General features: G+C 35.8%; 1 long non-coding RNA gene and 1 pseudogene across 1 annotated transcript; one reads left to right on the forward strand and one right to left on the reverse strand.

Moving 5' to 3' along the window:
• The first annotated feature begins 36,413 nt into the window (after positions 1-36,413).
• LOC131424621 (uncharacterized) lies at positions 36,414-53,935 on the forward strand. Its single transcript, XR_009227961.1, has 3 exons — positions 36,414-37,502; positions 38,486-38,622; positions 52,698-53,935. It is a non-coding gene; the product is annotated as an uncharacterized LOC131424621 (long non-coding RNA).
• Positions 53,936-58,332: 4,397 nt separating this feature from the next.
• LOC124100529 (grpE protein homolog 1, mitochondrial-like) lies at positions 58,333-60,455 on the reverse strand (annotated as a pseudogene).
• Positions 60,456-67,837: the final 7,382 nt, after the last annotated feature.

The following is a 67,837-nucleotide window of genomic DNA, read 5'->3' on the forward strand; positions in this document are numbered from 1 at the left end:
ACCCCATGGTGCAGATGAGCATGGGATTATTAGTGCTTCCTCTTTCTCCTAGAAGTCCTCCTGACTTGGGGCCATTTCCTCCCAAGGTCACTCACACTCTCTTCCTTCTCATCCCCAGGTAGAGAATATGATTCATCCCTGCTTCCTGGAAGAATTACTTTCCTCCAAACCATACATAAATATCTTGGACCTAACAAAAAAGCTGGAGCAGCAGGAAGGACTCACCACTGACCAGGTAGAAAGCAGAAGGAAGGTCTCCCAGTAGACCAGGGGCAGGTGGTACAGAAGAGAGGCAGGGACACCTGATAAAGAAGTGCAGGGACACCAGGAACAACAGGAGTTGGGGAGAAACAAAAGGCAGACAAGGAGAAAGGAGCACCAGGTAGAACAAAGGAGGTAGAGACACCAGGTTTACCAGGGTTTCAGAACAAACACCAAGGCACAGAGCAATACATGGCAGACTAGGAGACAAAGGGACACAAGTATACAGGAAAGGGAGTGACCACAGGTGGAGAGGGGAGCAAGGGATAGCAGGTAGATGAGGAAGGCACAGCACCTTACTCATGTGGCCCACAGGACGTTGTCATTATCCTGTCTGTGATGGCTCCCTGAGTGAGTCTGTTCCAGGACACAGGATGTAGGATGGAAAGAAAAAAAACAAAAGGAAGGAGACACAAGAGCCATGGAAGGGCTCAGGATATCAAGCAGAATGGAAGCCCAGGAGGATGGCCAGCAGACAATCAGTGTGTTTCTATGAGACCGAGAATAAGAAGAGTGGCAGCTCCACTTCCCACTGAAATATGATTGTCCCAGTCCCTAAGGCCCATTTCATGCATGAAGAAGAGTTGGCCAGTGCCCATATCCTCCTTTATCTTGTGAAGAAGCACCTTTGCAGGTGCCTCAAGTTCATGGTTTGTTCCAACTGGACAAAAAATCTTTTGAGGCAGCTGCCAACCAAGGTGCAGAGAAGCAGAAACATCGCACTGATCAAGGGGCCAGCATGGAGGACTGGTCCACAGATGTGGCTTTCCAGGTTGTGAAGAGGGGCAAGGCCACTGGGTTCGAAGGACACTGCTATCCTCCAAGGCCATCACTGGTCTTCCTCACTGGGGGACATCCACTCCAACCATCCTCCCCAGAACCACAGATCCTCCTCCTTAAACCTGGGAAACAAAGGCATGGTGGGTCCCAGAAAAGCCACTTCTTTTGGGTGGCTACATAAGACAGCCAATGGCTACAGTGTGGACGATGACCTCCAAAGCCTGGATTTCTTCCTTAGCTCCAAGCAGTGCCTGCTGCCCTGGGGACTGTCCCAGAGTCAGGGCTCTAGAATGGAAACCCTGTGCTCAGAAGATCAAGCCCTCCAGGCCCCACCTCTCCAGAGAAGATGCCTCAGCTCCCACCCTCCTTCAGGTGCCATGTCCATGGAAAGAACTCTCACTGGATGCTCATGCAATGTGGAAAAGATGCCCTGCTCTGGGTCTCCCCTACAGGCCACCAGAGGGCAAGATGTGGATCTGGAGCTGGTGTGAACCTCACAGCCTCAAAAGAGGAAGTGCATGTCATTGGGCAACCAAAAGAAGAAGAGGCCTTGAGGACAGTCGTGGTGGCTGGTGGCCTCTGGGGTGGCTGCCCCTCAGGCAAGATCTCAACTTTGCCTCATCCTGTGCTGGAAAGGCCAAAGGTTCTTCCTCATACAGGACAGTTCCTGTGGGTTGTCAGGAAAAAAGGGGCTGTGGGAGGTACTGAGAGGGGAGGGTCACAATGTTCAATTCTGGGTGGGAAGATGTACCTTGTTTGACTGTCACTGGGAATAAAGGCAGTTTGGTAGGAAAAAAATCTTCTCCAGCTGCTGCCTTCTGCCATGTTGTCTGTGCACCTCCATGCAGTGAGAACCAAGATGGGAGAACTGGGGTTGCCAGGACTCACAAGCATCCATCTATTGGGTCTTGTTTCCAGATTTAGACTGCTTCTCCGCCTAATCCTGGGAAAAAACAGACAATATCCCAAAACCCAACTCATCACCCCATGGAAAAGGCCTCTCTTGGTTTAGGGGATCTTCTCTGTACATCTCTCCATGATCTGTGCCCCTTAAACATCTCCCTTACCAATCATCTGAGGGCCTGCTATGAAGAGAAGTCACAAAGAGGCAAAGCACATCTCCCAGCTCTGAGGTCTGAGGACTAACTGATGGATCTCAGATCTTAGTGTTAATAGCCCTGAGATTGAATGTCAAGAACCCTCAGGTACTAGTGGTAACAACTCTCATGTTGCCTTCTTGGGATCAGTAGCCAGCTGCTTCCAACAGTTCCCTGGAGATCATCTGACAGCTGCACCTAGAAGTTCCTGCAGTTCTCCACTGCTTTGGGACACTCTCTGTGCTTGCTACTTTCAGCCTGACCTGCCTGGTTTGCCAGTTTTCAGTGCAACCAACTTGACCTAAATGTATCATCATGTCAAATAGTATGCCAATCACTTTGCATTTGTGATCACATTTAATTTTCACACAAAAGAACTAAGTTTACCCTTCTTCTTAAGGAGACTGAGACTTAAAAGATACTACAAATTATACTACTATTTACTCAGTAGATGGAAGCAAGATTGAACTCAGGCTGTCCTAACACAAAATACCTGTGTTTAGCACCTTGAAAAGAAAGAGGAAGGGAAAGAAAGAAGAGGCTACAATGAAATCCTGATCGACACAAATAAATATTTTAAAGTATTGCACCATGTGGTACAATCTTTGAGAAGCCAATGTTTGTGCAAATATACTCATCACTGCACCCTAGAAATTTCCTTGAGTAGCTATTGGGAAGCATGAATTTGCCATGGAGATTGGCAATACAGACCCAGGGAGCATGTGCATATGCCAATAAAGGTTGATTAGAAACCAAAAGCTACCTTCCCCAGGGATGGGCAGCTGGCTGGGGTGTAATAGAAAATAAGAGGGTAAGACCATATTTGCCTTTGTAATGGTTAGCAGTTTTAATTCCTGCCATCCTACCACCTTCACTTTCCTTTTGCAAAACATGTAAATAAGGAAGGACATTTTGATTGATTAATAGTTTTATTGAGATATAACTGATATACAAAAATGCATATATTTAGTATATACTTTTTTATTTGTTCTAATTATTTATACATGACAGGAGAATGCACTTTGACACATCATACATAAATGGTATATAACGTCTCATTCTTGTTGTACATGATGTAGAATCACACCAGTCATGTTGTCATATATGCACATAGGGTAATAATGTCCGATTCATTCTATCTTACTACCCCTGTTCTCCTCCCCTCCCTTCACTTGTCTCTGCCTAATACAAAGTGACTCTATTCTTCCCTACCCCCACCCCTTATTGTGAGTTAGCATCTGAATATCAGAGAAAACCTTTGACTGTTGTTTTTTTGGGGGGATTGGCTTATTTCCCTTAGCAAGATATTCTCCATCTCTATCCATTTAGAGGCAAAAGCCATCATTTCATTCTTTTTTAAGGCTGAGTAATATTCTATTGTGTATACATACCCTATTTTCTTTATCCATTCATATGTTGAAGGACATCTACATTGGTTCTATAGTTTAGCTATTGTGAGTTAATATATACATTTTGGTGAGTTTGAATATATACATACCTATTTCTATCTCACTATCAAGATAACAAGTATATCCATCACCTCCAAAAGTTTCTTCATGCCCCTATTCTGTTGTTTTGGAACTTTTTTTTCACTGTGGTAACTAGAACCAAAACATGAGATCTATCACCTTAACAAAATTTTTAAGTTCGACATGCTGTATTCTTAAGTATAGATACAATAATTTACAGATTATTTCTGGAATTTAGTCATCTTTACTGTCTGAAATTTTAGAGTCCTTGAACAAGTCCCTTTCTTCCCTTCCTGACAGCCTCTGGAAAACACCATTCTACTCATTGTTTATATGAATTGGAATATTTTAAATATCACATGTAAAATGTGATATATGCCTGCAATGGGGCATTATTCATCCTTAATAAAGCAGGAAAGTCTGCAGTAGGTGACAATGTGGATGAACTTGGAAGATATTGTTCTAAATGAACTAAGCAGGTAACATAGGATTACTCATTTTCTTGAACATCTCAAGAAAGTGTAAACATGGGGAGAATACAACTGAACCTCATATAGACCAAAATAACTCTTGAGAATTCAGTTATCTTTTTTTAAAGCTCTATTTAGTTTTTTACAGTATCTTTATTTTTATGTGGTGTTGAGGATTGAACCCAGTGCCTCCCATATACGAGGCAAGGACCCTACCACTGAGCTACAGCCCCAGTCCGAATTCAGTTATCTTTACTGGTCAAAAAATAGCTAGGTAAAGTAGGCCTGAGGTTGCTAGAATGCAAGTTTGACGAGAAAGGAGAATTTCTTAGTTCTTTTCTCAATTTTATTTATAATATGAAATTGAGGCACATATGTAAAGTATATATCTATAAATGAATTTGGAATAAAATATAAAATACTCCAGGACACAGTAAGAAAAAATAGACCAACAAATGCTTATTATTCTGTATCTAGCCTTGATTCTAATATTACTTACAAAGAGGAGGTTTTCTTGGGTCTAGACAGTATGATCCCAGCTAAGGGAAATCCAGCTCAGTGAGTCAGAAGAGAGTACTCCAGGTCTGGCTTTTCCTCCTTAGCTGAGCGACTGATCTTTCTTGGACTCAGTTCATTCTTTGGGGACATATGTTTGCTTCATTGAGTCCAAAACCTATATACAAGTAATCAAATTGCAGCTGCTTATCATAGTTTAGTAGAGCCAAAATATGCACTAGTCAATTTAAGAATCTGGTGAGTACCCCATCTTCTTTGTTTTGTGTCTGGCCCTGCCTGGACCTTAGTCATTGTGATTTACATGTTCTACTCTTCTCCTACCTCAATCCCACTATATCTGTTTTCATACCATGTCTTTTGATTCTGGGGAGACAAGGCTGGGGGTTGCACCTTAAAATTATACCTTTATATTCTACATATAGTATACCTTTTTCCTTTTCAATCTTTCAGTATCTTCAAGGATCAAATTCCCCTTTTTCTTTCCCTCTTATTTCTCCATTTCTTCTCATTTATCTAGTCTCATTCTGACTACGATAATAGCATATTGCCACACCATATCTTTTTGCTGAAATTATCTCTTGCCGATTACACTCCTACGACATACTTATACCCTACATTTTCTTTTGCAAGTATCTGTATTTGAACTGAGATTACATAAGATAGATTTTGTTTGACAATCAAAACCCCAGAGGCATATTTATTTATCTAGCGATTTATCAAAAATACACTATTTATTACTAATTAATTGTATTATTACACTCAATGGCAGTACCAATGTTCTCTGTATTCTTGACTCAAGGTTTGAACATTTTTCTCTTCTACTATATCCTCTTTTTTGCCCTACAAACTATTAATAGTACACAGTTCTTCATTGATGCCCAAGTGCAGCCAGGCTAAGATGCAAGAACAAGAGACATTATAGTTCCCCCTAAAGAAGCAAATACTATTAAAAATAATATGAATAATTGAAAGTAAAAGACATTGAGATTTTTTTAAATGGATGCTCCAAAAGGCATTTAAATAAAAGTCTATGAAGTCTTTGATATATCATGTCTTCCTTTTACCTGTAGAAATAGTGATACAATTGCATAAGAAAGTGTGTCTATAAGCAAGGAAATTAAACAAATACCCATCTTTTGAAAAATAACTAGGATCTATCTAAAGAGAGGATATTGAATAGTATGAAGTAAATTTCCATGTATGATAATAAAGAAAGGCTATGGGACAATGTGGAATTTTAAAAAAGTAAGTTACAAACATTAAGTGAAGACATAATCCCACTTTTTATATATGCATGCTTCATATCCAGGAAAGTGGCTATGATTTTAAATTATTCAAGAAGGATGAAGATATTTTATGAATTTAAGGGATTCTTAAAATGCACTGTAGACTTAATGGTTTGAGCATTTATTCAACTTTCAAGGTACATGCACATATTCTGAAAAGTTAATGGTAGTTATTCCAGGGAAGCAGGATATTGGGGAAGACAGATAAAAAGATGTAGTTTTCACTTGGTGTATTAAAAGTGAAAAACCACATCTTATTTATAACAGAATACCATACATCTCAAAATTAGAAGGGAGGAAAGGGGGGAAAGGAGAAGAATTAGGGAGTAAATTATGTGCCTGCATTAAATTATGTGCCTGTATGCCACAAGTCATCCCATGCAGTCCTCTTGAGTATGAAAACATGGTGTATCTATTAAAAATAAGTAAATAAATAGAAGGAAGACCAAAAGAGTAGAGGGGGAGGATCAAGGGTAGGAGGAGGGGATGGATGAAAAGTACTGGGGATTGAAATGGAGCAAACTATTTTATATATATATTTATGAATATATCAAAATGAACTCAAATACTATGTATAACTATAATGCACTAATACATGTTTAAAACATAACAATGTTGAACAGAGTTATATTATCTCCTCAATTGATAACTCAGGTAATATATTCTACTTTATCCCTTCCTAAATCACAGACTCTTCCTTGACCTATGTAAACATTTATTATACGATAAATGCATAAAATATTGAATGGGTGTTATTAGACTTCAATTTGAATTCTAATTGGACTAATGCATATGACAAATTAAAGGAGGAGTAATGTATTTGAGTTCTTTGCAGTTGACTTCCATTTGGTAAATGGAAATGTGTAGGACACGTGAGGTTATCAGATCAGATTTAAAGCAACAACGACTTAGACCCAAGCTTTGTTTGGCTTCAGAAAATGTGATGTTATCCATATCAGTTGAGTCTACCAACATGATTTAACAGCCCTATGTTAAACCATCTCCATAAAGAGCAGCTGTTTCTTCCAATCTGTCTCTTCTGTGTTGTCCCTAAGTATATGTTCATCTACACATTAGTCTTTGTGCTTTGATATTGTTTAAAATGGGCAAAGGTGTTTCACAAGTGTAAAAAAAAAAATCTAAAGTTATTTTAAGGCTTGTTATCTTGAACATGATTTAAACTGTAGATGCTTAATGTTTTCAATGGCTTAATGCAATAAAACCTACCTGTTATTTTTGGCTGCTTTATTTAGATCATCTGCTCCACAAAGAATAAAAATCTCAACAGTGGAAGGAGAATTGTCTATTCCTCATGTGTCAATAATTTATTTATTCTCTTTATCCAAGACTTCAGGTCATTGCAAAACTCTTTATTAATTTTCCAATACAAGAGAAAGCCAATATTTGGTGTTTGGCTTTATGAAAAATCATCACAGGGAACTGTTTTTTGTTCATTTATAGTTTCCTATTTTCCCCTATGTTAAAATAGATTGCTAGTTACATTTATTTTAAGGACCTTGGTTTTCTGTTCCTTCCATGGAAGGACTAATATTCCATAAGGAGTATTTTTGGTGACAGTGGACAAGTCATACATTTTTAACAGTTCAAGTGGTTAAATGAGCATTACCTAGCATTACTTACCTACTCCCTCCTAAATTAAGAGTGAGTCCTGACCAGAAATGAGAATTTAAAAAGCCAGTCACTTTGGTTACTGACTACATCTATTTTTTGGAATGATTTTGCAGTTCTTATCTTAATTTATTGCAACATAATACACCAGGGATAAACTTGTACTTTAACTTTTCTTGTTCATTTCATGACCATGACTTTTTTCTCTCCAGAATTCATTCTACCATTTTTTTCCAACACCTCTAACAGTAACAACAAAAGTAATAACAACTAGTATTTATCAAGTTCTTACTATGGTTCAAGTTACCATAGTAACTAGCCAATTGCATTTCTAGCCATTAAGATTGAAGTTGATTTCCATTTTGTTTTTTCAAGCTCCCTATTATAGGATGTTTTACTTTTAACTTAGTGGGATAGGAGATAATATTTTTGAGTACCTATTAAATACCAGGCATTTGTTGGGAATTTTATGTGTTAGCTTGTTAAGTCCTCACATAAACAACTTTATTTTCATTTTAGGTTTGGGGAAACTTAAGTACAAATAATGTAATAATTTTCCTGATGTTACTGTTGGCAAGAATCCAGGGGGGATTCAAACTCTAAATTATAAAGCCCATAATTATTGCAACATTTCCCTCATTGACTAATTACCTTAATAATTGAGAATATCTACCATGTATTGTCATTCTTCCTCTTAATATTTCTGTGATCATCTCTTCTCCACCCTTTTTATGACTTTTTATGTCTTCAGTAACCATCTTAGATCATCCCACGATCAACCCCTATGTTCTTCATTTCTAACCCATCCTGAGTAAAACTAGTAAATGTTGTTTTCCTGTGGATATATTTTCCTACTGCCCCTTCTTAGCTAAAGAGTCTATGTTACATCCATCAAGGTCAAATCAGAGATTCAGAGTTTTGACTTACACTTGATCCAAACTGCTTGTCCAAAATGATTATTTAACTCATTCACTTCACTTACAACAATCATTTTACAGGTCCTTCACTCACTCTACTCTTTGCCATTCCTTTCCTACTTCCATAAGTCCCTTTCCTCATCTTCTTGGCCAATCCTACTCTATTCAAATTTCCTGATCAAGTTCTTTTCTTTCAAAAATGCCATCTTACCTGTCCACAACCCACTAGCTTCTCTTCTTTAGCATTTGCAGTGTACACCTTGCTTTATCTATTGCCATAAATTTTGTCTTTCATCATTTGCACCTCCAAGTATTAGACGGTACACTTTTGAGGACGGAGGCCCTCTGTGTTTTTTTGGAGCTTGGTACATGGTGTACACTCAGTGCACTGTGTCTTACATAAGCAGAGTATTTAAAAGTGATAATTATTCTTGTGTACCCCTATACCTTCCCTGAAAACTTTGACAATAGCTTGTTTATACCACATGGAAATGGGGCTGAAAACCTTTGATATCATATGAACCTAAAAGAAAACAGCAAATACTATTTAACTCTTAGGTTCCATACCTAATAAGTCTGTCACACAAAATAAGAATCAGACTTACATGCTGTCAGCTTTTGGAATTTGCCTACAGTAACTTTGAAAACATCATACCTACTTTTGAAAAAAAATAATGAGTTAAAACAAAGTTTGTCAGTAGGTTTCTTACCTACAGTCACGATTCTCTCTTATTTCCAAAGGGCATGCTTACAAAGTCCTATATTAAGAATTTAAAATCCCCCCTATCTCTCTGAAATGTGATCTTTTATGAAATAGGCTGGAAAGGTTCTGAATAGCCAAAAATGGTTTGATTTCCTTTGAGTTTTTCATGGGCTGAAACTAACACTTGAACTATTGCCAAGGTAGTGACTTCTGTGAAGATTTTTCTTGCACTCCAAAGAAAATGGGTGATGTGACAAGATGTAAAGTACATGACTGGGAACTCAGAGCTCAGATATCCTGATGGCTCTTGAGTAGCAAGTCAGACAACTCAACTCACTGTAATATGAGAACAAAGGACAATGCCTCTAAAGGAATTTAATTTCTCAGGAAGGGCATGCACTGTATGTAGGAAGCATTGGTTTACCTTTCAATATTTTAAAACACATTGGCATCATTAGTGCAGGGCCATTTAATGATCTATAAAATTCCAATAGAAAAATCTATGAACAGTGGAGGATAATACTGAGGTCACATGAAAAAGGGCACAAAGTGATCAGATAATTCCCAGAGATTTGCTGAGCAGTTCAACTGGGGCATCTAATAGGAGAGTGATTATCTATAATTCAAAATGAACAGCAATACTTCTGCTTTGTTTCTACATTAAAATTACACCTACATTTTCAGTATGCCAAAGACATAATCTAAATTATATGACAGCATAGTAATACAAAATACATCTCAAAACAAATGGAAAAAAATCTTACTGTTTTAGATGTTTTAATCTTATTTAATCCACTGACCAATTCTGTGGTTTAAGTGTTTGTATCTTCATTTTACAGATAAGTAAATTAATCCTTGGAAAGATTAAATAATTTGCTCCAGGTCAAAGTCACTAAGAGTGTAAGCTAGGAATCAGAGAGCTCATTTACTTCCTTCATTTCCTATTTGAGGTTTTGAGAACTCCATGAGTAAATAAATCCAGTGCACATTCCTTAAAGTTTGAAACAGTCATAAAACCTGTAAATCTTGTTTACCGTGAATGTTTTTCTTTTTTTTCCTAAAAACTAAGAGCTGTTTTTCTGTAGGTTTTGGAGAATGTTGCATTTGTCAGGGATATCAAGTCTAACTTAATTGAAAGGGTCTGCAAGGGAAGTTGTTTATAATCCAGTTGGAGGTCAAGCACGCTTACCCAAGTTACAAAGCATGCTTTGTGTTATATATCCAAAGAGGAGCAAATACATTTTGCTTCTAAATTTAGAAGGACACATTTGTTTTTTAGTTGTCAATGAACCTTTATTTATATGCAGTGCTGAAAATCGAACCCAGGGCCTCACACATGCTAGGCAAGTGCTCTACAACTGAGCCACAACCCAAGTCCCTGCTGTATCTTTTTATAGCAAAAATAAAAAAGACCCTCCACTACATGTTTTGGTAGCAAAATTAAAAATGTTTGATATTTAAAGACATAGTCATGGAATAAGAAAATAGTAAATAAGAAACCCAGAGATAAATATATAGCTAGATACACAGTACAACGTGATTGGGGAACACTTTCTGAGAGTCCTACTGTTTTTCTCTCAACCTGCTTCATAATACAGATGCCAACTTTCTTCACCACAGCAAGCTAAGAAACTCAATCTTAGATTGCCTAAGAACCAAGAAAAAGAAATTAAAGTTTTCTCTTTTACTACCCAGACCTTCTTGACCTGTTTTTGACCACTGTTGGAAATATTGCTTCATTTCCCAAAACCCTTCAAGAACACACCACACACAGCAAGTGCTCAATGTGGGGGGCCAGCAGACCCATAGATGTGCTTTGGTTAAGCTACAAAAACCTGGAGGCAGTAACATAACTGAAGACAGTGCATTAAACTTGAGTTTAATTTCTCAGGAACACTGGCCCCCAGCCTGCCATTAGCAAGTGTGTTTTCCTGAGTAATTCCAATTCCCTCCAACTATTCTCCCATGCTCTCCCAAAAAGTTCACTACCTGCAGGTTGGCAGATTCTGAATTTGAGGCTGTTTCAACAAAACTTAAGACTCTTGAGGAGTTGTTTGTACAGGTGTTTTTATCAGAAAATGCCAAAAAACAATCTCTGGGAAGATTTTTCTGTCTCCTGTAATTGATAATTTTCATACTTTCCTTTGGATTATAGTTTCCATAGATAGAGATCTAAATGAGATTAGACTGAATCTTGTATTGAGTATTGAATTTTACAAAAGGCTATGAAATGAATAATGACAGAGAGTATGTGAATGAACTCATTTATGCTATCCATTCTCTTCTTATATTAAAAAGTATGTTTTAAATTAATTACTGCCCTTTGACCTATGGCTTTATATTTTTTATAAAAATTATAAGAATTACTATTTATGGGAATGGGGTTGTGGCTCAGTGGCAGAGCGCTTGCCTTGCACATGTGAGGCATTGGGTTCAATATTCAACACCACATTAAAAAATGAAACAAAATAATTATATTGTGTCTATGTTTTAATAAAAAATGTTTTAAAAAGAATTACTATTTTAGGGGCTGGGATTGTGGCTCAGAGGTAGAGTGCTCACCTAGCATGCATGGGGCCCTGGGTTCGATCCTCAGCACCACATAAAAATAAACGAATGGAATAAAGGTATTGTGTCCAACTACAACAAATAAATAAATAAGTAGAATTACTATTTTAAAATATATCCATAGAGTTGAGAATTTTTTTCTATAATGACAGTGCCTATCATCTGTCTATTTATCTAATTCATATGAAGGGCCAGCAGAGTAGGTGGTAACAAAACTCCCCATCAAAATTTATTCCATACTCTTAGTCCTTTTTGTAACATTGATATGTTTGCTATATTTAATTACAAATATATTTTTAAGGTTCAAAAATTTCTTAAAGCTTCTGAGAAGGATTTGAGGAATTAAGGGGATGCAGTTTCTTGGGTGAAAAGGGGTAGAGAATTGTTAAGTAATTCTGCCAAGGTCATGTCAACTCCCGTTACTGGAAACATATTTTATAATACTCACAGACTGCTCATGTTAACATTGCCCATGATGGTTAAATGGAGGCACTAAATTATTTCCTCTTCTGGTTCATTTGGTAGAGATAACAAGAGAGAAGGCTCTGTGTGCACTCTGGTGCATTCTCCTTTCATCTCTCCCATGCCTTTGATTTCCTCTTTCAGTATTATTTTCGAAAACCAAGAGCCCATCAATATTTTGTTTGTGAACTGTTTGTCCAAACCCCACCTTCCTGCTACTACCTCATTCATTTCACTCTCTCCACTTAGGTTTCCAGGTAGAGAAGTTCCTTCATGACCTGTACCCTTGGGGATGTTCACCTGTCCTTTAAGCCCAGTACTACCCTTCATTTCTTGTTTTGCCTGCCTATAACAAGCAGCTTTACAGGGCATGTGGATATTCTCAGGCTCCTGAAGTTCCATTCTCTGACCTTGTGCAATTCTAGAGAACTTGACAGGCCTCACCTGGCCACTTCTCTTTTCTGAGTCCACTTCCCTGAGATGAGACCCAGTAGGAGGGCTTTCCTATGTAGTCATCCTGGGTGGATGGGCTGTGAATCAGGTATTTCTATAACCATTGCCTTGGATGCCCAAGCAGTCATCTAGGATGTTGGTGTTTTTAGTGGGTCTGGGAGTAAGAGTGCAGAAAAAGGAAGTAAGACAAGTCATTTATGGAGAAGAGGACAGAATGGAGTTGCCTGTCCTCTCCTTTTGGTAATTCCTAAGGAATAGGTCTATTTTATGCAGCTCAGTATCTGGCTGGGTCTTATTTCAGGAAAAAAATGACAGATAACCCTCAATCTGTTTCGTGAACTGTTGCCATCTGAATTACCAGCTTAACTGGAAGCTCTTTTTTGTTGATTTTCTCTGATTTTCTGGTCTCTCCTCTTTGTAAAGTCTCCAGGTCTATTTTTGGAGAGACTGCAGGCTCATGAAGTGAGAGTCCTGCTCTTCACACTCACTCCCTCTCATTGTTGCTCCTTTGTGTCTCTTCTCTATGGATTCTTGGTCCCCAATTTTCAGTGGTGGTCTAGTGTAGCAAGAAGGTCTTCTAATCACCATCCCTCCAATACTAGGATACTGAAGCTCACACTCATAATTTTGTTTGCATGTTGATTCTTGCTAGGGAGGATTATCATGTCATGATCTTAAACTAAATACTTCTTCCAAAGGATGGTAGTTTTTTGTGTGTTATTTAAGGACGGTCTTTTTCTCTTTCTGAAAAAGTCACAAGGGCCATCAGTTGAAACAACTGTGGTTCCAATTACTATAGATATACATTCAAGTGCCCAGTTGTCATATAGGAACTTTCTGTCAATGCTGTGACTCAAAGAGCAATATTATGCATCCATTTCTAACTCTATCAATTGGAACTCTCTTTTCCACCACTTATCAAGCACAACTTTATGTGGATCACAAAAGGATCGACACCTTCTGAAAATAATTACAAATGGAAAAACTACAAATACTCTATATAAATGGATCACAAAAAAAATGACATTTTGTGCATGGAATACCAAAGGAAACACTTGCAGACAGGAGTTTTCCATCACACACGTATAGAAAAATAGAATGATCAATAAGACTATGTTGTTACTGACCTGGGAACACTTGGCTGAAGAAAATTCTCCTCTGACAAATCTAGAAAATAAGGAAAACACCACAAATGAGAAGTTTGTTAAAATAAGCTATTTGAGTCCTGTCCACATGTCTGAGGCACTCAGAAGCAAATAGAGGACAAAAGTAAGCTGGAAACCTGCCCTTTCCCCATGTCTCCCTGCCTACTTAGTGTTTCTGACTTTGTCTTTCTTTGGACACAAAGGAACCTGCCTTATTTAATAAGTACCTGTTTTTCAACCATCTTCAGGAACAGCAAATATTCAGCCCTGGGGAGAATACAAAGGAGTGACCATCTTTTCACCTTTGAGTTCTTTCTCTCCATTCAGGGTACAAATGTTTGTCCCCTGGTAACCAAAGTATTTCTCTTCTTTCACTTTTCTTCTAAAACCTATTCTGACCTTTGGGCTTTGTTTGGCTTTGAACTTTGTAGAGAGCATGAGAAGTGTACAGAATGTTTCTCTTTGTATTTTATAATGGACTCAATATAAATGGCAGGGTATTTTTACCCAGAAAGAACATCCAGTCTAGTAAATTGCCATATGTTTATCTAAGCTATTACCCTTTGCAGTCATTAGTGATTGAGTCCTATGTGTATTTGCAGTTCTGTGGCAGAGGGAGGGTTAAAGTCTGATGAACAGGTGCTACTGCTGCTTTTGTTTCTAAATAATATGTGCAACTTAGAAAAACACAAAATTATTATATTCTGAAGTGCCACTGAATAAGGGGGGAAAACAGTGAAAAAATCAATCCTTGAAGGTTTTCTAGAGGCAGTAGTTCTGTAAAAGACAATTTATGTTATTGCTTAAAGGAAGAGCCCTCACAACATCCAGGAGAACATTCAAACAGCATTAGGTAAAAATTGAATAGAAATAAACAAGTTTTTTCAATCTTAGTCTTAAAAATTGGTTCTCAGATGTTTTTAAATTATTAGTTATAATAGCATAGAAATGAATTGACCTTTTTGTAGGAATGTGTAAATTGCAAATTAAAAGACAAGAAAGATCTGAAGTTGACAATGTCTTTTTTAAATTAAATACCTTCTTTATGTTTTTAAACGAGGAAGAATAATGAAATGTTTGATTTAATGCAAATGATTTATTTGGGGTGTAACCAGCATTGGATGTGGAATATACATTTGCAGAGAGACATAAAATAATATAATATGATAATTCAGAACAACTAAATGTATACTTCTATCAAACTATCTTTTCATTTGAACTAACAAATCCATTTGAAATCCTTAACATAGAAGAAAAATTGGCATCCTAGAACCATATAAAATCACTATTCCAGATAATAATACCCTGGGTGAATCATAAAAATTTTGATGCAATCTACCAGAAATAACCTAAATATGGAGAGGGATCAATAGATAACTGATATGGGATGAAATTTATATTTAAATGAAGCACTCAACTATATTCTAAGACTAGATTCCCCCTGTAGTACATATTCTTCATCTCAACTTTAAATTTTCCTGTGAAATGTTCCAGTGACCATTCATTGCATTCAGGATAAAACCTAAAGAATTTATCTTGTCCTTTAAAGGTCTTCCCAGTGTATTCCTTGACATGAGCTCAATCTTCCATTACCACAAGTGGACACCAGTGCTGAATTAGATAAGCTGGCTTCACAGGCTCTGACCTGGAGCACCCAGGCCTTGGATCATTTTGTTTGGTCTGCTGATCCAGTTTCATCCTTTTTCTTCCATGTCTGCCTCTCAAAATTGGCTCTGCAAAACTGCTGAGCTAAAAGGAGCTTCCTGCTTTCTCCTCTTCCCTTAGCAGATTGCTATTAACTCTGTTCAAGAAATATATCTAGTCAAGTACCAAGTGCTTTGGATTTTACCTCTTAAGGCACAGAATGATTGCTGGCTCCTAGTAGATACTATTTGTTGACTGATTGATTTAATATTTTGGAAATTGTGTTCTCTTCTCTAAAACTGACACTGCTGACAGGTCCCCATCTTCTGACCTAAACACAAACCAGGTTCCCAGCAGGACATACGACCTGAAGTCTTTCCTCCTCTACACTGTTGCCATAATGATCTCTCTAAAACAGAAATCTGGCTCACTCACTCAAAGGCTGAATTCCATAGGCTTCATGTGATTTATAAGGCCTCATGGTCTTCTCTTTCTTCTCTAGCCAATTATCTGCAGCTTCCACTTATGTGCTTCTGGCCCATCAATTTTGGGGAGTTGCCTCTTCACAAGTGCCCTAAAGGCCTACATCATTCAAAAGGTGCATAATTTAATGACATTTCTTCCATGTGAATAAATCTAAACAAATATGTCAAGACACTCTGGATCAGTGGACTCACCTTGGTAGAACACGTTTCATTCCATATGCTTCTGCCCAGATGCTCTGTTATTAGTTCACATCAGACATTTCCTTAAATCTACAGAAGAACACGTGATAGGGGATTGGTGAACTTCTTCCTGTAATTTTATTGCATTCAAATCCTGTTCCAAAGATTCAGATTTGGAAACATTACCTCAGGCGTTAGCCTGAGCCCTAGGAGCACTATTTAATGAGCATTTCAATTATGTTTTTATAGTGTACAGGGAAATAATTTGTACAGTCGTGGTTATGGTTCATATGCCCCACCAAAACTCATGTTGAAATTTAATCCCCATTGTGAGTTATTAAGAGGATGGAAATTTAATCTTAGTATGGGATGGAGGTAATTAAGGTTAATTGAGATAACAGGAGTAGAACTGTAACAAATGGGACTCTGCTTTTAAACAAAGGGGCAGACAGACATGACCTAGTACATTCTGTCTCACACTGTGATGCCCTACACCACTTTTAGAATCTAGAAAGAGGCTCCCCCCCAAAAAAAAAAGAACTTTCCCATTTGCAGCACCTCATCATTGTATTCCCAGAAACATGAGCGGAAAAAAAAAAACTACTCTTTATAATTTACCTTGTCTGTGGTATTTAGTAATAGCAACAGAAAATGAACTGAGACAATTGTGCACACTAAAATTACAGGATATCACCAAATGCACTCACAGAAGTTTGAAGATAAACTTCAGACAAAGGAAGGGAGGAATTTCTCTGTCTCAGCTAAAGTGTCCACATGAAATTGCAGAAACTGTTAACTCATCAAGGTTAAAGTTAATAATCCCTTACATTCAGGAAATTTTTCACTTTTCAAATTTTGTACATCAAACAATAATTTATTTATACCTCTTAAACTTAGTTACTTTAAATTTGCATATCTGGATTTACATAAAATGAAATTGTATCATACCTATATTTTCCCAGTACTTCTTGCCATTATGTAGTTCCCTATTGCCTGGAGTTTATCTCAAACATTCTACTCTGCCACATCTCATTCACATTTCATTTGATTCCTTCTATCACTCCAGAAAGTTTTCTCCTCCATGCTGGGTTCATTATTTATTCCTGTATCATGTCTCCCCATGCAAACGTGGCCATTAGCATCACACCTATCCTACAATGAAGATTATTCATTCATTCTTGCTATCTCCATAGTGAGTACAGTGTGTGGTACATATGTATTCAAATAACATTTTTTCATAATGGAAATCATATGATACAGGTGTGTTAGTCAGATTTTCATAACTGTGAAAAAACCTGATAAAAATAAACTTAGAGGAGAAAAGGTTCAATGTGGCACATAGTTTGAAAGACCATGGTCTCTTGGCGCTGTGGCTTTTGGATCTATAATTACGTGCAGAACACCATGGTATGGAAGACATGAGGAAGCAAAGCTGTTCACCTCATGGTGGCTTGGGAAGCAGAGAGAGGAAGAGGAGAAGTCAGACTCCTGATATTTCCTTTAAGGGTATGCTCCAAATAACCTGACTTTCTCCCACTAGGCCCCACCTTCTAAAGGTTCCACCATATCTCAATAGCACCACTGGCTGGAGACCTGTGGACATTCAAGATCCAAAATATAGCAAGGGGTATTTTGTGCTCAAATATCTGCTCACACTAGAGTTGGAGTTTATGGAGAAAAGTAATTGATATCCTAGGTCTATAACACAAAGCTTTGTAAATAACTATGCCCAATGTTATGTCTGGAATTAAGTCAATACCATCGCTCATAAGAATTGCTGAGATTTACCTGTTAATATAGTCATATTTCACATTACAACATTTTAGTAACACATAATACAACTGTGGTCCCATGACATTTTTCAGTTTTCAAATTTTGTACATAAAGTAATGATTTATTAATGCTGAAAAATTCCTGCGGCTTAGTGATGTCATAGCTATTGTAACTTTGTAGCACCATGCACTATCCAGATGTTTTTGGTGGTGCTCGTGTAAATAACACACTGCTGCCAACTCTACATAAAATGATAGCACATATACATTATGTGTGGTACCTAGTACTTGATAATTTAAAATGACAATAAATGATTTATACATTTACTATATTTTGTATGTTATTTTAGAGTGTACTCCTTTATTTAGAAAAATGTTTACTATACAACAGAATACCTTGTTACACTAGTAGAAACTTTATACATCTTGTGTTGACCACATCTTTTGATTTCATGAAGAGTCCACATTGAACAATTGACTCATATCATTTAGGTTTGTATTATGCTCACTCTGTGATGTTCAAACACTGACTTAATTGTGTCCTAAGATGCAACCATCCAGTATCATTAGATATCACTGTATAGTCTACATATAATGTATCTGCTAATAAAACATAAAAGTAAATGATATATCAGACAAACAGAAAATACAATGTGATTTGGTAACTGATTATAATAATTTGGAAGATTATAAAAACCTTGTCTTTAAAAGTTATAGTTCAAGTATCTCGGAAATATTGTTTTGAAGAAGGGAAATTCTTAGAAAAATATGCCTATATGTACAAATATTTAGGATAATATTGTACTTACTCCATATTACAAAAGTTATGTGATGATCTCTTATTTCTGTGGAGTTTTTACTGGACAGTATGTGTGTGGAGGTGTGTATGCATATGTGTTTGTAAAAAGCTTAAAGATAAATTAGCTTGGGCTTCTAAACACAGATCAGAGAACCTTATCATGACTACTGAAACTCTGAAACAATTCCCAGTGAATGGTTAAAAAGGATATCCATCTATTGATATATCTATGTATTATTTTTTCCTTTTACTCAGGAGAAGAAAATGTTAATGCACAAATCCCCTATCCATTGTACAGTAAGAAAAATGTACTGAGTCTCATTTTTGTTTCCTTAAAAGTTTATCAATTTTTGATCATGCTTTCATTGTTTCGAATAGCAGAGTTTCAAGCCAAAGCCTTTATAATCTATTTCAACACAGCAAAGCTATCATCATGCTTTTTGAAAATAATGCCTTCCATGAAATGGTTAAAATAGATCATCCTAAATTAGAAATCCTTTATGTAGTCTCTTTCAGAACAAGCAAGTGATCTGAGATGGAGTGCATACCTGCCTTTTTGTTTCATTCACTGAGTCACACATTTTCAATTCAACAAAGTTCCCCAAGTACTTACCCTGTGCTAGGCACTGTTCTAAGTGTGAATCATTAAAAAAAACTGTTGTCATGTATCTTGTATCTATCTTATGTTCCTTTTAAGAAGATGGACATTAATAATTACAATATTAATTACAATATTATAGAATGGCACATGCAGTAACATCACTGTATATAAGATTTAGCAACAGCCCAGAGATTGGAAGGATCCCCATGGAGGGAACAGACAAGAAATGAGATGTAAAATGATATCTGTGATGGGTTGTGAAGGATGACTAAGAGTTTTCTTAAATTCAAGGACTTTATTTTTACTATAACTATGATTTAATTACCATCTGCAGATAGTAGCACAAAAAAATGTTTCTATGGAGTTTATGAGAAAAGGAACTGGTACCCTAGGTCTATAACACAAAGCTTTGTACATAACTATGCTCAATGTTATATCTGGAATTAAGTTAATACCATCGCTCATAAGATGGGAGCAATATTAAAGTTTAATATTTATAATATTCTTAGGTAAAGATTTTAAGCAATGATGTGAAAATTTTAACCTCATTACAAAGATTTTGTATTTTTAAGGTAACAACTGGTTAAGTTTTTCAGGGTAAATTTGTATGTAAAACAATAGAGTTTAACTATTCAAATAACTTAGAAAATCTGAAAAAGAAATAATTAGGGATGTAAAGTATGAGGAAAAAGCCTCAAGGATCCATATCACCCAACTTATGTAAAGTAACTGGATCTTCACTTAATCAAACATCTATTGAGTTTCTGTTGTATGTAAGAGACCATTCGAACTTCTAAAATATAAAAATGAAAGCAATTTCTTTCTTTATTTTTTTATTATTAGTTGTTCAAAACATACAAAGCTCTTGACATATCATATTTCATACATTTGATTCAAGCAGATTATGAACTCCCATTTTTACCCGTATACATATTGCAGATTCACATCGAATTTCTTTCATTTTAGAATCTGCAGTACAGTTAGGAAGAGAACTTGCCTAATCATGGTTATGTGGTTAAGGACTATGGCAGAGATAATCCAAAAAATCAGAGGTAGAGGCACTAACAAAGAAATGGAGAGCCAAGCAAGACTTCATAGAAGGGCACTTGGTTGTAGGATGAAAGTAATTTGGAGGTGCAGCTTAAGTAAAGAAAATAGAAGTACTGATGCTTTGATACAGGAGATCAGACTGACCATTAGCAATTTTGAAGAATATAAGATATGGAGACGTATTTCTTGGGGGAATCTTCCAGAAGAAAACCCACATGGCATTTTAGAGTATTTAAATCTTAGATCATTAGTCCATATTTCATTTTTGTGAGAATGTATATGTGTGTGTGAATTGTATCATTTAAAACACACGGAAGGGGCTGGGGATGTGGCTCAAGTGGTAGCCCGCTTGCCTAGCACGCATGAGGCACTGGGTTCAATTCTCAGCACCACATAAAAATAAAATAAAGATATTGTGTCCACCTAAAACTAAAATGAATAAATAAATAAATATTTTTTAAAAATAAAATAAAACACACAAAAAAGGACTTTCACAATGTCAACAAATATACTGCACTGGCATTATTCTAGAGAGAATGATATATATAAATATATATATATATATATATATATATATATATATATTTATTTATTTATTTATTTATTCTTAGTTCATGAAGTTATTCACTTAAAGTACAAAAAAAAAAAACAAAAACAAACCAAAAACTGTTACCTCCACTAGCAAAATAAGTTTATTACTACATACCAAACACAACTTCTTCTTAGGTATTAGTTGATGCATTTAGATGTGTGGATCCCAAGGCCTGCTCTAAGACATTGAAGGAGGAACTGCCACGTTTGATTAGTGGTGTCTGCTAATCCATAGGGATAGAGTGTTGAATCTGAACCAAATCCCTTAAGAAGCTGTTTATTTTGCATAAAGCCAAGATCCATGGAAACAACCTCCATAATATCAATGATGGATAACTTTTATTAAGCACTGAAAACATGCTAGCTATCAATGACAGACTTCACATGTATTAATTCATTCAATTCTCACAACTACCTAGTGAGGTGGAAACTAAACAAAATAAATCAAGGGGGCTGAGGCTGTAGCTCAGTGGTAGAGCACTTTCCCAGCATGTGTGAGGCACTGGGTTCAATCTTCAGCACCACATAAAATAATAAATAAATAAAATAAAGGCATTGTGTCCATCTACAACTAAAAATTTTTTTTCTTAAATAAATAAATAAAGGAGTATGTTCAAGGTAGTCAGTTAGTGAGGATTCCCAACCTGGCATTTGACTTTAGGGGAAGTGCTCTTGTCAGTTGCACAATAGAGCCTCTCTATCAACTATCCATGCTAAATGATACATAGGACAATGTCATATATATTGGTAATGCCCTAAAGAGTAGTAATACATACTTAAAATACTATGCAACTAAACCATTAACAAGATACATAAAGACAAAGCAATCTTTCTTCAGCACCTCTTCTTTGCAGTTAACTTGAGGTGTTTTTAATAGTATTAATTCTAAATTTATGTTCTATACGCTAAATACTCTATATTATTCTACATATTCAGTAGTCTACATATGCTCTGTACTCTGACCCAGTTTATTTTGGTGTTTCCCAAATTTAAGATAGGAAAACAGACTATGGATTTCAATTTCATGGATTTCAATTTGAGTGTTTATGATTTGGCAGAAGCCACTCAACCTCTCTTGAGTTTCAGGATCCTCATTTCTAAAATAAAAATAAAATGGTACATATCTGACATTCTCTGTAAACTCAACAAGACAGTGAAATAGGATTTCCTACTTAATGCACAGAAACATCCACTTGAATAACTATCCCTGTACAAAAATATCTGTACAAAAAGTAAGGAGACCAGGTAAGAGATGACAACACCTGGGTATAGCACAGAAATACTATCATGTGCTGCATGATGACAATGTTTTGGTCAATGACAGGCTACATACACAACAGTGTTCCCATAGATAATAATGGAGTTGAAAAAATTTCTGTTGCTTAGCAATAGCCTTGAAAACATTATACCTCACTGTGTTTCTCACATGTTTGTGTGAAGCTTGTGCGAACAAACCTCACATATAAATCATATAAATGTATACCACACATGATTGTCTATAGTACATAATACTTAATACTAAAAACAAATGACTATGCTACTAGTATATGTAGTTACTATATTGTACTTTTTATTATTAGAATATACTCCTTGTGCCTGTAAAAACAAGTTTATCATAAAGTAGTATGCCATGTTATGTCTGTAACAACTTCATACATTTCATGTTTACCATGTCTCTTAATTATATCCAAAGACCACATCAAGTGAATGATCTACACTATCTAGGTTTATGTAAGTACACATTATAATGTATGTATAGTGATAAAATCATACAACAATGTATTTATTAGAATATATTCCTGCTGTTAAGTGATACAAGAATGTAAAGAAAGAGGTTTTGAATATAGGAAGGACAGATTTATTTTACATCATTATACCTCTCTAACTACAAGCAGCACAGCACTGATCGAAATACACTGCAGGGATGGGCACAGGGGAGTGAATCTGTATCTCCAGTGACTTGGAAGACTGAGGCAGGATAATCACAAGTTTGAGGCCAACCTGAGCTGCTTAGCAAGACCTTGCCTCAAAATAAAATGAATAAACAAAATGGCTGGCAATGTATCTTATTGTTAAAAGTGTCTCTGGGAAATACAAACACACATACCCACCCTCCAGGTGATGGAGGGAGAAGGAAATGAGACCCGGGTTTCATTTCAGAGACAAATACCAATCCTTCCCAGTAAAATGCAGGTCCAGGAAGACTTGCATGGCCCTAAACTTCAGGCTGCTTTGGAATAATGAGCCTTCAGACTTGACTTGGTGCCACATTTGATCCCATGGCCATAGCTCCACATCTGCCTAGTATACTTGGTGTATGGGATACTTCAGTGCTGAATGGACTCCAGTATCCCCAGATTACCAGCTGTCCCAAATGCCAGACTGATCCAGTGCCAGGTCAACTCCATTGAATTAGGCTATAGGTTTGTCCCAAGGTCAAGACAGCTCTAGTGATCCATACATTGGGCTGGCTTCCATGTATCCAGACTCCATGCTTACCCAAGCCCCAGGCCAGCCACTGCAGCCCAGGTTCATATTACAGACTAGCCCAGAGTCAGCTAGGTGTATATAATACTGCTTTCAAACCTCCTCTAGGGTCCAAATTAGTGACCCTTACCTCAGATAACATGACATCACCCATGGACACAAACTTTAAGCCTACACAGTGCCACATTGGTCCCTTGAACCTATTCTCTAAGCCTGCCCCCTTGGTCTCAACTTCCAGCAGACCTATGCACATGTCTACTCAAGCAGATCCAGAATCCAGGCCCTTACCAGTAGATCCTATCCCTTGACTAGTCCCTGCAGACATAGACTCCAGGAACATGTCCATGGAACCAAAGTCCTGGCAAGACTCAGTAGCCTGAGTCTTCACTGACCTAATTTTCATTGACCTGCAGGCCAGTATCCATGTATCCCATACACTTAGCCTGCAGGTGAGCACCAATGTACCCACACCAGCTAATCCCCACAGTCCTAGACTCCAGAATAGGATCCCGTAGCTCTATGTATCAGGATACACTTCACATCTCCATATACAGATTTGATTCTATGGTCTCAAACTCCACACCAGACCTAACACCAGGTTGACCCAGGATCCATGTCAGTCCCCAGGGACCAACCAGTTAAACCTCCTCATACTTGGGTCTCAGGACCACCTCTGCATACTCACATTCCAGGCCAGTCCTTGTGGATCCTAATCCTAGGCCCATGCCTATGGACTTAGGCTACAGGTCCATTCTCATGTCATGCCCCTTCAAATTAAGGCCCAAGGACTACACTAGCACCAGGTCAATCCCCATGAACCAAATTTACAGGCCAGTCCTGAAAATACAGATTCATTCCCACCCCCCACAGATTCAGCCAACAGTTTTAATTTAGTGGTGCAGGTTTCAGGCCCAATTCCACCAACTCAGACACCAGGCCAGCATCCCATAGGAATCTGACATAAGCCAAAAGTTGACCATGCTAGATATCTTACCAAGAACTTCTGAATGGGTCAATTAGAGAGGACCTTTCCAAGACAAGGTCATTCTTAAAATAAGTTCCTATTTCTTCAAATGGGCAGATATAAAAATAGAGAAAAAATACATATAAATGAGGAGTTTCCATTTTTAATTAACTACCATGACATTCAATTTTGCAGAAAATGGATAATTTTGATGAATAACAAGAAGAAAACATTCTGAATATGTAGGGGATTTTCAGAAGAAGTTCATATGGATAATACAGTTCTATTAAAGTCTTTGAGGCTGATATGTTTAAATATTGGGGCTCTTGACCATTTTTGTATAAACTGCTAAATATGCAGTTACTCAATATTGTACAGAATGTTTGGAATAAAGTCTTCCTTCCATTTCTGAATGGTAGAAATTTTTAAAGGAACATGATAAAAGATCAATAAATATTTGCTTATGAAGTAGTTTTTAGACTAATAAATAAATTTGTTGGAATATAATTAATAATTATTTATAACATAAAATAGAAAATAAATAACATGACTCTTTAAAAATATATTAAATATTTTTGAGGGATATTATACATCATATTTTTCAAATTTGACATTTTTGACACTATTAGTGTCTTCATAAAAATTTCATAGTGGGTAGTATGTCAGAGGTATAATTTTGCTGTATTATATGTTCTATTAAATACAGGGTTAATGGACCACCTAAGTTCAAAATATTATTTTGTATATTAGTAAAAATATTAGTCTATCACCATAATTGTTATGTACTACAAGGCTTGCCTTTGCACAGATACAATATCAACATGCAGATAATCCTGTTACATTTTAATAGAATACTGTCTGTCTCTAACAAAATTTTCCTAGGATATTAAAAAAAATATTTCACATTTTGTTTTGTTTAATGAAATTATGGCTTGTTCCTGAGTCAAATACTCAGGGAAATTTTTAAGAGCAAAAGATCCTCTTTTCCTTAAAATCTCTCACACTCAAAGTGGGTTTGTATTCTCTTTAAGTCCTTCATTAATTAAGTAATAATGAAATTTAGGCCATTTTCTAATGTATATTTATTCAAGGTCATTTCTATAAAATAAAATATATTGATAAATTGATATATTTCTCCTTTGTAATTTCATTTTAACTTATATCTTGATTATAGGAACTTAATATACTAGACTTGTGTGTACAGTATGGTTTCCATAATCAGCACTAAAATAATTAGTTAGATTTAGCTTATTGAATGCATTTTTCCAATATTAATCAATATTTTTTATATTTTTGTAAAAATTTTTATCTCCTCAGACTAAATTTAGACTATATTATTCAAAATAAAAATTTTCCAGTCATACATGTGGCTTTGTTGAAAATACTGATATATTTTATCACACTTGCTCAAAAACATGTGGCACCATGCACTTTTTCTAGCCATAACACAGAAACTGTTTCACTCATTGATTATAATCATAATTTAAGAATGTTTTCAACTTCATCAAGAAAGTGAAAGTTTACTGTGGTTTTTAAGTTTTCATATCTCTGAGTACCAGGATTTTGTATGTTAATTTTATGCCATTTTAAATATATGTGTATATGCTATTTATTTGGACAGCAAAATTAGTGTGCAGCATTTTGCACATAAAGATAAAATTCCAATGTGTTTTAATTCTATTTAGCATTCTATTTAAAGTAGCAGCCTATTTGTCTATTATAATTTATACTTCATATATTTAATATACTTAATTTGCAAGAAAAATAAATAACCAACAAGCAATTGAATATCTTGAGAATTCAAGGTTAGAATTATATTGGTAAAGGGATTTTTCTATTTTGTTTCACACATGAGCTATTATATAAGATCATAAAACAGCAAATTTGTTATTTAAGTCGCTACATGGATAGGTCCAATTTTATCTAATAGATACTCAAATCATATTGAGTCTATGAAAACAATAGATTGGTTACTTATTATACTATTCTGTCTCATTTCTTTTTCCTACACTGCTAACAAATTTGGAGGAATACATTAGGATTAATAAATTAGTCTTAAATCTCCTAGGGTCTTTTTTGGTGACTTTAATTCCCAAGTAAAATGAGTATAATTAGTGGACCTAATTTTCTTGTTTCAAACATGTTTTCGTTGTAAGTGTTTTTCAATGGAAAGCACTAAATGTCTGTTCAATATTGGAAAATATCACCTGTCTAGAGTAAGTTGCAGTTTATTTCAAGCCTATAAAAAGACAAATTTTGTTGTAAGTTTTCCTAGCTGGTCACAATCAATTTGTAACTAGTGGGCTAGTACATTTTGTTAGGAGCTTGATTATAATGCTACCTAACTCTATTTCAGAAAAAATATTTATGGAAATAGATATGTGAAATGTAATAATCTCTCTAGAATTTAAATAAATGAAATGATACAAGAAATAGCAGCAAATAAAAATGTATTTTCAGTATATATGCATATGAAATAACACTTCATAGCTTCTGACCATCATTTAGAGTAATGAGGTGGCTTACATGATTTAAGCCTTAGAGATATTTTTATTTTTTTTTGAAGAACTCAGTTTAATTAGTTTCTATTAGTTAGATAATGCATCATGATCTAGTATCATAAGAAAAAATTGTGTAAATGCATAGAATTTGTTTAAGCTCTAGATAAGATCTGTATATGAATTTATGGGTATGCTGGCTTATATATGCCAAATATAACTTAGATAATTATCCACTTTTTAATAATATAATTGTCATAATATGTGTTTTAAATTATATATAAATAAAATAATACCTTCAGTTTTCTTAGTATTGTAGAAGAAGAACTGTATCTTCCAATACAGATGAAAATAACCCTATATAATAGGGGTTTTATGATTTTCTTTATATTAGACTTTAATTTTATGTGGCTTAAATACATAATTTCTTTTTTTTAGTTATGTACACAAGTTCACTGGATTAATCAATCATCAAAAATATTGCCTAGTCAAACTCAGAATATATACATTTGCATACATGGATTTCAATATATTTTATAATTTTCCTTGATAGAAAATAAAAACAATCCTATTTTATCTTAGAGTCTAACATATGTGTAAGTTTCCAGATGGGGAAAGACTTCTGAATATTTGTATGAGGAACAAAGTAATATCATCAAATCCACATTAGTGAAATGTACAAGCCAGACATTTAAAATTCAATAAAATACACTACCTTTACAACCAAGGAAACCAAGGCATTATTCAGTCTATAACACATTCAGCTAATACTTAGCTCTGGTCATAAGTCAGCCCTTTTATTTTCTTTTCAATCATGAAATAAATTGTGACATACAAGGTGTTGCTGTATCAAAGATGGAAAAGACAAAAGGACGATAATTTTTAAAAACCAGTATGTATATTAATTGGTTTAATTTTGGACTGTATTCTCTTATTTTTATTTGTTTTTTTTTTGGGGGGGGGTGGGAAATGTGCATTTTATGGGCAAAAGCATTTTGATAGTAAGATGATTCTATCTTCACCAGTATGTTCTGTCACCAAGTTAGGATTATGAACAACTTTATAAAAACAAACTTAAAGTCACCTATAGAAAAGCCACTTACAATTCATATTTAAGCCCACATTCTTGTCTCCATTCAACACCACCCATGGAAGAAAAAAGCAAAAACCCTACTGAGCTAGTTCACTCTGACGCCAGTGCCTCTCTGCCCAGGGCTTCTGTCTCTGCCACTGTCTTTCCTCACCTTGGCTTCACATTTCTTCTCAACTAAGCAAAGTTTTAAATCAGACCATAGTTTGGGGAGCTGCCAAGTCAGCTGCGTGCTACAAGGTAATCTGCCCCACTGTGTCACAGAATTATTCATTTCTGAATAGCTCATTATATTTCCTCTATATTAGCAAGATTTAAAGGTGACCTAAAACAAACTAACAAACTCATCCTGTATAAAGGCTAGGCCAAATCCAAACGCAGACTATTACCTAATGGGGTAAACACACTGCTACCTTAAAAGTTTTATTCCTTACTTAAAACCTATATATTCCTGCCATCTAACTAGTTTTCTAGTTATAAGCTACCTAGTTGTAACATAACTGCTACTTATTACAGAATGAAATAATATCTGGTATTACAGTACTTTTTCTTCCCCACATCAGACAAGGATATAGTTTTTGCTTAATCTCAGGTTTCCCAATTGAGGAAAGAAGGGAATGTGGCTTGATTCTATGTAGGGTCCAGTGTAATTTAGTTTGTTTTTCTGTGGGAGTGACCTCTTCTCTAAGAAACATTGTCATCAGCAGTTTCACTAAAGGCATATTAGAACTCCCTGATTACACTTTTTATTATGTTTGCTAATTTTTCCTCACCATTTAACCCATGGAGCACCCCTGTCCAGTTAACATACTCACCAGGATAAGGACAGATTTTTCATCTTCTAACTTCTAGTTGGCATTCATAGTTGGTGTTCTTTCTATTAAAGAGGACAGGGTATTTTTTTAAAGTCATCAATAATATTTCTCCTAAAGCACAGTGTGAAAACTCCCAAATGTATCTCAATGAGATTAGAAAATTCACACAAAAAAACTACCTTCAATTATATTAACTTTCTTGGTAGTTTTTTAATCCTTACATAATGTTCAGTGAATATTAGATAAATTTATGCAAATATTAGCATAATCCTATGATGGCCCATTTAAATGGCTCATTCATAAAAATAATTCATACACATTAAACATTAATAGAGTGGGTAACACTTAAATATATATTTAAATGAATCACACTTTTCTTACATAATTAATCTGAGTTAAAGTGAAAGTAAAGCAAAGGCAGAGAAACATTTTTCTTAATGTTTCTAAACATTAAAAATAAATAATAATATACATTTAAAATTATAATTATCTTCCCATATTTAAAAATAATTAGCAAAACTTTCTTAAATATATAGCATAAATATGATTAAATTGCTTTGTAATTCTTTGGAAACATTGTGAGATTATATTTTATAAGAAAATAAGTTTGTGAATCCAAAAAATTTTAGAAAATGCCTATTTCAACAAAAAACTGTGGCTTTCAGTGCTTCTATGTTGTAAGTGGAGCAAAACTCTCTCTACACTTGAAACAATAGTATACAGAATACAGCTTTTAGCTGAAAGAGAGTCAGCAGCATTGAATCAGGCTGGGCCCCACTTAGTTCATTTGCTCCCATAGGATTCTCTGTAGGAAAACTCTCCATGAAAAACACTGCAGGTAACTCTGACCCACATTCTCATACTTTTTTTCAAAATAAAGCTTACTTGCCATGACTGTACTGGTATCTTATTTGGTCACTGATTCACTCATGAACAAGCTTTGATTCTAAATAAATTTATTTGCTCGTCCATATCTGATGTGAATGTATATTACATACATTGAAATACCCTATACTGAATAGACCTGAGTAGTATGGAATACAAAACCAAATAATGGACTTAGAATTGTTTCTCTGTTTACCAAATGTCCACCTGGCGGGAGTGCACTGTTAAACTGATTCTCCATCAATTCAACCCTCTACTTCTGAGCACTTTTGTTAAATCAATTAGAAAAATTCACTTTACATTTGGGTTCATTAGTTTATTAGTTGCCTACCAGAAAAGTGAAACTCTTTGGCAGGCATCCTGTATGCAGTTTTCTGTAATCCTCTTGATAGAGTCTGCATTTGTATTTCAGTAAAAATTTTCAAGATCTGATAAAAATAAATAGGGAATCTGAAGTAATTATATAAATGTAGTAAAATTTCAAAGATTTCTGAAAATCTGTCTTTGATAAAATACTTTTATTAGGATGAGTTTAAGACACACTAACATTCATAATTGGGTTCAATTTGGAAACTGTTCATTGAGAATTTGCTATGTAGACATTATTCACTTAGGGGCTTTGAGAATTGAAAAAAAATGGTTAAGACTAGGAGCAATTAGGAGCTAATGATAAATAGGAGTTAATCAGTTTCTAGGTGGTCTATTGAGGGTTGGATAGGATTAGGGAAATCTACCTCCTATCAAGAGCATGGCTAGAGCGAAGACAAGAAATAAAATGTATATATTTGTAAAGGTAATTTGACACTATTCAATTATAGGAAATAATGATTCTAATACTACAAATACAAAATAATACAATAATAAATTATAATGGTTATAGATGTGTAAGTTTATACCAGGTAAATTAGAAACACAGAAGTGAGAATATAGTTCCAAACCAGAAGATGGATTTTGCAACTTGTTAATCTAGCACTCTGTCTGAATAAAATGTTCTTTTATTATCCAAAGGGAAAAAATGTGTTCAGATATACTCTTTCTGTGAAAATCTTTGTGCTTTTCTTTTATTATGCAGTCTAGTTATCTGAAATTAGTTGAGAAGCAAGACACAGAATGTTAATTAGCACTAAGCTCACATTCACTATAACTGATAATTTAGTATTTTTGGCCACACACATTTTCCATTTAATTTTCCCAAGAGACATAAAAGGCAGCTCATCAATATATGTTTTGCACAGTACAGTGCTGGTGATCCAAATACTAAATTGTCTGTGGCATTCTGACTGGTTCTTGATGATAAGATTAATTTATAATTTTAAAATGAGCCACTTATTCAGTCCTAATGTACTGTTTGCTAAAACTTTCAGGAGTTATTTTTGAATATCTGATGTTCTCTCCATTTCCAGCCATGACCATCATAACTTATCTTCACAATTCCCCCAGGATTCTATAGCTCTTTGGTCAGACTGACTTTCAAATTAAAATCTATTAGTATGTAAAATCTCTTAGAATCTCTGCTCTCTACAGAAACCTGTACTATGATTTGAAAGGTGAGTGTAAAGGATGATATATTTACTCGCCAGCCTTTGGTGAGCTGTTCTTCAATCATTTCCATGAACCATTTGCATAACAATCAGCCTCTATTTTTTAAAGTTAGAACCACTTGGCTTTCACCTAGAGAAAACTTTAGTATTAGTGTTGCTTTGAGCTGATTTTAATTCTATCTATATGGTCAAGTTGCCACACAAACTGAAAGAAAAATGGAAAATACAGGCTTAAAGATTCCGAAATGGCCACTCTTTTTAAAAATCTTTTTGTAGTTGTATATGGAAAGGATGCCTTTACTTTATTTGTACATGGTGCTAAGGATCAAACCCAGTGCCTCACACTTGCTGGGCAAGCGCTCTGCCACTGAGCTACAGCCCTAGACCTAAATGGCCACTCTTTAGTCAAAGATGTGGTGGTGAAAGAATGAGGATATTCATGATATAGAAAATGTTCACTCATGATCAGAAAATATTCCCAAATGCTGCAGAGAAGTAATGATGAAAGCAAACATCAATCCCAGAACAACATTAAAATTACAGAGGGGGTTAATAAACTATATTCTTACTTGTTGATGTCAATAATATGGCAAAATATTACCCTTTTGCTATAGCTTTCCACTTACTAAATTAAATGTCAATGTTTTTATTGCTTTGGAATCATCTATGATCTTCTGTAAGTTAGGGGCCATTGTTAGAAACAAACATGGAAGAGCTCAGATTATTTCTAAGGACACCAGATTTTCACATCCGTGATTCAGAAAATATGACTAATAATGCAATGAATGGTAAAAGAATTTCTTTCACAAGCATAGAAAGTCCATATTAATTACCAAATTATTCTCAGACTGATATATCATTTCATCAATCTTGTATCTATGTACATCTGAATTAATTACTATATGTCAACACCACATTTCATATAATAAAATTTGAAATTATCTTCTAATGGAAAGTAGAAATGATAGCAGCTCTCAGAGTCTCAACCATTTGGTTTTCTAAACACTTATTACTAAGAAATTTATGAGCCAGGAGAGGGCAGTACAAAAACAAAGAGGAGAGGTACTACAAAACACGTTCAGCAAATGATAGGTTAGCACACTGAAATAGCTTAAAATTTACCAAATTCTGTGCACCCATTTTTATTAGAGCAACAAAATGCAGTGGATAAACTCTACCACTCAGGCATATATTATCAAGCTTTCAGAGCACAGTAATATGCCAAAATCATGAAATGCCACAAGCAAGTGTTCATGAGAGATTTAGACTTTAAGCAGAAGGAAAAAAAATTATTTGTTCTGTGAATTTTCTGATAAACAAAGCAACTTCCTTGTGCATTCTGTTTAAATCGAGGTGTATGGTACAACTTCGAGAACAGGATTGTTAGGATAAGAGGAGTATATGCCTACCATATAGTCATTTCTCAAACAAACATTTTTTCCTTGAAAAAAATCATATATAATTTTTCTTCTCTATCCTGTATGTTAGTCCTAGTAGATACAGCATCCAAGTGTATCCAGTTCCAGTATCTTGGATGGTTCCATGGCACCAGGGTCGAGTTATGCTTCAGTGTACCCAGGTCTAGACTTATCTTAGTAGTCCTCAATGTCACGCTGAACTACATAGACTGAGGCTCATACAACATCCCTATAGATCCAGGCTCCTGGAACACTCCCAAATTCTGGCTCAAGTCTTATCCCAGTGGTATAGGCCCTGGGAAAACTCAGTTCTAAGTCAACTTCTATGGATCCAGACTTCAGACTCTAACATGAAATTCTAGACCAATTTCTATGGACCTAGCCTCCAAGCCAATTCTCATAGACCCAGGCTCCAGATCCTTCTATGGAGATCCAGGCAATAAGTCCACCCCCAGGACCTACAGTCTAGGCCTACCCTTTGCTAACCAAATGATGAGGGAAGCCTATTTAAGAACTCCAGCAACAAGGCATCTCCCACCAACTCCCCTGACAACCGACAGCCTGCCAGAATCTCTGCACATGCTACAGGTCTTTTTCAGGCAAAGTCAGACTGCAAAGATTGAAATAACCTTCTCCTTCAAATACACAGACATTCTATTAATGAAATAAGAAACATGAAAAATTAAAGTACTTTCCCACCCCAAAACACAAAAGTCTCAAAGTAGTTGACTCAAAAGGAATAGAGATATGCAACCTAACAAAGAATTAAAAACAATCATTTTAAAGAAATTTAGTGAACTTCAAAAAATTACTGGAAAACAATAACAATTAAATGAAATTACAGAAATGATAAATGATTAAAACAGAATTTTAACAGAAAGATTCAAATTTTTAAAAACTAAATAAAACAAAGCTTAGATATGAAAAATACAATGAATTCAATGAAAAATATAGTAGAAAAATCAATACCAGAATTGATAAAGAAAAAGAATTTGTGAACTAAAATGTTATTTAGGGATGGGGATATAGCTCATTTAATAGAGTACTTGCCATGCACAAGGCCTAGGTTCAATCCGCAGCAATACTGAGAGAGAGAGAGAGAGAGAGAGAGAGAGAGAGAGAGAGAGAGGAATACAATAGAGGAAAGTTTATGGAAGTTATTGGAAAGTATTAAAAGTGAATATTTAAATTAGAGGAGTTTGTGAAGCAGAAGAGAAAGAAAAGGCAGAGTGGTTATTTAAAGAAATAGCATGAGAGTATTTTCCAAATATGGATAAAGTATCTAGGTACAGGAGGGTCAAAGTTGTCAATCACATTTAATTCAAATAGGACACCAAGACATTATTAGAAAACTGTAAAAAAAAATAAAAATTAAAAAGAAAAAGCACAAAGGGAAGAGAAAAGAAGCAAATAACACACAACGATTATCAGTAAGACTTCTCAGCACAGACCTTACAGGCCAGGAGAGAGTATTATGATGAATTCAAAGAACTGAGGGTAAAAAAGAATCTCAAACAAGAATACAGTGCCAAATAAAAATGTTCTCTAGAAAGGGATAGATAAAGACTTTCTTGAACAAGCAAAACAAAGTTCAACAATTACGTCAAACAGTTGGCAAACTATAGAAAGGCAAATTTAATGTCAACACGATGGTCATCATGAGAGAAAATTTTACTCACATAAAATTTGTAATTTTTTACATCTATAGACAATTTACACTGTATTAATAAGCATAGTCAGATATATTCATATTTTATTTATGGGATTCAAAATTTAAAAACTATAAAATATTTTCCATGATAGTGTAGGACAAAATAAGACTTATTACAACTAAGGGTATTTCTTTATTGATAGGTATATAATTAAAATCATTTATTATCTTTTGAGCAATGGGAAGAAAATCTGTATTATGAAATCACAAACCAAAAGAGAACTCAAGTTGGTCTAATAATATGAAAGAAAATGAACCTCAAAACCAAAACTACTATGTGAGATAGAAGGCAGATTACCTGAGGAAGAGAACAATTCCATAAGTCTTAAAAATCCTAAATTTTTATGTTCTCCCAAAAGTTAAAGTATGTGAACACATAAAATGTTAGATCTATAAGCAAAATACTTAAACTCAATGACAAAGATGAAGTTTTCAATAGCACTTGTTCAATAATTAATAGAAAAGCTACACAGAAATTCAACAATTCATAGATGATAATCTTTACGAAATCATCAGAGAACCTGAACTAATTAACATTTACAGAACAAAATCCCATCACCAAAAAAAGAGCACTTCTCAAATGCACTCAGAATATTCAACAATCTAGACCACAGGTAAAACAAACATCAAAATGTATCATTGTTGATATTGTGCAAAGCATATGTTCAATATCAATGGGGCTGGGGTAAATAGCTCAGTGGTACAGTACTCAGTTGCATACTTAAAGCACTGGGTCCATTCCTGGGCAACACCCATACACACCCCAACACACACACACACACACACACACACACACACCAGAAAGAGACAGATAATGTATAACATCCCTAATATTTGGCAATCAAATAGCATAACTCTAAATAATCCATGAGTCAAAGATACAAATAGAATTTTTAAAAACTTAGACTAGATAGATGATATAAGTAAAATCATATAGTGTTGAGAAGAACATGTGTAGCATTGAATGTTTCTATTAGAAACAAAAGAGATTTAAAATAATTAACCTGAGCATTGACATTGAAAAAAAGAAAAAATTCAATCTGTGTCAAAATATAACAAATATTAAACTCAGAATCAGTAAAATAAGATAAAAGAAAATGGATTAAAAAAATTCAATATGAACCTGGATATTTAAAAAAAACGTAATTGTTAAATTCCTAACCATACTGATTGAAGAGGGGGGCAAAAATTGTTAGTATCAGGAATAAAAGAAGAGGCACCTTCAATGCCGCCATACATATTAACAAGGAAATGATATAATACTACATAACTCTTGATCCCCAAATTTGACAATTTATGTAAAACAGATAAATTCCTGGAAATAGATTTTCTATTAGTTATTTGAAATGAAATGGAAACTTGAACTGGCAACTCTTCTTCCTAGGCCTAATAATTGGGATTATAGTTATGTGATCACAAATCATGTGTCACCATGTATTGCCTGTGTCTAATTTTTAAATTAATTTCTTATTTTGAATAAATAATGTGTGAAGTTATATATGTATATATATATATATATACATATATAACTTCACACATTATATATATACATATATGTATATATATATATATATATATATATATATATATATACATACATATATACATACACATATGTGTAAAGAAAATGTAATCAATTTGCTTTAATATGTATGAATAAGTACACATACCTTACTAAAAGGTCCCCGTAGTGAAAGTAGAGTTTCATACTTGTACTGGCGGGTGGGTTCCTCAGAAGCAGCAAGCCTCTGCAGCCAAGCAGCTCTGGGTAGCAGGCTCTGCCCACCCATGTTCCAACAGACCACAGCAGCTCACCACCAATCTTCTCCAGGTTACCGGTGTTTGGAATCCAAGAGAGGAAGTCCAGCCTCTAAGACACTATGGCAACTAGCCACAGAACTTTGCGCAGGTAGAGGTATATATATATATATACCTCTTGGGTCAATGCCATTGGTTCACGTTTATGCTAATAAGGGTTTGGAAAAAGTTGCAACACTATTGGTCCAAATTTATGAAGGTTCCGTGACACCACGCCCCCTGAGGGGAAAACGGAAGTGAGAGCACCTGAGCTACCCAATAGCGTGTGTCTATTGCCAAAGGACCATTAGCTCAGAGGCCATCACTTCCTTGCAGCGTCCAGAGCGCGGGAGCCACCACAGGAGCAGGGGCAGGAGCCAGCTTCGTCGCGTGGGAGCCGCTGGAGCCGCAGGACCAGAGCTGCTGTTGCAGAAGCCCCCAAGGCCTCCGCCAACGCTGCCTCAGGAGCCAAAGCCGCCGCCAGAGCCAATGCAGAAACCAACGCCACCGCCGCCCTAAGCCAATGTTGTGGCCTTGAGACCACAGCAACCTTAAACGCCACGTCTAAAACATAGGAGCCGCTGCCACCATCGTTGCCGCTGCCGCCGCAGCTGTTGCCAATGCAGCTGCAAGACCTTGGAGCCTCTGCCGCCGCTGCTGGAGCACAAGAACCGTGGTAGACAATGCCAGCTGGGGAGAAGGAGCCACTGCCGCCAGAACACGAAGCCGCCGCCCCCAGGTCCAACAACTGCTGGAGACAACGCTGCGCCAGGAGCACGGGAGTCACCGCTCCCAGAGCACAGGAACCATTGGAGCCTTCAGCGTGTCCAGATCATGGGAACCGCTTCCCTCGCTCCGCTGTCACTGCAGTCGCCCACCAGCTGGAGACACTGTCACTGCCGCCCCCACTGCAGCCAGGACACGGAGCTGCTACCGGAGCCAACCCCCCTGCCCAGAGCCAATGTTGACACCTCCACCAGAGCACAGGAAGGGCCAGAGCGCGGGAGGAAACGCTGCTACTGTCTCCCTCTTCTGGACACCAGAGCCACCTGCCGCCGCCACCACGTGCAGAGCACAAGAGCCAAAGCCGCCATCGCCATTCTTAGCGATTAAGGAGCCGCCGCCGGCATCACCTAATCGCTGGAGCCACGACGCCACCTTCTCGGACTCCAGGAACAGGAGCCGCTGCCAGAGCACAGGAGCCACTGAACGCTGGAGCCACGGCCGGCCTCGGTGAGTTCAGAGCTGCCCAGGACAGGACCCATTCCAAAAGGACGCTGCGCAAGGCTTGGCCATGGCCGTTAGGCAGCGGGAAGGACAGCCTCCGTCACTCCCACCGCGAGTTCACCCGCGCATTCCTGGCTGCTCCCCCAGGGGCAGAAACCCAGCAGAAGATGTGGAGCACCTTGAAGAAGGAGGTACTGGGACCCACTCGGGGAGGGTGCAGGCTCTTTGGGTGGGGTGCAGCGGCTTTTCTAGAGGTGCTCCTTGGCAGCAGGAGCCGCCACTTTAGAGGGCAGCTCATCTATTGGAGGCTTCTACCTCTACAGGGCTGGAGGTGTGGCCTGCGAGTTTGGGGGTTGTGGGGTAGAGGCAAAGGGATATCGCTGGTGTCGGTAAGCTGTGTTAAGGGGCAGGTGCCCTGTGAGGATCATTTAGGTGGAGGGCATACCTTAAAGTGTCTGGGTGGAGGAACAGGTGTGTGGGTCTCAGTGAGGGGATCTTAAAAGAGAGACAAGCTCCTGGGGACAGGCAGGCCTGTTGGGGGGTTGATGTTGAAAGGGGTTTCCAAAATGGTCCTACCCTGCTGCAGCAATGGAAGAGGTTCAGTTTGGGGACATAAAGACTCCCTCAGGCACCTCCACATACTCAGTCCTTGGAGCGACCTCCAGGAGCCAAGAGGCCCCCCTCCCTGAGAGTTCCAGGTCAGACTCTGTGGACTTCTCCCTGGCAGGCAGGGTCTTCTCATCCCTATCTAACCACACAGGAGGATGACAGACAGGCTTCTGCTGCTCCTCTGCCTTTTCACTCTCCTTAGGCCCACCTGGAGCTTATTCGTGTTCAAAAAAGCGATTTGAAAAATGACTTGAAAGAATATCCATTTTTTTCTTAGAACTATAAATGTCTAGTATGTATTAAACATTAGCTTTTGTGCCAGAAAATCAGTTGTTTAATTGTGGAAACAGTATACCACAAGTGTGTATATTTTATTTAGCAAGTAAAAGTTAAATTGATAATCATGCAGTGAAAATAAAAACAATGATAATATCAAAATCATCCAGTTTCATTGGTAATAATAATGAAAATAAAGATAACATCAAAATAATCTAATAGGAATTATGCAAAGTGTTTTAATGTTGTAACTTCACTACAATATTATTGACTTTCATTTTCATTTTAGAAAGTGATGTCCGAAGACCCTGAGAGACTTGCCTAAGTCACAGAGCTGGAATATGGAAAGCTTCTCTCACTCCAGGGATCACAGTGTACAAAAGAAATTTGTGTACCTTATGAAGTTTTTCTTGTTGTTGGAAATAGGTATGTAAAGTTTTCCTAGCATTAAATTATGACAGGAATATAAAAGGGTAGTGGGATGGGGCACATGTTTATGGGTAGATGGGCTTTTCTGGTCTTGACAGCTCAGCCCAGGGAAGGGTGCCCTAGCAAACCTCTGAGTAACCACAGAGACCTGCACCTGTTTGGAAAATGCAGCAATACACGTAGGCCCTGGAAATAATTATAGCAATTTATTGTGTTACAAGAATGGTTATGAAAGTGACTGACCTTAGAGAACACAGGGGGAAGCTATTGGGACTGTCTGGAGCTGGATGTGTCACACTGTTAAGGTAGTGAGAAGGACAGAAAGTGCAGCTGTGTCTGGAAAGCTTGGAGGATTTCTTCCTGTGGGAGTTCTTTAGAAGTGAAAGTGCTTGAAATTGTCAACAGCATTATAGTCTATGAATCGGAGGTAATTGTTCTTAGAGACAACTGCAATTCTGGTTTTGCTTATTTGCAAAAGACCTTTTTTCCTTGGAGTATGTAGAAGGCATCACATATTTTACTACTCTACATTGTATTCTGGAGTGCCTGATTTGTGGAAGTCATTGTGAACCATCTGTTTAAGAAAAGTTTATTTCAAAACCGAATTTGCAGTAAATTCTAAATGTCGTTTAAAGTTTTTCATCTGTAGACTTAAAAAGTCACTTCAACCTAGGCATGGTGGTACACCCTTGTAATCCTACTACTCAGGAGTCTCAGGAAAGATGATTGCAAGTCCAAAACCAGCCTCCCCAATTTAGAAAGACTATGTTTCAAAATGAAATAAAAAGGGGATTTGGGGTGTAGCTCAGCAGTAGAGGATGTGTTTGTGCTAGGCCCCAGATTCAATCTCTATACTGTGTAGCAAAACAAAACAAATTACTTTTATTTGCAGCAAAATGATTTGATGTGAAAAATTTTGAAGACAAAGATGATATAATTTTGTTATTTTCTCCAATATCTTACTGTTTGGGTTATCTATTTCTTTGTATGTATAAAAATGCTGGAATATTAATAAGATGTATAGTGGGTAAATCTTAAAATACCAGTGGCTATAAAGTCTGTAATGTAAATATCTTTGTAATAGATTGAAGCCCCTGGGTTATTAGAGGTATCTGGATAATAGATTGAAGGTCCTGGATAAAGTTCTGATTTCTGTCATGAAAATTGGACACAGAAATCATTGAGGTGATATGTGACAGATGCATGTGCAGTGACTGATGGGAATGTTGCTTTAATGCAAATTGTTTATTGCTGTTTTGCATAGCTTAATGAACTACAAATTGCTACTGACGGACAATATATTCAGCATGTCAGTGATTATTTTTTATGAATGTTTGTGTATTTTCAGACTTTACAGCCACCTCTAAAGATCCAGAAGTAATCACTTAATTTAACCATGTTAAAAATCAAATTGAGCTGGGCATGGTGGTGCATACCTATAATCCTAGCACCTGGGGAGAATGAGGCAGGAGAATCAAGAGTTTAAAGCCAGCCTCAGCAACAGCGAAGTGCTAAGCACCTCAGTGAGACCCTGTGTCTAAATAAAATACAAAATAGTGCTTAGTGGATGAGTGCCCCTGAGTTCAATCCCAGATTACCCTCCCCTCAAAAAAATCAATTTGAAAAGGATACACTATTCTTTATAAAATATTTTCTGTATAGAATTTTTCCTAATTTGTTTCCTGTAACTTACCTTGTATAAGTTCAACTATCAAAAACCAAATAGTCCAATTATATAAGAGGACATCCATGATCACATTGCTTCTTTTTATGATTTGATAGCTTTATAAGGTAATATAGTAGGAAAACTAATAAGTATAAGTGTGTAATTATGGAGAAGGCGACTTCATGAAACAAATAGACTGAAAGAGCTCTTATGTCAGCTCCACTACTTTTAATGAAAAGATTGTGATGCTGTTATCATGATGGATAATCTGAGAGACACAACCGGTGACACATTCTTGACAGAAGTCACTAAAATAAATAAGATAGAACCAATGGGTTGCTTATGAGTGATAAGTAATGTGTAGTCTTACCAATTGCATCCTTTGGAAAATGCTGAGGTATGATAAATGAGACTTTTCACTATGGACTATTCTAATATAAATATGACTAAATGTACAGTTTTCTCAATTCCAGTGTTTAAATATTCCTTAGTAGTTTCATTAGGCTCTATGTGTATCTCAAACATGGATTGATATATTTTGAAGGATTTTAAACTGTTTGAAGCTATGTACTTTTTTTTGCTCTATAATGAACATATAACAACTTGACTGCCTGAGTCTTAAAAACAATGTGCATTTGTTGGAATTCTTTTCAAAATGAAATCTTATACTTAGTCCATCAGTTTAAGCTATGTTAACTGAACAGTAACACTTTCATGTTTTGGAAATGTGTAATATTATTTGAGGGCTTTATCATATTTTAAGGAACAAAACATTATAGGATTAAATATAATCTTCCTAGATGATAAAATAAGAGTATTTCCAGAAATCTTATTGCAAAAATTCTTTCCTTGATTTTTATCTTGTTTCATTTGAAAATAAAGCAGATTCTCCAAACTTGTTACTACCTGCTGTGTGCAGAATAATATGCTGGTTGGACAGCCCCCCTGGGAGGTAGAGTGAGTCCAGATGCCTCTTTGCTTGTGTATTTCATTCCTAGAGTCCATTTGTTACAGGTCTTTATTGTGTTTCCAAAGTGGTCAACCATCTTGAATTCAGTTCTTATCTTCAGTGGAGTAAAATAAGATATTAATACATTTGACTTGTGAATAAGTAAAGCTAAAGAAATGAGTTCTCTCACTGAAGGTTGGCTGCATTTTATTCATGATTAAAATTCGTGATTCTCTAAACTGTGGGTTAGAGCTAAGGAAGTGGAAACTTGGAGAAGAAGGAATTTTGCTGGTCTATATTTGGAATCTGCATTTCTTTTGTTCAGAGGCAGTGGCATTACAAAAGAATAGAAATTCCCAAGGATTTTTCCAAGCAGAGAACACCATTTGGGAGACCATGTTGACAGTGTCTCAGTGTCTCTGGGTTCTGAGGGCAGAACCAGGCTGATGGTATCCTTCAGTTGGCTAAGTGGTTTCAGGTCCACTTGGAAGGAAGAATGGATTTGGCATCTCTGTGAAAGGTCTCATATGTCAGGTTTTTGGGAAATCTATGAAGTACTTGAGTGGGGTCTCTTGAAAACTGTGTGAGGTCTCTGTGTTGCTAGAGAAACTCTAGATAGAGCACAGGGGTGTGAGGGGAAGAGAGAGGCAGGGGGTTAACAAGGATGGTGGAATGTGATGGGCATCATTATCCAAAGTACATGTATGGAGATACAAATTGGTGTGAACATACTTTATATACAAACAGAGATATGAAAACTTGTTCTGTATATGTGTAATAAGAATTGTGATGCATTCTGCTGTCATTTCTTTCTTAAAACTCAATTAAGAAATTTTTAAAAAGAGAGAAAAATTACACTGAATAGTGGGTTTTATGGTGGTGTATTTGTATATGTACCTTGTAAATTTTTTTTTTAGTTGTAGATGAACACAACACCTTTATTTTATTTATTTTTATGTGGTGCTGAGGATCAAACCCAGTGCCTCATATATGCAAGGCAAGAACTCCACCCCTGAGCTACAACCCAAGCCCATGTACCTTGCAAAATGTGATAGATTTAAATACTTAGTACCCCCTTGTCCTCCCTTGCTCCATTTCCTCATTCCCTTTCTCTACCTTACTGCTCTTCCTTCTATTTTCAGGAGATCCCATTTTTCTTGCTAAATTCCACATTTGAGAAAAAACATGGTTCTTGATTTTCTGAGTCTACCTTATTTTGTCTAACACAGTGTTCTCCAGTTCCATCCATTTACCTGCAAATGACATAATTTTGTGATTCTTTATGCCTGAATTAAATTCCATTGTGTCAGTATATCACATTTCCTTTATCCATTCATCTATAGACTGATACCTAGACTGGTTCCATAAATTGGTAATTCATACGATAATTCACAATAGTGAATATTGCTACTATAAACATGGAGAGGCATGTGTCACAGTTGTATGCTGATTTTAGTTCTTTGGATAGATACTGAGGAGTAAATGGTTATATTCGATGATGGTGGTTCCTGTAGGTATTTCTGACAGTGGAAATAGGGAAGCATTCTCCCAGTGAGCAAATTCCCAGGAGGTAACTGATTCCCATGATTGGAATGCCCAGCTATTCCCTGCTGAGGTTATTAAGATAGCTATGTGGATGCACTACTTGGTTTACATAGTGACATCCTTTGAAGGAGAGAGGCTATGTGTTTGCATTAACCTGGACCTTATCTTAGTTAGCTAGCACTCAGGGTTAAAGGAATACTGGTCAAAGTGTAATCACTGGTAGTGGGTAATATGTAACTTTTTGGGTTATTAAAGATGATGGCAGAGAGGGGTAGGCATTCCTTTGTTGCCATCCTTCTGTCTGTTCGTACCTTTCCCTGTGTGTCTGTGTCTGTCCTTTGTGCACCTCTTCCACAATTCTCCCCACACAGGTGTTCCTTTACAGGATCCAATCCTAGTCTTGGGGGGAATCTCCATAATGATTTCCATATTATCTGTACTAATATAGATACCTACAAATGATTTGGATGGTCCTTCCCCATCCCATTCTGCCAGCATTTATTGTTATTTGTATTTTTAATGGCTGTCAGTTTAAGTGGAGTGAAATGAAATCTCAGTGTAGTTTTGATTTCCATTATCCTGATGACTCTAGTTGTCAAACATTTTAAAAATAATTTTTGGCTGTTTGTACTTCTTCTTTTAAGAAATGTCTGTTTAACTTCTTTGCCCATTTATGGAATGCGTTTTTTTGGAGAAGTCCTTAATATTTACTGAGTTGGAGATGTCCTACTAAGTCATTATCTGTACCTATATGTTAGAGCTATTCCTTTTTTCTCTTCTATCAGTTGCAAAGTTTAAGGTCTTTTCCTAGGTCTTTGGTCCAATTGAGTTGACTTTTGTTACAGAGTGATAGGTATCTATTTTTAATCTTATGGTATCCTGTTTTCCCAGCATCACTTGTTAAGGAGGCTGTCTTGTTTCCAGTGTAACTTTTTGGCACCTTTGTGGGTTTGTTTCTGTGTCTTCATTCTGTTCCATTGATCAACATATCTATATGTATGCTAGTACCAAGCTGATTTCATTACTGTGACTCTGTAGTATAATTTAAAGTCAGGCATTGTGATACCTCCAGCTTTAATCTTTTTACTCAGATTTGTTTTGACAATCCAGGGTCTTTCGTTCTTCTGTATAAATCTTTGGATTTGTTTTTCTGGTTTTGAAAAGAATATCTTTGGTATTTTCATGTAAATTACATTGGATCTGCAGATTGATTTTGGTTGTATGGTCATTTTAACAATATTAAATCTCCCTACCATGAACATTTGTGGTCTTTCCATCTTTTGGTGTCTTCCTCAACTTATTTTTTCCATGTTTTGTAAATTTTCCTTGTAGAAGTCTTTCACCTTTTTGGTTAAATTTGTTGCTGTTTTATGTTCTTGGAAGCTACTGTTAATGATTTTTTCCCCTAATTTCTTTCTCAACAGATACATCAGTAGTGTATAGGAAAGTGATTGATTTCTATATGTTGATTTTGTATTCTGCTACATTGCTGACTTTGTTAGAAGTGTACTGGTGGAGCTTTTTGGATCATCTAAGTTCAGGATAATATCATCTGCAAACAGACAATTTGACTTTTCTATTTGAATCCCCTTTATTTCCCTTTCTTATCTAATTTCTGTGGCTAGAGTTTCAAAAACTATATTGAACAGGAGTGGTGAGAGTGGACATCCTTGACTTGATCTTGATTTTAGAGGAAATGCTTTCAGGCTTTCCCTATTCTGTACAATGTTGGCACGGGGTTTGTTGCTTATGGCCTTAAGGCTAGTTCTGCACATCAGCAGCAACAGGACGATCAGCAGCATGGCCAGGAACACCAGCAGTGTCAGCTTGAGTGGATGGTGGTTGCCTCAGGGTGGCAGGTGGCACCTGCAGGCACCCCTGCACAGCTAGTAGTGCAAAAGCTTGGGTAGCAGGTGCCCCTAGGCAGTGACCCTGGGGTGGGAGGCTGTGAGGCATAGAGGCAGGCACACTGCAAGGCCTTCCTCTGACCCTCCTTTGTGCCTAGGCAGACAGGGGGCAGGAAGGAGCTCAGCAGCAGGGCACTGCTATCCCTTCATCGCTACCTGGAACCCAGGACCTCTGCATCTGGAAACCACAGTATCAGCTAAATGCACTCCCATGGAGGATGCTGTGCATCTGAAGAGAGGGACTGAGCACTGGGATATGCTGAGGCCACGAGGCTTTCTCTGGTTTCCATGCTCCAGCAGATCCCTCCGCCCCCAGAGACACCAGATGTTAAACAGTGGCTGCTGCAGCAGCTTCTTGGCCCTTGTATGTTGTATTTCTAATATTGTTGAGTCTTAGAATTTTTTAGTTTCTTGTCAGATATCTTTGATGATCCACTCATCATTAAAATGTGTATTGTTTAATTTCCATGTCTTTGAATATGTGGTTTTATTCTTGATTTTTTTTTGTGTATTGTTTAATCTCCATGTCTTTGAATATGTGGTTTTCTTCTTGATTTTTAATTTTATTCCATTATCATTGAAACAGGATATGTGGAATTATTTCAACCTTTTCATATTTGCTAATGATTACTTTGTTGACTAAAATATTATCTATTTTGGAGAAAACTGAAAAAAGGGGATTCAACTGTGTTGGATGAAATACTCTGTAATACCTGTTAAATCCATTTGATTTACAGTTTGATTTAACTCTGTAGTATCTTGGTTGATTTGTGTGTGGATGATCTCTCAGAGGTATATTTCAATCACTTGCTATTATTATATTGGTCCCTTTATGAACCTTTATGTTGCATTGTGTTTTATGTAATCAGGTGCACCAATGTTTGGGGCATAAATGTTTACTATCTTTATATTTTCTTTTTGGATTATTCCCCTTACCAAGATATGGTGATCTGTACTTCTCCTCTAATTTTGCTTGAATCTGCTTTGTTGGGTATTAATAGGTATTCCTTCATGCTTTCAAGTTTCATTTACATGAAATGTCATTTTTTAAATTCTTTTAGCCTGTGGATATCTTTGACCATAGATATATTTCTTTCAGACAACAATAATTGGGTCTTAATTTTTTTGTCCAGTGTTATGATCTATGTTTATTATTTGGAAAAATGAGACGATTTATATTCAGTGTCATTAGAGAGGAATGTGTTACTTCTCATCTATTTTTTTTTTTACATTTAATGTTTGCTTCTATCCTGATTGGTATATGTTCACCCCTAGTTGTAATGTAATTCATTTTTTTTAAGATCTCTTGGTGGTTTATAATCTTCTTCTATGTGTAGAATTCTTCTGAGTGTTTGCTGCAATTCTGGAATAGTAATAATGGATTTCTTTCATTTATGCTCATCTCAATAGGTTTTTATTTTTTCTTTGATTCTGATAGTACAATTCTGATGGTTTATTCGATAGAATGATCTTGGTTGGCTGTTATTTTCTTTCAGGATTTGAAATATGTTGTTCCAAGCCCTCTTGGACATTAGGGTTTCTATCAAGAAATTGGATGTTAATCTGATTGGTTTTTCTCTAAATGTGACCTGGCTTTTAAAATTTTAGGAGCTTTTAAAATACTTTCTTTGAACTGAAATTTTGGCTTTGCAATTATGATAGGATGTGAAGAAGTTTTTTGTTTTTTTTTTTCTGGTCTGGTCTATTTGAGGTTCTAAATGCTTCCAGTGTCAGGATGTTCATCTTATTCCTAAGTCTGCAGGAATTTTTCTGCCATATGTCACTGCCATGATCCTGTATCCCTGATCCTTCTTTAATGTCTGTGAGCATTGTTTGGTCTCTTAATGTTTTCTCAGTTCTTATTATATTTGTAGTTTCTTACTTTTTTTCTTTAATACTGTCTGAATGTTCAAGGATGTCCACCTTATCTTCAATCTCTAAAATTCTGTCCTCTTCTTAATCTAATGTATTGGAAACATATCCAATTCGATTTTTGATTTGATTATCATTTCCAAGATTTCTGTGTAGTTATTTTTCAATATCTCTATCTCTTCATTGAATTTAGCATTTATATCCTGTACTGACTTTCTTAATTTATTTAGTTTTTTTGGTATCATCTGAGAATACTATAATTTTTAAATGATAGTTTTTTAAAAAAATTTGTATCCAATATTTGAATATTTTTGAAGTCTGTTGATGAATTACAGACCTTAAGAGGTGTCTTATTACATTATTTTTCTGTATCACTTATATTCTTATGTTGAGATTTGCATATCTGTTGAGATGGGTTTCTTTTTCAATTTTTAATTTTTTTTTAGCTGTAGATGTACCTTCACTTTATTTTATATTGGTGCTGAGAATCAATCCCAGGACCTCATACATGCTAGGCAAGTCCTCTAATACTGAGCCACAACTCCAGCCACCTCTTTTCCACTTTTATGTGAGGGTATTCTTAGGGAACAGCCTTCTCTTGGCAAAGTGTTCTGGTATATCACGTTGTTGTGAATTGTTGAATATATTTCCCAGTGTTTTTTGTAGTATATTTAATATACTAATGTTTTGGGTTGTGATTAGTGATCAAAGCGATCATTCCAAGTTTTGTAGTATATCAGAGCTTGAGGATTCCACTTTCTCTGTAGATTTCACAGGATCTTTCTAGTAGATCGACAGTTGTGTTGCCTATATCACTGTATATACATACCACCCATGATTGATTTTCTAGATATGGCAACTCTGTATATTCTAAGAGTGTATAAGAGTAACCTATGTTGAGGTCATTGTGTTATTACTCTCTGCTGTTGCTGTAGGAGCATATGTCCATGAGTAAGTTGAGCCTTCTCTCTAACTTTTACTTAGGCCATGGTTGCCAGTTTGGGGTCCCCAATATTCTTTGTGTTAAATTATTGCTGAAGGTTAAGAATAGTTGTTATGTGTGGAATTAGGTACACAATCTCTTAGCTGGATTGGGAGTATAACTCAGGGGCAGAGCATATTCCCCAACAATTTAAAGTGTCACATTTGGTGCCCAGCCACTATGGAAAAGGGTAAATGAAGAACAGCAACAATAACAGGGAAGAATCTACAATATTCAAGTAAATACTAGGTGTCAATTATGATATCTACAATACTAATAATCAGAAATTAAAACACCAACATAAGCAGCAGTGAACTAGATTTAGAATTAAAGTAAACACTGAATGTCAGCTACAACATCCACAGTACTAATAACTTCAAAATCATGAATGGTGGGAGCAAGAATTATATAAACTAGTTTTAAAAGATGGCAAAAATACAGTTAATTAAGAAGGAAGAAAATGAGAAAGGAAGTCAAAAGAATGGTTAAAATATTCCAAAGGTGAAACAGATAAAGTAGAAGAGAGGTAGAATAAAGTGAAGGCCATAATGAATGGAGAAAATAACAAAATTTTAAAAATGCAACAAAGTAGATTGACAGGTTGATAGAGACCAAGAGAATTTAACTATTAGAGGGAGAAGCTGAGAAAATTAACAAAAAACCAAAAAAGAAAAAACACCCATAAAACAAAAGAGTAAAAGATAATAAAAAGAAAAATGATAACAAAATATCTTTATATATATGTAACATGAATGAATCAACATCTACAACAAAAACAAAAAAAAATATTATTTTTTATTTGAAGATGGACACAATACCTTTATTATTTTTTAAGGTGGTGCTGAGGATTGAACCCAGTGCCTCATACATGCTAGGCAAGTGCTATACCATTGAAGTATAACCCCATCCCCAAAACAAAAAGTTCTTAATGAAAAATGAAAGAATTGTCTCTGCTGAGGTGGTCCAAACTGTGAACAAGGAGAGATATTTACTACCTATGCCACACAATCCTTCTTTCCATTATTTTCTTCCTTACTTTCAGCAAGCTTGCTTTTGGGCAGAGTTTCCCAGGTAGAATTCACAGGTTGATGAATCTGCATGCTGCTATCTTCTACCTCACCTATCTTGTCCAGGGGGATCAGCTGAGCTCCCACTATAAGTGGGAGTGCCTTGGATGGATGAGTTCACCTTGAGACATATCATAATTTCAAGGCCCGAGTATAGATTACACTCTGAAGCCTCTGCTGTTAACCACAAGGATTTTTCCTAAAGTTTTCAGTGTGGTGAGGAGTCAACCGAGGGAGAATTTACATGCAGTGGGGGCAGTACAGCCCGCCAGTCCTCTCTGGCTGTGCAGGAGAGAATTCTGTCTTTCAGTGACTGTCCTAGGCCACAGAAGAGTGTCAATTCAGATCCAGCGCTCTCACTTCACCACTCCTGCCTCCATCTCTTTACACACACTCAGATTGGAGATGCTGTGTTTTGACAGCCTACTGAAGCACTGCTCTGATTGAAACCACATGGCCTAAGGTGCGGGGAGGGGGGGGTGGCTACAAGTTCTAGGTAAGGCACAGGGGAAAGTGCAAGGCCACCATAGCAGCAACAGCAGAGAAGCCAACAGCAGACAGCGCGCCCATGAAAAGCCCAGGGACACGAACAAGAATAGCCAAGACAAAGAGGCGAGGCAGGAAGCAACAGCGCTACAGGGCCACAGTGGTGGACATGCTACAGCTGGGAGAGAGCCGGGGGAAGAGCGCAGGGGCGCTCAGGGCAGCAGAAGCAGACCACGGAGGGTTGGAGCACTGACAGCCCAGGGCTTGCTCTGAGCAGGGACTTACCTCCACCCACTCACACAGGGAGCTCCCCTCATTCCATTTTTATTGAAGAATTTTTATTGCAATATGTTCTCTCATTCGTGAATGTGCTGAGAAAATCCAAGCCTATGTCAGTTGTAGCATGGTGGCTACAACTGACAAATTTGTAGTCAGTAAGATGGGGAGAAATTTAGAAAAGCTTGGGAAAGCTTTATCTATTTAAAAAAATGTGAACTCAGAAGCTTATGAAGTTTTATATTGAATAAGTTTGAAGAACATATCAAATAAAAGTAAATGAAAATGAAAAGAAAATTTAGATGATTGGATTAGTTTTAAGATTTATGAACATTTTAGAGAAGAGCCTTTTTTAAAGAGTTTTTTTTTTTCTCAGCTAAAATTCTTTATTTCAGAAAAAGAGAAGAGAACCAGTATTTTGTGGCTTTGTTAGACCTCTCTTTCTGTTCTCTTAGCAAATTGTGCTAATGGCAAATATTATGTATTTGAGGACTCCCCTTGGGCCTGGGCATTGGGAAAATCCTTTCAAAGCATCTTCAAGGTGTTGAGCTGGGCATGTAGCCTGGATCCTGCCAGACATTCCTCTGCTGTGCCCTGCCATGGTCTTGGTACAGCATAGCCTCAGGCTCCTCTTTTTCTCCTTCTTCAGCCTTTTCTCTTCAGCACTGTTTGCATGAAGTGGAACTATTTCCCACACCTGCCAAATTCAGAAATAAACTCATCTATGAAGGGTGGAGAAGCCTGTCTGTTCATACATACTCATCTGTTCTCAGAAGTTACATTTTCATGTATTAAATCAGACAAATAAAAAGTTTGGTGAAAAACATGAAATGTTTGGAAGTATTTTAATTTTCTTAAATTTTATACTGTGAAGACTGAGCAATGGAAAATTTAAGATTTTCTCCCCACTTCTCAGAGGTTTAGAAATTATGACTCTAAAAAAATAGAATGCTGTTATATTCTTTCTGTGCTGGTTTCCTCTTAAGTATCTATAGATTTATATATCTGCATCTATATCTGCATCTGTACTTCGTATGTACAATCAATAAATCGAGAAGATTAGCTTCATTTTTTTGGTGTAAATTGAACAACTTTTTCTTATCTTTCTTCCTTCTTATTGAGTATAAATACTTTCAAAAATCAGATAAAATATTTTGCTAATCTAGCAAACTTTTATGCACAATTCAAAACAACTTTAATTACCTGAATGGCCCCTACTATAAGAATACAAAAACCTTTGTACTAGCTATGTTCCTGATATCTCAGGAACTTCTTTGGCTTATTTCCTGCTTTGTAGATATTTGTAATACAGTGTTCAGGTTAAGGAAATTTACATCTGCTCTGCTTGAAAGAGTAACCAAGACCAGTGAAAACTGGAGGTAATTACGGCACTTCTTCTATATGAAGACTCAATTTTGCAGCAATTTATGTTAACTTGGGAAGAAAATTGCTAGCACATGTACCATCGCTTCACTTAAATGATGGCCACATATCTAGAAAATTAACTCAGAGAAAAATAAAGAGAAATTCCCTTGTTCTCAGGGCTAATTTAGTGTTGTTTTAAAAGATAGTTTAACAAAGTCAATATTCTCTTTTCGTAGTACATAAGTAAAGAGAAGAACTTAAAAACAGAGAGCTACATGAGGTAATGCCCAAAGACAACCACAGATAATCTTGTCCCTCAGTGGGCTGGAGAGTGAAATAAAAAAAAAGTATTCATAAAATGACACAGAATTCATAAAATCAGCAACTAGGGTGCCAGAATTCAGAAGCCTATAGTAAGTCTAAAGTCGTTCCAGTGTCAAGCTAAGTATAGTGCTTGACTTGACTGTTTTAGATCAGATAAGCTCTGAGTTTCTTTGGGACATGTATGTTTTGGGAACCCATATCACCATTTCTGCATTACTTAAGACTTGGAGGATTGACCAGAGCTGTCCTTCCTTATCATTGTTGCCTGAGACCTGGGGTGGGAAGGGAAAATGCTTACAGGAAACCTTGAGCATCCTTCATCTGGAAGCTGGGCTTCCAGCTCCCTTGAGAGATGGCCCCTCCTCTTGCATTCTGTTAGTGTCCAGTGAAAAGGTTCATTCTACTGAGTTGAGGGACTATTCTGTTCCTGCATGGATAAGTTCTGGTATTCAGACCATATTTAGTGTAGGACCAGAAAAATGGACAGTCCTGGCAATTTTTCTGCCTCTGCTAAGAACTAGCATTAGTCAGTAAAGCTCTGGTTTTCTCTAGCTCTTCTCTCTCTCTCTCTCTCTCTCTCTCTCTCTCTCTCTCTCTCTCTCTCTCTCTCTTGTTTCATGTTCTGTATTTACCCCCTTAGGCTACTTGTCTCTAAACTTGAGCATCAGGGAAATATATTATTAATAACATGTAGGATTTTATGCTGTCAACATTATTTTTAACCCAATGCTGTTTTTCTTTTCTGTTTGGTGGGGCAGGGACAGGAAAAGTTGCTGCACAGACAGTGACTGAATCTTGTTTCTTTCCTTAGCTGTGTCTTAATGTTTACAGCATCCAATTGCAGCCACTTTCTTGTTTAGTGGGTGAATATTTTTTTTGTCTCCCTGCCCCTCTTTTAATTTTTTGTTTATTTTATTAGGAACTAGAAGAGGGAATATCTTAGTCCATATTTACTTGGCCATTTTTATCAGAATTCTTCCAGATTTACATTTCTAAAATGAAATATGATTAAGTTTCTCCTTTGATTAAAACCTTTCATGTCCTCCAGTTGCTTTCAGGATAAACTTTGAATTGCCTTGCATGGCTTCTAATGCCATAGTCTCCTCCTTCATCTGTCCTCTGCTTGCTTCTCTGTATTATCTATAGCAGATTTCCCCTTCCATGCCTACCTTCAGTCATATTGGGCTGTTATATTATTGAATTAACCTGACTCCTGGTTAAAGCTCACATGCTCATCTTTTGCTTTGAATTTTCTCTTCCCTTCTTTCATGTTATTTTCCCTCTATTCTTTGGATCTCATGTGTCCTTAAATTTTGGCAGTTTTCTTTCACCAACTGAAGCATGATCTTTGCCTATTCTATGTGTGCCACCACTGTAGCACTGATTGTATCCTCTTCTGATGTGTTGTTTCTTCATGTGTGTCTCTCATTAGGCTTAGTTTTTTTGGACAGTGAGAAATTCTTATTCACAGTTAAATCTCTAAGACTTTTTGATCCAACAAACATTTTCACATATGTGTGCACATCACAGTGCCTAGCACAGAGTTTGGGAACAGAACAGATATTTAACATGTGCTTATAGAATAAGAAATACCTGTTGATTTGCTAACTTGAGCTCTTCGGTTGATTTGCAGGTTTATGTATGGGGAGCTGACTCATAAAGACACAATTGAAAAGGTGTGGCAAACCTTTGAGAAATATGAGATGAATTCCTATGAAATTCTGAGGTACAAGAAAAACAGTGAGTAGTCAAACCATTCTCAATCATACCTTTATGTGCTTGTAATAGCAAAATCTCTCCTGCTCCTCTATTATTGTCTTGTGTTTTCTTTCTCATCAAGTGAATGCAATTACTTAAAGCCATTGTATATATTCGGATAAATATATGATTGATCAGTTACACTTCTCCTCACAGGAACATTTGATGAACTTCTTGTCATTAACCTGTTAAGACTTCTTCATCTATTTTGCTGACAAGAGTTAGTGTTCTTCCTATGGGTTTCCTTATGGTGAGATGCTGGCTTAAGGCTCTTGTAGACTTTAAGCTTCTTAAAGGGGGAGGGATGAAGTAGGATAGAAACTGTTCAATTTACCTTTGTTTCTATCTTCCACAGTGCCTGTAGAGCAGCAATAACTTCACTAGGTGCCCAATTAAGTTTTCAAATAAAATTTTGTTCTTCTCATGACCTTAAGAGAGAGTATTAACAATAATGCATTGTTTATTTGTATTTGTTTTGGTTACTCTTATTTCCATAAAGTGTGTTAATGAGATTTTTAGTTCATTCCCCACTTATAAGTATGAAACTTGCTTTTCTCTTAAGAAATTTCTTGTCAATAGAGAGCTATATTAATTTTTATGGAATGTGAATACATGGTCTTAGCAGGCATTTGGAGATGTTAAATAGTGCTTTGTTTCTGTTTTTAAAACACTATTTTGTTTGTAAAGAGTCGTGTTTTTATATGTAGGGTTGACTGGTAGGTTTTTGATTCAGTAGAACATTCCAGAATGGCCCAGATGGGCACAAAGATAAGTGTTAATTTGGTGGTGTATTTAGGTATGAGTGATTCTTCACTCTGGAAAGCAAACGGAACTTGTTGCTTTATCTGGAAGGAGCTTGGACTCTTTTGTTCTGTCTGAACTGTTGGAGCAACTGAGAGGACTGTTTGCTTGGTGGCCTGTGTAGATACTGATCTGAGAAATGATCCATGACCTTCAATAAGTTCAAGGGGGCTGTTCCCATACCTTACATTCTGCTCTAGCTTCCTCGCTCAGCCAGTAGGTCTTGTTTCTGTCCCACTTTTAGCTATAAAAGGAAAGAGGGAAAAGATGGTGAGAGGCTACATACAAGTCCTTCTCCATGGGTGAGCACAGCTCAAGCAACAGCTCTCACCAGGAGCACCTTGCAGCAGCCCTCTCATGGGCAGAAGTGGTCTACATGTGTGTCCTGAGCTGAGTAAGCTGGTTTTTTTTTTTTTTTACACTGCAGCTCCATGTACTGGACAGTGTCACTTTCCCCATGACAGAGAACACTGAATGGTAGGTGTATCTTGCATGCACATTTCCCTTGAGACTTTCGAGCTTTATTAGACTATGCATTCTAACTATAACTTGTCTAAATTCTCTATATATGTATTTGGCACAAAATTGAAATTGCATTAATGATTTCACTTGCCATTCCTTTCAGTGAGTATGAGTAGGAGATGAGAAAAGGGAACCTTCCATTCCCTGTGTCCCTAAAGGTGAAGGCCCTATAAGATGAGTGTCTTAATGTACTGAAAATGAGTGTGATATTGAAAGTTCTGTATTTCAGATAGACATGAACTATCCATGTAAGCCAGGTAGTTCATGAATTATCCAGAGACCCCTCATTAATTGTATCATATATTGACTTCTCCACTGGTGCACCTGGGATTGATCTCCAAATAAGACACTAGCATGTCTAGTACTACTTGGGTCTCGAGTTTCAGGGGAACCCAACCTCAGCCAACATGTAACTAATAAATATTGAGTTACAAATCTAGCCTAGACTCTTAAATGTTTGCCTTTTCCCAATAGCTCAGTTTGTTTTAAATCATTTTCATTATTAATGCCTGGACTTGTAAAACTCTGCAGAAACTCAGTTTGCTCCTATATTATTGATCAATCCATAACATACAGGGGGTACTCTATCTTTCTTGGGAAAAAATTATCTTTATCTCAAATGAGTTAAAATGATAACTATGGTTTTCTCCACATATAGAGCTCACTGCTTGTGGCATGAAGGAAGGAAAGCCAAATGAAAGAATCCCCAACAGCTTGCAGATTGAACTGTGCAAAGCTCCGTTCCTTTTTGCCCTTTGCCTTAACTTGGATCAAGTTAACCATATTTTTTTCAGATTATAGTGCTGTTTCAATAGAATATAATTTTCATGGTAGATTAAATTGCATTTTTATGAATCCAGGTGAAGGTAAATAAATAACTACAGTATGGGATAACTCAGGCACCCACCTTGGATGACCACAGCTCTGTTTACTCATAAGAAGGTTGCATTTGTACTTTCTAAAAAACTGTAACTCTAAAATTTTAATTTCTATGACTCTGTCAAAAATTGTGCAGAGTGATTTTGTTAAATTTATATAAATTATTACTAATAAAACCACAGAGACAGATTTGTGTCTCAATCCTAGAAGCTAAAATATGCAAGGTTATTTGCATATCTTTGCATTTGGAAATTACACATGTGCTAATTTTAGACTAATGATGTTTTGAAAATAACCAGATTTATGTCAGGATGGATCTTCAGAAAGAGTGTATTTCTATTTTATTTTTTGCTTTAAGCTTAAACATTTGAATTGTGAATTTTATTGCAATGATTCCTAATATTGACATGAGAGAACATAGTAAAGTTTCATTCTGATTTAAAGGATTGCTAATTTTGTTGAATCACTATTTTTTATTGGAGAGTAAACTTTAACAAGTGCTGTCTGCCATTGTCCAAGAGAGACTGTGACATTTTACTTTGCAAGCTTCAATCTTCCCTCAGAAAATGAAAGATCAACTTTGAAATTGATGTTTCCCCCATAGTCTGTAAGTAAAAGATGGACTCAAGGTAACATTCAATGACCTGAGAAAAAACTCTTGCAATTAAATTCTAAATGAAGCTCACCCTTGGGCCAGTCTGACACCTGACGGAATGTCAGGGGCCTTGCTGTGCACTGCTTTCAGTGTTGCTGCAGTCCAGGAAGGCTTTCTGAATACTATTATGTCATGTTTACCCTACTTCTCTCAGCAAGTACCAGTTCATTCTATTTTGTTTTCTCAAATATTCAAAGATTTTATCTTTATTTCACTATCTCTCATTAACATTACCTTTGTTCTTCTTTGGAACATCTGCCTGTGTTCCAAGTCCTTTTGGTATATAAAATGCCATTGATAAAGCTATTTTACTGTATAGATCTGGACACAGAAAATAGAGGATTATGAAAACATACTCAATAATGAAAAGCAATTCTAACAGATTTTCTTAATTTTGTTTCAGATAAACATGAGACTCCCATGGCCTATTTCCCTCACTGTTTTGTATGTTATAGAAACATTTCAAAGAAGGACTGAAGGAACAAATTCATATGCTTGGCACCCCTATATCTCAGATTAAATAGCAGATCATTTTATACAGAATAATTATTATATGTATATTCTTTTTTAGACTATTTCCTGGAAGTTATTCACAATTATCCTGCTAAATTAAGCTTCTCAGTATGTGTCATATCTTGAATTTTGTCACCAGGTGATCTTCAGAGATGTGTCTTTCTTTGATTGATTTTTACATTTGCTTTACCATTTTATGGTTTAAATGCCTGGATATAGCAAAAATTAGGAGCCTGATAAAAACAAATTGTACTTACTGAGCACTTACTATTTGCAGCCATTGTACTAAGTGTTTTTCACATTTTATCTTACCTAATACGTCTGTATTAGTTAACCACATTTTACAAATTTGAAAATTAAGGCCTCAATTAAGCATCCTTGACCAAGGCTGCATTACTAATACCTGTAGAACTCAAATTCATATCAAATACAAAGATCTAAATAGGGAATTACATCCAGTTTCTCAATTCCTCCTGAGCAAATAATTTTATGGAATATACTTGGAAAATATTAATAAACTAGAAAAAAAACAGCTGTCATGATCATCTCAAAGCTCACAGATGGCACCCTTCCACCATATAAATACACATGAACAACAAACATTTGAATATGCTCCAGTGTCAATTAAAAGAAAATACAGAATGAAGAACCCAACATGAGTGTTTCAAATTTGAAATCATATTTTATCTTGCCCTCCAAATGCCTTTTCTTTCTCCAAACTGGTGCCAACTAGGGTGCTTGTTGACTGTTTTCTTTTTGTTTTTGTTTTACACTGTTGCAGGTCATGTTTGTCAAACTTTTTGTTTGCTTCTTATGTGCGTGAAATGATCCAATGAATCAGTTGCCCTTCACTGGCATGTTGGGGCATATGGGGATGCACCACAAATGTTTCCCAGGTGTGCTGCTTTAGTTAGTTGGATTTAACTAAAGATACATATGGTCACTGCAATGTCTGTAAGAAGGGAAATGGAGCAAAAAGGGTTTCTACAGTTTGCACTGGAGCAGGTTAGGACTTGATGAAAGAAAGAAGTAAAAACTGGTTGGTGTGTTTCCATGCCAGCTTCAAAGTAACATAGAGGGGTTACTTGGTAAATTCTGATCTTTGACAATTGAGTATTTAAGAAGGTATTTATCTGCAATCATCAGTGATTTGTAAGTAGAGGCCCAGTACTAGAGAGTCACTGCTTGAATTCAGTGATGACTCCTCAGTCATCACTGCTTCTGTAGGCTCTGGGACGTGGTTATACTGCTGATGTTATCATGTGGCAATCACCGTCAGGGGTGGTGATTCTAATCCCAAAAGCCCAAGAACTACTGAAATAGGCTGATTACTTTTTATTTCGTATATAGAGCTGACTGTAGAAAACATTATCTTCCATCCTTTTCCTTCAGGTGACTTTAACATTTTAAAAAAGTCCTCCGAGGCTGCTGCCACTGTTTCCATGTTCCTATTATCTTGTCACACTTGAGTCTGACCTCTTGAGAAGTAATCCTCTGTTGTCATGGTAGTTTCTGATGATATCTCAACAAACAGAACCATTAATTTCTTGGAATAATTGACTATTTGTAGTAATCTTTTAGCATTAGTAACCTAACTATCTGAACTCTATGTGTTTCATAATCTAATTTGCCACTTAGATAAAGCAGTAAATTTGGTTCTGTGTACACTGATTGAAAGAAGCTTAGCATCCAAGCTAAAAAAATATATTAAAAAATCTATCCATAAATAAACACACACATTCCACTATAGTAGGAGAAAAAGTTGATCAATTTTTATGCCTTTATGTAGAAAGTATGTTTCTACAAATTATTAAGTGTTGTAATACTGAATAATATTTTCTCAAATATTGGAAAAGAATATGATAACTTTTTTAGAGAGATAATTTTTTAAATATTTATTTATTTATTTTTAGTTTTAGGTGGACACAACATCTTTATTTTTTTATTTTTATATGGTGCTGAGGATCGAACCCAGTACCCCACACGTGCCAGGCATGTGTATTACTGCTTGAGCCATATCCCCAGCCCAATCACTTTTTGAAACATGAAAAAAATCATGAAGCATATGCTCCCATTCTTAAAAAAAAAAGATCACATTTGACACTTCTATATGACTGCCTTTTATATGACTGTCTTCATAGATGCTTTCTCTTTCATTCTTTATCAAATGGAGAACTTCTCTCTAAATGTGAGCCTAAATTTTCCTATAAATGTAATGTTATTCTTAGCCAAAAGCATAGAATTATATTTATATGGCTCATCTCAATATCCTCCTGGTTTTCTTCAGTGAATGTGCTAATTGCATATTTTAGCTACTCATTTTCTTATCTTGGCCTTTGTGGCACATTTTACTAGACATGACATTTTCTTATGTTTAGATTGTATTTGCTTAACACAAAAGTGTGAGTTGGTTGACTCATTGCATTTTGCATACATTGTGCATAATAAATGCTGAAGTGAAGTTTATCATTTCTTGGAGCAAAACAGAAAACATGCTTCTTTGCCAGATCTGCTTTGACAAAAAACAGAGAATCCTAAAATGTTGGGCAGCATATGGTTAGGTAATCTTTCTATAATCCAATTGTCTTAGCAAAGTGAGACTATATTCCTTGCTTTTTTGTTCTACACATCTCATTACTATTCACTGTTGACAAGTGAAATCAAAGAAACCCCCATTTCAATTATCTAATTCAATAAAAGTGTGAGGTGTGATGTTTGTTTGTGTGTGTATTTTATGGTTCCCACATGATTTTGAACTTTGATGCAATATGCTATATATGGTATATAATAATAATTCAGATTTATTCTTTTTTTAGGAAAATAAACATTAGGCTTTTAATTCTCTTAAATAAAATTTAAAAATTAAACAAACATTTTAAGTATACCAAGCAAGCAGTCCACACTGAGAAGGTCTATCTTAATTGGGAATATACCTTGAGGTTATTAGTAACTAACTGAATAGATTTAAACAACTGAGATGGAAAAACAAGAAAAAAGCATTTACTTTGTCAAATTCACTTGGCAAAGTAAAGTGGTAAGAATGTTCACATTCACATGCTCACTTCCTGTCTCCACAGAAAAGCCAAGGTTGACCATTCCTGACATCTAGATGCTAGCTATAAATGAACTTGTATGTTCTCAAGGTAGGCATCCTTTTTTTTTTTTTTTTTTAAGCAAGAAACATGTTTCCCCTCTGGCCTTTTCTTCTCAGAGTGAACCCAGCAGTGGCCAAAGGTGCCAGGACTCAGTGCTGCAGTGAGCTGCAGACGTTGGCATAGATGGGTGGCCAGGCAGCCAGACAGTTCCTGAAAAACTTTTGTTTAAAGTACTTTGCAATCATGAGTTTAAAGCAGATACAGTGTTATTCGCGATACTCCAAATGTCCCATCTGCCCTCTTCTGGAAGTATATGGAGCTACTAAACGTGTGGTACTAAGAAATCAGACTCCCGGACCAGAGTTCCTAGAAGCAACTGTGTACCCAGCTTGATTCTTTGCAGCCATTTAACCTTTCCATCAAGGCTGGACTCTCAGAGGAGAAAAGATAGACCGCCTTTCAAGAGTTACAGCAAGTGACTTAAAAGCGAAAGACCCTGAAGTAGGCAGTTATGCTTCCTTCACCACCCCACCAGGGCGGGCCTGAGGGTGTGCCCCTGCAGCTTGTACCCCACCTTGCTAACCAGCACCACCGTGCTGGCTCCTCGCCCTCTACTGGTGTGTGGAACAGTGCCTCATGTTCATAAGAGTCGAACTTGGCTCCAATGGGGTCCAGCTTGAGCAAGCCGTGCTTTGTGAACACCTTCTGGATCTGCACCTCGGTCAGTACCAGCCCCTTATCTAGGCTTTTCAGGTGAGGGTTTTCATCTGTAATCTCTTTGGAACACTCTGCGTTTCCTTCTCCAGAATGTCCACAGCCTCTAGCAAGTCTTTGCAGAATCCCTGGATGCCATATAATTTTGCCTCTTCCACCAGTTTTTGGCTCCTCTGTCTAAAGTTCTCAATATCTGCCACAGCTCATTTGTATTTTTCCATAGTGTCAGCTGCTATTCAAACTTGACCTTCTCTTCCAAGGATGCTCTAGTCTTCTGCTCATTGTGACCCACGTTCTCTTCCAGGCTTTGGGCATTGTTCTTTTGTTTTGTAGCTGTGCACAACAACCAAGCAGAGGGCCTGAGAGACAACGCCAAAGCTGGGATATTGTGCTGCACCAGCCTCACACACCGAGCCACCATGACTGCCGCTGTGGCCTCCATCATGCACATACCGGTCAGATTTATTCTTAAAAATACAGAAAAGATAAACAATCAAAAGAAGGAAACAAAAATACAATCACAAATCTTAAAATATTAGTATATTTTTTTTCAAAAACACCACTTTTCTTGTGCTAAATTCTTTTCCATAATATAGATTTCTGTTTATTCTTGCCTCAGTACTTTTGCTATTGCAAGTTTATAATGTGTCAATAACTAAAATTCAGATATCCATGCTACTCTACCTACTTCCCCTCCCCACTGCCCATTGCTTTAAATTGAATTGCATTGTTTCTCTAGAAAACTATTGGAAAGAACTTTGTGCTATCATCCAACACAGGAAAAAATACTGCCTGTGTGTTTTCTGTTACTTCAACTTCCCTTTCAAAAAAAAAACAGGTTATACAGACCTTCTTCTGAGAGAAGCACACACCATTATGTTTTTTATCTGTTTGGTCACTTGTTTATTTTGATCTGTGCATTTTGTTCAATGACACTCTCCTATCACATCCTGTCGAGGAGTTGTTAGTGTCTCCTCACCTTCTAGTGGAGGCACCTGGCACCTGCACAGAAAGGAGAAATAAGCCTCCTTAACCTAGAAAGAAAGAACAAAAAAGGGAAGGAATTGATAAAGGCAGGAAGGGAGGAAAAAATTAGGGTGGGAAGGAGGGAGGCAGGAAGAAACAGGGATTTCTTATAATATGGTCCCCTTTCCAGTTTCAGGCTTTCACCCCCCAACCCACCACGAGCCCATATAACTTAACCAAAGAATCTTTGTGGCCTAGAAAGAGCCTTAATCTGACAGATGGAAGCGGAGTGGTCTCTGAAATGGTAGGTATAATACTGAGAGAAAACAGGAAGGCTTGCACTCTGCATTGTCTGCATGCCGACTCCACTCTAGTTTGATCAATAATTACAATGATATTTAAAGTCTTTGTCACCACATTAAAATGGACAAAATTCTGTTTTCTAAGGTTATCAGTGTTGGTAAAATGTGATGCATAAATTGCAAAATCAAATTATTTATCTCTCAAGAGCTTCTGAAGAAATAAACTAGATTTTTTTTTGTTGTTTATAATAGAGTTTTGGTTTGGGAAAAAAAAAAAGTATTATCCTGATAAAAAAAATTCCAAGATCTAATACTTCCTTTCTGTTAAAAAAATATATCAAAAGCCTTAAAATAAGATAAAGGCCACATGTCTGTTGTTATTGTATTTTTTCCTCATTTTTTAAATTGGTACATTATAGTTGTACATATGTACATGGACATACAACTTTAAATGTCTTACTGAGCATTGTTTGACAGATACATTCAAAAATTCAGTTCTGTCAGGGATGTATTTCTGTCACACTTAGTATTTACTGTTTGATTAGGACCTAATTTTGGGAACATATTAAGTTATATATTTTTTTTTCACTAGAGATGCATATTTTTCTCTCTGAAAAAAAGATTGTTTTATTGCTCTATATTAATCAAATTTGTCTCTAACTTAGCAACTTAATTCAGCATCTTTTTGAGATGGATGATATACCTACTGTTTATAAAGTTCTCAAACCATTGTATCATTTTGCCAGTGTTCATTTTTAATGACTAAAAGTCTTTGACATATTTTCAATTTTTTAATATTTATTTTTTAGTTGTAGTTGGACACAATACCTTTATTTTATTTATTTATTTTTATGTGATGCTGAGGATTGAGCCCAGGGCCTCGCATGTGCTAGGCAAGCATTCTACCACTAAGCCACAACCTCAGCACATATTTTCATTTTTTATTTGTGTGAGATTCACGTTTTAATTTTTTGAAATTATATCTTATATTTAAATATATTTTATCTTTCATATATGTCTACATGCCCAAAATGACTAAATGAGGTTATTCAAGCAGTATTAATAAAATAATTCTATGTTGGCTTTAATTCTAAAAGTGTATACATGTATGCATATATGTACATGTATATTTATATGTTAAGAACATTAATACCTTTTAGAAAAAGCCTACACAGCAATTAATGTCTGAAATGAATTTGCTGAAAAAATATTAAAGAAAATAAAACATATAGTTATATATTGTATCTTATTCTGGAATACATAATGTATAGAAACATTTTTCTGAAAAACTAAAACTTGGAATCTAGCTTTTGAGTTTAAGGCCTGGAAAATTATTTTAAGATTTCATTCCCTCAGAGTATATGCAACAATTCTTTATCAATTTTTAATTCATAATTTAAATACTTAGAAATAAAGTAGTTAACAAAATATTTTATAATAGTAGTCATTCACCATGTAAAAATGTGGTTTCTGATTATTTCTGGCTTTTAAAATGTTACTGTGATATCATTGTATAATATTAAGGGGTAGTTTAATTCTCTTAGTATGGACCTCAGTAACAGATCTAATATTTTATATCTAATATTTCAAATATAAATTTATTTTTATGGCCCTCTTAGTTCCATATCAGAGTCTTAGAAAAATTTTTATTTAAAGAAAGTTATTAACAAGTAATCTTAGTTTGAGATTTTTTAACATTAATAGAGAATAAAAAAGGTCTTAGGATGTGTATTTCATATTTATTCCATTGTGTCAGTTATCATCAAATATCCCAATAATCAAAGTTCTGTTGGCATGGAAACTGGTAGAAATATACTGGTCAATTGTACTAGCCTTCATCAGTTTTCCCTACACACAATGAAATTCTTCAGCATTTGCTTTGTTCAGAATTTTTCTAGTTTATGGCAGTATGCTATTTAAAATGTAAATTAATCCACATGTGAAATATTAGCCAAATAGATTTTAATAATAGGTATTTGAACTTCAAATTTGGTATGCATATTTTATAAAAACAAGAGTTATGTTGATGTTGTAGTAGTGGATTATTGCTATGATGACAAGGTTGGAGAACCTGGTTCTAGACCAGCACTGTCTAATATGGTTGACACTGGCCATGTGTGAATATATGTATGCAAGACAAAATTAATTAAAATTAAATAAAATTCAAAATATAGTTCTCGATGGTACTAGCTACATTTCTAATGCTCAATATCCTTATATTGTTGCTGAATGTGATATTAGACAATGCAGTTATAGAAGATTTTATTCACTATGGAAACTTCCATTGGACAGTTCAGGTCTAGACTTCTGACATGTAATATGCTTCTTTCTCTTTTCAAATGTTAAAGATAAATTTGTTCTGATCTATCTTAAACAGTATGAGATTGGACAAATATAAAAATGCAAACTACAGATTCTTAATTTATTGAGCATGGAATTACTGTCTGAATTACACATTTATCTCTATATTAAGTACACAAAAATTATCTACTTATTCCTAGATTAAAATGTATAGAATAAAATTCATTCATTCATAAAACTTCTTAAAATTGTTTCAATTTTGAATGCTAACATTTTAATATTAATTAAAATTAATAAATATTCAATAAAAGAGATACCCACAGAAAATACATTTTAGATTAATTCAGAATTCACTTATTACCAACCCCCCCAAATTAGAATATGGATAATTTATCCCATGATATCTTATTTTTTGCAGACTGCACACATTTTTTTTCTAATTTCCTTTAATATATGAATAATTTCCATTTCTGGACAAAATGTGGTTGTCCTTACTTAACTAATGACTAAACATACCCATCCCCAGGAATCTAACTGCAAGAATGAAAGTTAAAATCAGCTGTTGCTCCAGGCATCTTTTTACCTATACATTCTAATCGTAGTCAGGAGAATTAAACTGATAACAATTACCATAAAGTAATTTAATTTAAAACATTTCTGATATTTAGAAAAAGGAAAAATAAATTATCTATTATTTCCCATCTAGGCATTTCACATGACATCACTCCTGAAAGTTAATGATGTTTTAATCTTTTTGTAAATCAAGTTATGTTTCATTCATTTTAATGGAAAGAAAGTAGAAACCCCCTAGAATTCGTGAATAAAGCATCTTTTGTATAAATTTATGGACTTAATGTTTGACATTTAATAACAGGGATTTGCATTGAAAGTAATACAACTTTCTAAAAAATTGTTTTTAAGCAGTCAACACAAAGTTCTGTGCCACTTGTTTGAAAAACCATGGGAAGACAGAGAAGTTACTGATATGCTTTGATAAAAGAGGTAAGCCTACATTATATGTGAAGGCAAAATTAACTTGGGTACTGAGCTTGAGACTCTGATTATATAAATGCTGTTTTAGGAAATAAGATACATGATGAAATGACAACAAATCACCTAAATCCCATAGGTATCTCACATACACATGATCTCTCATATTAAGAGAGCTTAACCAAATAATATTAAAGCCAAGTATTTTCAAAAAGGAAAAATAGAAACCAAAATTATAATATATATTTTTATTAAATTATACCAACTTAAAAAATTGCTTCACATTTCAAATGACAGATGAAATAGGGTAAGTTCATAATATTGTCTAATTACAGTAATCAAAAAATTAAGTTCTAAATCTGAGAAAATGATTTTATTTCTTTAAAACACATCAACTCCCATCATCTTGTGTTAAATGCACTGTGATTTTTAACCATATGTTTGAAACAAAACAAAAATATATGACCTGGAAAGATTTAGTGCTGGTATAAAAGACTGGTAAACTATCAGAAGTTAATTATCAATATAATTAACTGCATTAGACGACTGAAGGAGAAAATAGAAATGTATTATCATTTCAGAAGATATTTAGAAAAAGCATATGATATAATAGACACTAAATTTAATTTAAAAAATAAGATCTTGGTAAACAAGAAATAGAAGGATATCATTCTATCCTTATGAAATATATTTACAAAAAATCATATGGTAAATATCACATGAATAGTGACATTTTGGATGTAGTACTATCAAAGCAAGAGTAAGATAATTGTGACTATTAGGTCAAACAGTGTACTGGAGATCCTTGAAATAAGACAAGATGAGGAATAAGGGTACAAGAATAAGAACAAAAAAGACAAAAAACAAAAAGGTTTTCTTTAGTAGCAAGAAAGGAGAGAAAATTTCTAGGACAAAAGACCAATATACAAAAATTAATAACTTCCCAGTGCACAGTGGAAACTAATTAGAAAATACTATTGTAACAACAGGAACCAAAAAACAACAACAACATAAAACATCAAGCAGGACTTTTGTTGTTGTGAAGGTTACAAACATTGTTGAAGGACATATAAGAAAACCTGATTAAATGTTAACATGCCCTAAATTCACCAATGGGGGGACTCAATATTATAATTAATTATCCATTAACTGTTGTGGAAATTTAATGCAATTCAAATTAAAATCCCACAGGATTTTATATGCAACCAGAAAGCACTTGACCAAATTAATAACTGTCACATGGAAGAAAAGAAAATGTAACACCTACCTCATAACAAAATTAAATCTCCAGTGCTTTAAGAATCGAAAATGTGAAAATTCTTAGAATATCTCATGAAAAGAAAAAAAACTTAAACTTCAGATATCATAATCATAACAGAAATATTAATACATGTCTTCACCTATACTTCTCAATAACTTGTAGACAGGCATTTAAAATTACAGAATCAGTTGGAAAAGTCAAAAAATACATTGATGGTGAGTAGTATCTCTAATCAGAAGATTTCTATTCATTGAGAATTAGTTTAATAGGATATTCAAGCACCTAGTATCTTTATTAGTATCTATATTTTCTACACAGAGCCTGGCATGAAACGCATAATATATGTCCTCTGAATGAATACAGAATCTCATTTCTGTGGATCATTCCAAAGACATTTCTTTATCATGCTGTGCTTAAATGACTATCAATTATCATTTTTATAAAACTATAGATGTGAAAGGTATAGGGGTAAAGCTGAAACAACAGTGCCCTTATAACACACCCTGGAAATAGCTTTTATGAATAAATCACAGATAACAACTTGTTTACTTGTCATTTGTCTCTTTCTCTTAAAATTGAAAAGCAGAATGTGAAAATGCAGCCCTTTCTTGGCAATATAAGGTATCTGGCTTTCTAATTAATTACTTCAAAAGCTGAAGAAGCCTTCAGTAAATTCATCTTCTTTATGACTTTGTGTCAATATGTATTGATCTTTTAACATTCAAAACACTCCCTATAATTTCTGTGTCAGTAACAGTACATGACATGTCATTGTTCTTAGAAGCATCAATATTCCCTCCCATCTCCTTTTCATTAAGTTTATTGACTAGATGTGAAGAGCATTGTTCCTCAACATTGCAAGGAGGTGACACCTCTCTGCAACCCCAGGCCACAATTATATCAGACTACCCTTAAGGAATGATTATCTGAGTAATTTCATGAACCAAAACAACAACAAAAAATCTTTTTAAAAGAAAATCTTATTTGTCTTTCAATTCATATGATTAAAAACAACATACAGGCCAGTGGTTCTCAAAGAATGAGGGAGGAGTGAAAGACATTTTGCTGGCCTCCAGACACATGCATTCAGCTATGTCTAGAGGCATTTTTATTATAGCAATTGGGGAGGGGCACACAATTACTGTCATCTCTGGGATGCTACCGACATTTTATAACTCACAGGACAGTTCTGTACATCAAAGATATTCTTGGGAAAAAATGTCAATAGTGCTAAAGTTGAGATGCCTTGATATAGAGATACTGAAATGTTTCTCAATCAATTTCATATTTTAAACAATTCCCTGGTCCTCTCTGCTTGATTCCATGTAGTGATGTTAGCAATACAAAACACAATAAAGTTATTAATTACCACTAACTCTTCCATGGCTACTAAATAGATTTTCTGTGTTGTCCTCACATCCATCAATTTAAAGATCAAGTGTTTACAGAAGATAAGCAGATAATGGCTTTTAAGTTTGTAAGACAATTATGTAGAAAAGCTTTCATTTTATATAAGCTCATGTAAAAACTATGATTTATTAATTCTGCTTAAAACAATTGTTATTTCTATCAATATGAAGTTCAGAATGTAGTAAATCCTGTCCCAATACTCCCATTTCATCAACACTACAAACTTATTCAGGGGAAAGACTATAATCATCAATTTTCTTTCTAAAAATTAAATATCTCTTTCTTCCTACAATATTAAATCTGCATATGTCTGCCAAGGCACTCCTATCCATTGGACACTTACTATTTTCAAAACAATGTAAACACCCCCAGAACACAAAGTAATCTTTCACAAAAATGGGCATGGATCAGTCAACTGTGCTTGCTCACAGAAAACAATTACTTTTTTGAAGAGCATTAGGTTACAGATGAAGCATCCCTGTATCATTTTGCGGAAAGAATTATAAACATGGTCAAACTGAACATACATAGAATATGGCATTTCTTTGCATTGTTGTTTTAAGACAAACAAGAAAAACATTTTAAGTATGTTGTATGTTCACAAAA

The sequence above is a fragment of the Marmota monax genome, unplaced genomic scaffold (assembly GCF_021218885.2).
Source record: "Marmota monax isolate L192 unplaced genomic scaffold, Marmota_monax_Labrador192_F-V1.1 WCK01_AAM20220418_F8-fsc00823, whole genome shotgun sequence".
Classification (NCBI taxonomy): domain Eukaryota; kingdom Metazoa; phylum Chordata; class Mammalia; order Rodentia; family Sciuridae; genus Marmota; species Marmota monax.